This window comes from Phocoena phocoena, chromosome 9, assembly GCF_963924675.1.
Source record: "Phocoena phocoena chromosome 9, mPhoPho1.1, whole genome shotgun sequence".
In the NCBI taxonomy this organism is placed as follows: domain Eukaryota; kingdom Metazoa; phylum Chordata; class Mammalia; order Artiodactyla; family Phocoenidae; genus Phocoena; species Phocoena phocoena.
Genome location: NC_089227.1, coordinates 79,789,613 through 79,861,701, shown reverse-complemented (window position 1 = coordinate 79,861,701; position 72,089 = coordinate 79,789,613). Strand labels below are relative to the sequence as shown.

The following is a 72,089-nucleotide window of genomic DNA, read 5'->3' as shown; positions in this document are numbered from 1 at the left end:
ACAACTCTCCCTGTACTAAAATAAGATGGGAAGAGTCTATGAGTGAACCACTCTAAGCCAATGATGAATGGGACCTGGTCACACAAAAGCAGAGTACCATCCAGCATCATTTTGTACCAGCCTCCTACATCTTCCCTGTTGTCTTCAAAGAGAGTTCCTAACTCTTCACTGAGGTTTTGTGGAGCCCAACTTTTGTATCATCTGCCTAGTGCCTCTCTCGCTGACTCATCCTAGACTACCACACGAGTCCTGCAAAGAACTACATTTTCTGGTTCTCGCCCTCCAAATGTGAGCTCATTTCCCTGGATTTAGTCTCCAGCTTACCCGATTTACAGTAGCCAGCTAATCCCTCCATCAATACCCTGTACACCTGATCAGAATTACATGTCAGGTCATTCTTCCCTTTCCTAGCTTACCTCCCCAACACTATCCTATTGTCACCTAAAAATGACTGGAGTGAGATAAACATTTTTCCATTAGACATATAGTCCTCTCCAAGACATCTAATAATCTGAGAGACAATTCTAGAAAGATGAGATAACCAATAATAAGACTACTTAAGGCCATGTTAAAATGAAGAAATCGGGGATATTTATCTTGAAATGTTAACTGGAATCACTGTGCATAAAAGACACTGAAAGACATAAGAACTAAAGACAAGAAAACCTGTTAGAAGGTTGTTTCTCATTCTAAAAGAAAGATAATGAGTCAGGACCAAAACAGTGGCAGGGACCATGGAGAAGAGGGAAAAGGAAAGGGATTTCACATGTAGATTAACAAACATACTGAGAAATTGGCACAGAGGGAGGAGGTAGAGGTAGGAGTGATGGAACCAAAGGAAGAGAGAAACCAAGGATGATTCTGAGGTTTCTAAGGGACCTAGGTTAACATTCATCCTGTCAATTTATATACTTCATATGCATCCAAGCCAATTATTTTTACTCTGTGTAAAGGTTATTTCATGTACTAGAAAACCTTTCAAAAAATGTCTCAGTGACTCAGGTGATATTAGACATCAGAACATCTAATAAAACTTGGAAAATACTGAGAACATGTTACAATTTTGAGGACACCAATCATTTCAATCTTCTAATTAGAAACATGGCCTAGAGTGTCTTGTTTTAAATGGATCCCATTTATTACTATATCCTTTAAATGAATCCTGTTTTAGTCCTGACATTTTAGCAAGAAGCTGAATGGAAAGTTAGTTAATTGGTTCATTCTGCTATGGGAGCATAGATACCAATTAGAATATAGGCTCTGAAAGTTTAAGGCTGGCTACACTGCAGGTGGAAAAGGGACCTCCAAGGTATTTTCTAGCTTACCTCTTATAAAAATCACATATAAAATAGCTATGTCTCAAAACCATAGTTTCTGGCATGAATTAATTTATTTGTATTTCTTCTGTATTAAATTGTCAACTTGTATTAAGTAAATCTTAACTGTATTAAGTAAAAGTCACCTAATTGGTCAGTATTCCTTCCTTTGTTTCCCTCCTTCCCTCCCTCCCTCTTTCTTTCTTTCCTTTCTTCCTTCCTTCCTTCCTTTTGGCTGACACATACAAGAGTCAATAAATAATATTGGTGGAAGAGCGTAGAAAGGCAATACTGCATAGCAGATTCTGTACTCCAACCATCCTGGATTCAAACCCGAGCTGTGCTGCTTATCAGCATCCTGACCGTGAATAAATTACTCATTTCTCTCAGATTCATTATTTTCTAAAATAGAGATGATGATAATATTATAATAACATCTGCTTTGAAGGGTAATTGTAAAATTTAAATAAGAAAACGAACATAAAATGCCAATATGCCTAGCATATAGTATAGTCCATATGATTAGCTATTATAATTATAAATCGTAATTTGCACTGACATTAACTATGAAGGTAAAACTCACGAGAACTTGAAAATAAAAAATGCAAAATTGTCAAAAAGATATTAGCATCGTTTTGAAGAAGTCTCTTTTTTCTTAGTCACCTCATCTTTACGGTTGATTAATTGTAAAAAGGCCCCAATTTGCCACCTTTTCCTACATCCACAGCCTTTATCCCATGACTTTGCAGCTCCTTCCTTCTGAAGGTATAGAGTTTGGCCACGAGAGTAAAGCAGAAGTGACAGAGTGCCAGTTCCAAGCCTGGGCCTCAACAACTTTGCATACTTCCTCATGCTGTTTCTTGGAAAGGAACCAGTCCCGGCTGGTGCACTGTAGGATGAGAAATCATGTGGATCAGAGAGCAGATGGCCAGCTGAGTTAATTAGACGAGCCAGTCCCCAGCTGATCTGCAGCTGACCACTGATGGGGTACAGGGTAGGCTGCCCCAAGATGTGCCATTCTGGCATTCAGATTATATGGAGCTGAAAACAAGCAAGGCCCAAAAGACTCAGGAAGAACCCCTGAACTTCCCCTAACTGACTAAAAGAATGGAAGATGGAAGGCCTGTTCCAAGGAGTTATTACCACAGATAACTGTGGTAAAGTATGAAATCGGTGTGGTAGACAGGGAGGAACCTAGCAAGGCCCCTTTGATCAAAGTCTTCTCTGGGTCCCATTGTCTGTAGATGACTCAGCAAACATTTGTTTACCAAACATTAACTTTTTTCAACTTCCTGTGAATTTCCTTACTTCCCTTTGAAGTCTCAGGCCCCTAACTCCTTTTCCTTAATCCAAAATGACATATATACCTCATCTTTCCTTACTGTCTTGGGAATCCTTCATGTTTATGTGAATTCCCCATAGGTACCTAATAAATTTTTATTTTCTCGTTAATCTGCCTTATGTCATTTTAATTATTTGACCAGCCAAAAGAACTACAAGGTGAAGGGGTGGGAATGGGGGAAATATTCCCTTCTCCCACACCACAGACACAGTAGAGAGTGGCCCAGCCAGGCCCAGATGAGCAGAAACACCAAACCATGAACTTATAAGCGAAAATAAATGTTTGTGTTGTGTATCACTGAGGATTTTATTTGTTTGTTATAAGGCATTTTTGTGGCAATAGATTATTGGTCATTCTCTGTGTATATAAGAAACTGAACACACCTTTGATGAAACAAGTGGGGAAAAATGTCTGCTTTGTGAATAAAGACTTAAAAATCATCATAGGAAAAGGAAAAGGCAAAACATCGTAATTTAGTTACCATTTGAGGACTTACTGCCAGATAATGTGCTAAATAATATATGTACATATAAATATATAATATATATCCATATAACATACATAATTTCACTTAATTCTTATGAGAACCTTTTGAAGAAACCGATCAGAAGAAACCAAAGCTGAAGGAGTTTAAGTAACTTAGCCAAGCTCTCACTGTGGTTTCTGCTCAGGTTTGTCTGACTCCAAAAATGTACTTCAGTTCTTCTGTGATACTCTCTTCCAGTAGTATAGATTTGTTCGTAACTCACAAGGCCTCTGCATTTGTTGACTGGTACCGGTCCGTGGCCTGTTAGGAACCAGGCCGCATAGCAGAAGGTGAGTGGCGGGCGAGCGAGCCATCACTCACATTACCGCCTGAGCCCCACCTCCTGTCAGCATTATGGTGAGTTGTATAATTATTTCATTATATATTACAATGTAATAATAACAGAAATAAAGCTCACAATAAATGTAATGCACTTGAATCATCCCCAAACCACCCCCCCGCCCCCTGGTCCATGGAAAAACTGTCTTCCACGAAAACTGGTCCCTGGTGCCAAAAGGGCTGGGGACCGCTGGACTAGGGCTTGATTAATACAGTTTTATCAATGACTTATAGATGCAATTTCCAAGGTGATCGTGAATTATTACCCTAAACTTTTTGGCTCTATTTACTAGAACTGAAGGACCAAAATCAATAATCCAGACAAGTGCAAATAAGGAAAAACACTTTCTAGTAAATACATCCTTTTTTTATAGTTAGCAAAGTAATAAATTCTAAAGAATTTCAAAGCACAGATACAATCTGAGGAAAACTGAGAACTAATCTAATCAGTAGATTTATAGGGACTGGGACAAACCAAGTGAAGGAATACTTAATTGTTGGGCCTTCAGAGAGCAGCTTCTCTTTTCTAAAGGCCTGAATATAAATACATAAGATAATTTTCTGGAAATCATTAGAAGAGAAGCAGACAATGTAAACAGTTGAAAAAAGAGAATACACTCCCCTTTGGAAGAGACGATCTTGCAATTTTATAACATGGGAATATTACTGTATGGTGATTCTGAAAGAATTTGGGTATCCAACTTAAAGAAAAATTGTCATCAGCTTTACTGAATGAAATGTCCTCGCACTGTTTACTCATCAAAGGAAAGGAAAACTCTGTTTTATGTTCTAGAAGCTGCCAGTCATGCAGCACTGAACATGAGCCATCATATGAGTCACTTTACTTTCAGCTATAATCTCTTTTCACAGTGACAGATGAATCACAGAAATCAATCTCAACTCTGATTCCGAAAAACCTTCTGTGGGGATTTTTATTTGAAAAGAGTAAAGACGGGCAACCTAAAATTTCACATTAGGAGGCAGACCAAATAAGTGTGAGCCTAAGCTGGTGCAGGTGGGCATGGAAAAGGTTTCAGAGCTCTGTTTGGCATGTTGGAGAGAGTTCAGGCTCTGGGATAGAACAGATGAGTCCACATCCTGTCCCATGGCCTACTGGCTGATTGAGTAGCTAAATTAGTCAACCTCTGCCAGACTTAGTTTCCTCATTCAACAAAAAGCGAAGACAATAACGTCTACATAGCAAGACTGTGATGAGTGTTGAAGAGCATATTTAGGCTTTTTTCCCCACATTCTACTAAAAGCACTGATCAGGAATCAAATAAGCACTAATCAATCCCACCATCATTTTACACTATATTACTTAGTGCTATAAATTTTTTTTGCCATTTTCTGCATGAATGTTTATTCCTTCTCCCTAATTAAATGGCTATTTCCAAAAAGCATTGCTTTCTGTTTCTTTAATGTACCGTTCAGTTCTGAATACTTTGAAGACCCTATCTCTGCCCACAGAAGGAACTCAATAAGTGTGGTGTCTAATTATCAAACTACATGTTACAAAGAAAACAGTGAGATGTTGCTGATCATGTTTTTATACGGATTCAGAAGGCACTACAGGAATCATACCAAAAACAAAACAAAACAAAACATGTACCAATGCTATTTCTGCTCATTAGTAAAGTTTTATATTATTTCCGTGGTTCTTTCTCCTGAACCAGTGCTTTATGGATGGTCCCAAGGCATACAATTTGTTTCCCAGTCATTAGTAAGCATTAGTGAGGTAATACTGAGTACCTCAATGGAACTTTTGCTGAATACTCTTGTCTGTCTACTTATTAGACAAAATTACTGTCAGGTTAAGAAACCTCTTACTGGTTGCTGAGATCCCGTTGCTACTCATCAGAAAAATCTGGAGCCAGGAGCAATACAAAAGGAAGGTGTTTATTAAAGTTCACTTTTTATGCTGAACAAAAGTTCCGTTATTAGCACACATTGAGGCATTTCAGTTTATACTAAATTAGATGCCTTTTAAAAAAACACCCATATTTAATGGCATTAAATGAAAGCAGTGGTTGAAGGGATCCTTGCTCTGTTATGAAACCTCTGATGAATGATTTTGTCTTGCTATAAATAAAATGCAATGTAAACATGCCCCCAACTTTGGCTTTGGTTTCTTTTATTCCATTTTTTCAGTCTCAGCACAGTAGTGTGTGTGTGTGTGTGTGTGTGTGTGTGTGTGTGTGTGTTGTGAGCACACAACTTTCAAATGATTCCAGATACGTTACATATTTTTAGTTTAAAAATCCACTAATTAGCAGCCTTTTTATACCTAAGATGTTCTTATAACGTGAAAAGAAGAGTGAAAACATGAGGAAAACAGTTATACTGAGTAAAACATTTTTAAGCCCTCCCCCTCCAGATGCACAGCAAACTTTTCATTTTAATATACAGGCATTAAAGATAAGACAAGCATATCATTAGAGAGTTATTTGCCAAGCCCTAGGAATTGTTTTTATTTTAATACTTTGACAATATTTATCTGCATTTCTTAAAATACAGAGATCTCAGTTTATTAATATAGTGCCATCTTCTGGTAAGTATTATGAAAGGCAGTTGGTTTCACACCAAAATAGTAATATTGAAATCATTTAAAGAATTTAATGAAAAATTGATCCATTGTAACAAATGTCTAGAATTGCATTCTATAGGGCTTTCTTAACATTTTAGTGTTACATTAATTTGCTACTAGTTAACCTTGACTTTTAACCTTTTCCAAGATGTTTAAAGTTATTGCCAAATTGCTACAACATGGCATAAATTCAATTAATCCAAACTGTAAGATGAAGTTACATATGTATATTTTTATATATAACTTTATAAATTTATTTTATATGTAATATAAGATAATGCCTATATAAAAAACAAAATTTTCTTGGATAATCATAAAAAAGAGTATATTCTACTATACAATGGAATATAATAATATATATACACACATACATACATTCACACACACATGCATGCATGCACACGTGCACACACACACATATATATAAGTCTACATATATAAGACCCAAAACATAGGAACTGGCCAGCATTAATAGAAAAGCAACACATGAAAAATGGACTGCTTTTCTAAATATCTCACCAAAAATTAAAATGCAAACATAAAACTGAACAAAATTTCTTAGCATGTATGAAAGAAAAAGGGCCAATAACTCTAAAATATAATCATAATTATCATCAATGACAAATGCTAACCTCCTTAATATGTTAATAATTCTAATGAACCAATTAAAAGAAGGCAGTGACCACACAGAAAAATGAGATTAATAAAATTTTATAAGTGAGGAAATAAAAACTTAACAAAGAATAAGTTTAATAAATAAACCAAAGAATAGTTTTATCCTCATATACAATGAACTGTAAGCTAAAAAATAAAACACCAGTTTTTAACTACAATTTGAGGAAAAAACTGTAAATTCATTATTTTAGGAGTATAAATGTGTACCATATTTCTGAAGTTATTTGGCAATATCCACCAAAAGTTCATTTTAATGTATATATCCTCAGATAATAACCAAATGTGTGAGAAATATGTAAAAAGGAAAATTTTTAAATTTTAGTTTTGGGAATTCCCTGGCGGTCTAGTCCTTAGGACTCTGCCCTTCCACCGCAGGGGGCATGGGCTTGATCCCTGGTCAGGGAACTAAGGTCCCACATGCTGCGTGGAATGGCCAAAACAAAGACAAACAAAAAAAATTTTAGTTTTGTTTGGTTTGTGTTATACATAGGGAATATTTGGAAACAATCTAGATATCTTAAGATAGAGGATTATTTATATTCTCTGCAGTGGCTTTACATGATAGAAAGATACTATTGACAGAATGATGTTCACAATATATTATTTGAAAAAAGAAAATAAAATGAACACATAATATGTACATTATGATCCATGAAAAATGATCAGTGGAGTATATCAGTTACTCACAGGTCATCTCTGGGCATTGAAATTACAGATAAATTTATCTTTATACTAATCTCTATTTTCTATAGTCTAAATAGTAACTTATTTAGAACAAAAGAACTTTTTAAAATGACAACTGTCGTAATTCTTTAATTTTCAAGCACATAGAAAATGACATAAATCGGTAAATAATTATTAAGAGCCTGTATTCTGTGGAGTTATGCAAAGTATAACGTACACACAGTACAACAGGAATTAAGATTACAAATCAATAACATAGCAGGGTAGAAAAGTGCTATCTGAGTGAATATATCAGTCAGGACATTTTGGCTTTCAGACTTTAAGAAACTGAAACCTTGTTTTATGTGCTTAAGTAAAAACAAACAACAACAAACCGTGGGGTAGGGTGGGAGGCAAATTATTTGCTTACACAACTGGGATGAGCAAAAGTCAGGCTGACCTTAAAGATGACTGAAAAGAAGGACTTCAAAGCAGATAGATCTGGCCTCTGCTTCTGTTCATGTGCCATCCTCATTATTTCAGGTCAGCTTCTCCATACGGTGGTAGCAGGGAATGGTCCTAAGCAGCTTAGGGCTCATACCCATGTAATTCCATTTAGAGGACTGTAGTTAAAAAAACTTTTGACTGGTTGAGCTTGTGTTATATCCATACCCTATAGCCCAGGGTGTAGGTGAACATGATTGACACTCCCCATTGCTAAAAAATAATACTTGACACTTGTTAAAATGGTAAGGAAGACTTCATTCAGGACTATTGTGACAGATATCGAGAATAGCATAATAGAGAAGAGAGATCAGCCTCAACTCTGAATACAGAAAAGACAACTGGAGATTTATAGTCAATAATCAGAGTGAGGGGTCACTGGATGAAAATTACAAAGAGGAGACATCAAGGGTAGGGGAATTCTTGCTAAACCCACTTAACAGGATTCTTGCTGAAGGCAGACCATGGTGATCAGATATCAAGGGTGCAAGGATTCTTAATAAGGAGACTTAACAGGGTATTCTTGCTACAACTGAACTAGGCAGGTTGCAGACAGGGCTCAAGGACAAGGCCAAAGAGTGGGCTCTGAAGACCTTGACTAAAGTTTGGTCAAGGAGACAGTCTCTGTTACCACCAAAATCTAATTTTTGAAGGAGGAAGCAGGGTATGGGAACAGAGTTCTATTCAAAACAAAGAATAAGAATTTAAATATCATGGTGCAACTCACTGGATGCTTGTAAGAAATTACTTGTGGGAAAGAATGCTTCCAGCTTAAAGACAGTTAAAGAAAAGATGAGTGTAAATTTGATACTGACAATTAATTAGCATTTTATAGGCAGAGATGAGAACAGGAAGGAAGCTACTGCTAAGTTGTGAACAAAGACAAGAAAGTAGGAAAGGAGAGATGAACCTGTATAAGTTCAACAGTTTGGCTGGAGTGTAGGATTCATGTAGAGAATTAATGGAAGATCGCCTATAAAAGTCTATTAAACGTAGATTGTGGAGTATCTTGAAATTCCAGGAAAAGAGTCTGAAGTCAATCTGACTTCTCATATCAGAGTACTTCTACCTCCAAGAAAATGTGGTAGAGCCAGGCATGCTTGGAGCCATAGGACTAACATGGCAAATCTTCCTGGACAACAAAATTACCTCAAGATTTGAAATGAAACATTACACAATTTAATCAGGAAGTATTTTTAATTACATTAAAACAAATACTGATAGTAATGTGGTTAAGAATGAAAAATTAACTTGCATTTTAAAGCTACAAGATAAGATTTGAGGAGGACTGATAAATTCTTTGCGCCCAGGATCTTCCAGTCCCCTCCCATCTTCCATTTGGGTGGAAATTCTTGAGAACTCTGCTGCAATTCAAGGGTGTGTGAGCATGAAAGTGGAATAAAGAAAAAATGGTATTATATAAAGATTAATATAGTAGCAATATATAGAATGAGTAAAGGGGGGTAAGAATAAAGAAATGGAAGCTAGTGAGAAAAATATTTTTATAAATCAGGCATAAGGTACAAGAATATATATCTGAGTGTTGGCAGTGGGAATGGAAAAAAAGGGATGATTCAAGAAACACTGTAAAGGAATAATAGATATGTACCATGTTTTTAAATAAAATTCTAATCACTTTAATAAAAATAATTTTAATACTATGTTGTTAAATCAAACTGACACTAGGTCATGCCATCATGAACAATGCCTGTTTAAGTCCACTGGGTTATTTGGCCCAATGCACCTTTTTCTCACCTCTTTTTGCTTATTTGCCACAATACAGGAGAGAACAGGGCAGACGCTTAAGAAGATAACACCCATGAACTGTCACAGACATTGGTCTCATCCCACTGCAAGTCTTACATGGCAAGAGAAGCCACATTTAACTAATGAGCAATTTTTCATTCCCTCCAGTTTCAACAAGATTACACTTTCCCTTTGGGATGCTAAAAAAAAAAAAAAGAAGCAGCAGCTGATTATAAGAGGTGATCAAAAATCTGAACTCTTGGGTAGAGTTCTGGTGCCGTGCCTGAAGAAAGACAATATAAAGTTTAAAGAAGGGACAAGAAAAGGTAGCTAAAATCAAAGATATGTGGAAATTTTCATATGAGGAAGTGGAATTCATGAATCAAAAAAGTAAATTTGAAAGAGAACACAACTGAATTCTATAAAAGAATGAGAACGATAGAGATAATAGATTCTGGAACAAAATAGCACCTCCCATGTACTAAGAAATTGTATTTGCTATAATCCATTCTATTTTGAGAATAAAACTGGTTATTATTATTCTGACATTTCAAATCAAGAAACTCAGGCTCAAAGAATTTGAGGATTATCCCATAATGAGTGAATGAAATAGTGCCAGGTGATATAAAAGAAAGTTATCACTCTATACCCTAGTGGATGAAGACAAGAAGTATTAGAGGCTAAAAATAAAATTAAATGTAAGTAAATAAAAATTCAAGGAGAACTCAGATTCATGAATGACAGCTGTGCCATGAATAGTACGTATACGTTATGTAGGTTTTTGGAGTAGAAGGCTAACCTTCTGAGATTGTGGCACAGAAAATAATTGTGAAGGCTTTATAACACCACTGTCTTGGCTCTCTCAGAAACAGAATTCTGAATGTGCTATAGCCTCAATGTTGTTAATGTGTGACAGATATTTATCAAGTATCAAGCTTAGGATATCTTAATTCTATCAACATTCCTAATAAGTCATTACTATGAATAATCAAACACCTGTGTTCTCAAAGATTGTTTTTCTTTTATACCTACTTGCTTTTCTTTGTCCTAGAGACCTAGAACTATACTGTAATGCTATCCCACAGGATCCATGCCGTGAGACTCTATTATAAATGAAGCCTTGGCACAATGAGATCCTTTTGGTATTTCCAGTAATAAATCTCCTTGGATAGGGTCAAAAACACATCCACTTTATACTGAATTCTGCATTCTCCACAGTAGTGCTGTGAGGCTCTGGCCTTACATCATAAGTGTGAAGGTAAACCCTCAAAAAAATGTTGATTTGGATGGAAAACCTAAGAATTATCCTTAATGTGACCATGTAATGCTATGCAGAATTCTGAGTAGCTATTGTACAACAGCATTCTACTGTCTCATGAGATCTATGTACCAAATAATAGCTGCCAACCAAGTTGAATCCAAAGCCAATTTCTAATTCATGACTTCATAGGGAGCTGTGACATATGCTCATTTAAAAATCTGCTACATAACAGCAAGTTCTGTACCACTCTTCTGTAATGTCAGTACAATACTGCCAAGCACGAGAGTGAAGCATGAGTGTCGACACTTAATTATGAATATTAAATTCAGTCTCCCATTTCAGATCTATATCAGATGTCACCACCTTCAAGAATTCATAAATGAGCAACTCTCTTCCTCTAGTCAATGTAATATGAACTATAGGATGAGAAATATGTTAAACCACTCTTCTCTGGTTACACACCTGTAAAAAATTCTTTTGCAGCCCAGAAGCTCTGGATCACAGAAATGTCTCAAATACTTCATCCATCACCATAATGTAGGTACCTCTAGGGTGTGATTTCAATAGTCAAAGGTGAAATGGAGCATAAGAGATCATCACTTCCTACTAACTGACGATTTAAATTGTTATGCCTGGTAAGCTTGAGCATTTTTCAAAATGAGAATTGCGGTGGCCAATTTTTAGGAGCAGCACAGTCTAAATTACAGCTATATATCTATATATGCGTGACTCTGCAAAATGGAAAAATATGAAAGGGTATGCTGGTGTTAACAGGGATATTTAAGGTCATCTTTTTGTTATTACCCTTGTTTATTTGCAGAAACAAAAAAAATAAGGCTTTATATTCAGCCTTCTTTGACCACTTAAATTGTGTGCTGAAAGGTTAAAAGTTATATCAAAAGTTAAAGTTTTGCAATCAATTGTGTCTTAAACTCTAACCTTATAGCTCAGCTGCTGCAAACATTTTACTTCTTCTCTAGAGACTTAGTGTTCATGGCATTCATGCTGTGAAATCATCTTATAGCTAAGGCATTTGTACAACTTTCTGTAATAAATAACTTCAGACAATGGCCCCTGATCTAGAGCAGATTTCCTAACAGAGAATTCTATAGCGGTTTATGGTATAGTGAGGGCCAAGATAATCAAACAAACGTGCTCCTCTTTCAAGAGAAAGTTAAACATTTTAGTCCCTAAATCAAATGTCATCTGCTTTTACCAGTCACGATTACAGTTAATAACCAGTAGGCTATGAAACATTTTAAGAAATGTATGTATCATACAGTGATGACATATATTGCCAATTCATTACTCCTCTTTTATTGCCATTTTATCATTCCTGACTAATTGCATGTTCTGACAGTTTCTATGAAATTTGTGATACTGAATAATAATTACTGACTATTCATCCAGCAGTAGTGGGAAACACAGCCAGGGGAAAATGTGTCCCAGATGATATATCAGCAAATGCTATTTAGACTTTAAAATTTCATGTTAATTTGGGTTTCAGCAGTAATTAGGGAATTTATACCTTAAAAATTTTTACTTTCATTGACATCCTTAATACTTTTCAGTGATTAATTTTTTTTTAAGTTCCTTATTGATCATTTAAACAGAGTTAGCTTACAGTATAATAAATTTATAAGCTTTGTTTTTTTAAGGGAAATTTTCTACCAATAAAGAATGGCTTGGGATTTGTTTTATCATAAAAGTTTTATTAGCAGTTAGTTCCTTCTTCAAAACAATTCAATCTTATTTCCTAGATTAATTTTCCATTTGAGTGTGATATATATATATATATATATATAAAGGGAGAGTCTTCATGTAGACAAACATCAAAACCAAACTGTAACCTGCAAACGCCATACCAGCAACTTGTCCATCGTTAGTGACGTATCTCAACAGAGTTGCAATTCAATCACAAGCGACCACTTCAGTGGTTACACTTGAAATCCCAACGAAGTCTGGTTTTACCTATGGCTGCTCAGTGAAACTGCAAATACAATCCACTAAGCTTTTACATGCATTCTAGCGCTTTAACGCAGTCATGCAAAGAACCCAAAGGCATCTGACCTGCAAAGCTGCCTGAAAATATGGAACTGTCTTTCTGAATAGTTTTTCTCTGAAATAACTCAAGTATGGCTTGGTTTTATTATAGATTTCACTTGGAGGCAGTGAAGAAAATAACATGCTTCACAGGCTGTCCTTGCTAATCTAGCACACCTAGTCTGAGACTAAGGATAGAGTGGACACTTAGGAAATACTTGTTAAATGAAAGAGCATTTGCATAGTAAAATCGAGTTTCAGTGATAGAGAAGTATCTGTATAACTCAAAACTCTGCAATGTCTACATAAATAGATATTTTCTTACCTTAGACCATCACAAAATTAAACAAGATGGAAAACTGATGGCATAAAATAACTGATGTGCTCATAACTGGTTGATCTATTTAGCAAATAAATAATAAGAATCTGTGATGTGTTAGGTACTAGGGATACTAAAGAAGCAAAACTAGCCCCTGATATCAATGGTTGCCCAGGTTTATAAGAATACTAACATTCTAAATGTTACCTGGAAGACAATTTCACTTAATATGTCGTAATAACATTTCAATTTCTGCTGTTAGACAGTTGGAGAATATGAATCTAGAGAGTGGCCTGTGTTACCTTTAGTATACCAGAAAGACATAAATAATAAGCAATAAGATTTAAATGGGGCAAGAAAAGAGAAATGCAGGCAAACCACTCTATTTTGTTATAAATATAGCTATTCATGCTCAGGCATATTAAATGCAGAGTGAAAATGATAGACAATGTCAGACTCTAGTATAAACAGCTAGGAATGGGAATTAGAGCATGAAAGGTCTCTGAGCCTCAGTTTCCTCATCTGTAAAGTGAAAAGTGGTGTTTCTATATGATTTCTCAATACATTCTCAGATATGCATGTATTGAAAACTGTTAAGGACAGGGTAAAGTGATTTCATACCCCGAAATATCCAGAGCTACAAAGATACCATGAAGAGAAGGAAAAGAAAAAAAAACCAAATTCTGAAAACCGGACAATAAAATCTCTCATTGACTTACTGCCACACATGTCCCATCATAAGTAAGATTATATTTGTTTTACAAACTATATGTTTGACACTTTTACTATGTAGGATGAAATTATTTCATATGTCATTTCCTTTCCAAGAATCATAAACTTGGTTTTGATTTTTCTGTTTATCTGAATATGAGCTAGAAAATCACCCCACTAATCACAGCCAGAGTCTTTCTCAACATTTAGATGGTGGAGAAATATCACCAAATCAGCACATACTATGCACAAAACCGCCTACAGAGAAATTTCCTGCAGTCTTGTAAATGTGGAACAATCATTTGAGCAGTAGTCCCCAAATGGAGAGGGAAATGAACACTGTTATTTCTGAACCAACAGGAAGTTTTTTCTTTTTAAAGCGTCCTTTCACTCAGAATACCTCTATAATCAGAAAGGGGTTGTGGGTGGAGCATTTGTAATTTGCAAGAACACATCATCATCTGCAAATCTTCCCTCTTCTGCTCACCCACAGAAGGATCAACACAAGCACCCAGGAATTTTTGAAAAAATTCTCACTGGCAGAAGAACGGAAAGCCATAGGTTAAATCAATGTGGGGTGGTGTTGGAGGAGTTTTCTGAAGCATGAGTCCTTTTCCCAGATTCCATTTAGCCCCACCTTGATAGGATTCATAGTCTCAAAACAGAAGTGGAAATAAGGTGTGTGTAAGTTCAAAGACTGCAATCACCTAGTACATTCCAATCTCCCTATCTGTATCCCTCCCCCTCCCCAGGTAAAACTCAGTAAGAATTTTCAGGAAAGGACTGGAGTCCATATTTTGAGAAAACTACAGATTCACTTTTATTTACCAATGTTTTAATCTCATTTTTCATCTTCATCTACATGAAAAATTGGCATCTCTTAGGCAGAATGATATTTTAAAATACACAGATGCTGCAAATAAAACATCTTGTGGCTGTTCAACAGAAGCATAAGGCCACTGAAATATATTAATTTTTCAGTACACGTGTAAATGTGGCTAAGCAAATATCTGACAGAAGGACAAATACTCTCACAAAGAAAATACAACACAGTAAAACATAAACACAATTAAATGAACCAAATTATACCCCATCAATAGATGAGAGAGGCGTGCCATTGACTATGTCTGCATGGTAACTATACAGTCAATTTTCTGGATTGTTAGACAAAATATGCACAAAAGCTTTTGGATGATTAACTGTGTATATTCGAATCCTATTAATTTAGCCAACATTTATTGAACACCTATCATATTTCATGCCCTATGATAACCACTGGAATTACAAAGATGAAAAGAGGCATGGTCCACATACTTAAAAACCTGACATCTTGAGTCTTTTCTTTACTGCATAGGATTAGGTGTATTATAGAGCAGCTTATATTTCTTGAACATCAACAAAAGTCTGATACAACATGATGTGTCAATGTTCTGCAATGTTCTTGCCTTACATGAGCATGTAAAGGTGAAATTCACTTTATGCTCTATTATATTTTAGCAATATATAGACAGTAAAAAATACTTCATTTAAAAATGTCTTGTTCTTTCATTCAACAAATATTTATCAAGGGCTTATTCTGTGCCACATTCTATGTTAGTAACTGGAGACAGAGCAATGAAATATCAGCATACTCCTTGTTTTTCAGAACCATAATTGTATATTTATTCTTTTCCCAATAACAAAGCTCCTAGAGCCTTCCATCTGGACAGATTCTTTGTTTTCCTGCTGTTAGAGTTTGCCCTCCTCCTGAGAATATCTAAACTTCTTCATCTCCACTCAACTTATTTGGCTTGATTTCTATTTCCTTGCATATCTAATCTGACACACTAATATATGCTAATGAACCAATAAAATATCTGCCCCCTTCTGTGTGACATTTGTGCATTTGTGCAATGTCCTTCTAGAGACCATGTATTTAAAACCAAAGTGACTCTAATTGTAGGCATTTCAAACTCTGAGATACACAGTTTGAAGAAATGATTGGACTGAATTCAAAAGTAGTTACCTATATACCTATGCAGGGATTATACCACAGCCACTTGGTGTTAAATGCTGTGAAAAGTATTTTGGTATTTACCTGCATTGCCCATCTCACAGTGAGGTGCTCCCAATACGACGCTCACACCTTCTGTGTTGGAGACTCAGGCACAGATCTTTGATTGATGAATGTAATCACTTCATTACATGAGTTTTTTTTTTCCATCCTTCATGCTGTTGTGTCCTGCTAATCATGTACTAAAATGAGCACAGGACATCCATCCTCAAGAGTCTGTTTTAACAGTCTCTAGTTCAAACACACTTTATCAATCAAGTCTGCAGTCAGTGTAAACCAGTAATCGAAAATTCTTTCTACTACCTGTGATGAATTTCAGTATTCTAAATGCAGTTCATTTCAAGGCCACTCCTTAAGGAAAAATTAACATTTATGTACAAGGAACTGTGCTACTTCTCTACATTTGCCATTTCATGTAGTCCTCTTTACAGTTCTATGAGGTAGATTATGTATCTCCATTTCACAGATGAGGAAATTGGGATTAAAAGAGGCTAAATCTACTAGTGAGTGTAACAGCTAAGACTGGAGGAAGCAGAATAGATTTCAATGGTGCCAGAAATAGACCCTGACCAAAAATACATCTGCCACTACCTACTACCATGATTGAAAGTCTACCTTTAGTAAATGGTTCTTTGGAGTTCTGAAGTTATTTTTTTTGACTTGATTTTTTTGCTTCATTTTAGAAGCTTATTAAATATGTGTGTATCCCTAAGAGGAATAATGTCTAAAGATTTTCACCTAAGTATTATTGGGCTTTCAGATGTATCTACAGGAAGACTCTGTCTTATGAATCCTATGCCTTATATCTTAATTACACTAAAACTAAGATGTCATTAACTGGACAATGCATCAATTTTCTGTGTACTACTAAAAAAATGCCAATTAGTCATGACAGTGATGATTTTTTTATCATGTCGACTTAAAGTCACATCTCAACTTCCGAGATGTTAAAATGTGAAAAATACACTTATGTTTGACAAAATAATGTAGACCCTTTGAACATGAAGAAAGTAAAATAAGATTGAATTTAACTTTACCTGCTTCAACATTTTAATGAAGATTCCTGAAATTGCTGGTTAATTCCTTCAACTGGTTTGGGAGACCATAATTTAAATAGTTTTGTGTTCTTGCAGAGTTAGACTATGCACAATCATTATATTCAGGGGAATGTAGTTGTTATAGTTACAAGTTTAATTAAGAAAATACTAATTTAATATCTATTACTTTGCTCTCTACGATGTAAAGGCAAAACAGAAGAGACGCAATGTTCTGTGCTTCTTGGAATTTTCACTGAGGCCAAGATGAGGAACTGTTTGAGTTTAAGTAGGTAAATATACCATGACTGCATCCTAATCTCATTTATAAAGTGCTTCTGAGAACATTTCTGTATTCAGCTCAGACACAACCATCATTGCCAACCTTGTTCCAAGAATAACCCATCACTGCTTGTATAACTTTAAGTATCCTCTATATGTCCTCTCTTATAATTGTAGCTTTTACTATATCAACTATCTGAGAAGATTTTCAAATTACTTAGTTGAGAAATTTATTTCCTGTTTTAAAATATTATCCATTTATCATTAACAATTAAGTAAACAGCAGAGTAGATAGTAATAGAAATATCATAAACCTCAGAGTTGTAGTTGAATTTGAACCACCTTTTTCAGACTTGATTTCTTTAGTTGTAAAACATAAGAATTAAAAGAGGTAACATAAGTGTCTGGTACTAGGTACCAATAATATTAGTTTCCCACATATACATGCTTTGTAAAGAGTAAGTTGTGTTGATTTCTTTAAGGAGTCCCTATGACGTGACATTTTGGTGCACCAGCAGTGAGTATGAGAGGACACAATAATGGTGGCTGAGACTGAAAAGAAAATAAATACACCTAAATTCTGTGGGATGCCTAAGCTATATTTTATATTTCTCAAATTGGTGTAAAAGCTACTTATTAATATATACAATCTACTTCAAAAGACTCCTACTTAATGCTCACATTTTTAAAAAATTTGTTCATTTTTCCCTCCCATTTTTCTTCCCCCACTGTTCTTACTTTTACTTTTACTTCCTAACTCTGCTCCAAAGTCCCTATTACTGAATAGTTGTGGATTTATTGACTAGTGCCTAGAAGAAGCCTTTCCAATTACTTTGTCCCCTCACCTAAATCTTTGGATGAAAATCAAATATGCAGAAAACAGACTCCAATGGCCATTTAGTTCTTATCTCCATAATGAGAAAAACTAGAAGGTGTTTTTCTTAAAACTGTCACTCACCTAAGCTTTTCTATTCATATTTAACATAGCTACCTTGGATTCAATGGGTTGCAAAATCCTAGACAAGTTTCAGTGCCTGTTTAAAATTAATTTAAATGAACGAAAATTCTTATTTGTTATTTTCTGGTCCCTGAATTAATTTTTCAAAGAGTTATCACTTGAAGTCTTCTATAGTAATCAGGATCTTAGGTACAAGTTAGTAGCTGTTTAGCGACAATCCTCAAGCAGCAATTTGATGAGGATCCCTCCCCCCTCATCATACTGGAAATGTATCTGCAAATATTCAATCTCAATTTCACACTGAATTTTTATTATGATTTCTTATTTTGATTTTAGACTACTTCTTATAATTTGGTAAATAAATATCCACACTTTATTTTTCCATATTTTAACTGCTATTTCATGCATCTCCCTACTTTGTACTTAGAATATAGAAAAAAAATCAGTACTGATTAGTGAAAATTCATAGTTATGAAAAAATTTAAAAGAAGCAACATCTGTACTTTTTGTTTTGCTTTCAGTATTTCAAAACAGGCAGAACTTTAATAATTAGTTTTAGGAAACAAGTTTTAACAAGTAGACAAAAAATTGAAACACCTCAAATTCATTTTTCTGATATGTAATGATTAGCAAAATCCCTACACTGTTTTTGCATGATTCATTTCTCAGCACAGCACATCTACTTTTATAAAGAACAGTGAAAGTCTTCTTTATATTAGTTCTTTTCAGAATTCTCGCATAACAAGGTTTTACTATACAGTCACCTAGCTCCATGGTTCCTGCTCTACTTTCTTCGTATTATATTTATATTCTCAGCAAGGAGTGCTACTATTTCCTAAAATATATAATAAAGTGTTATCAGCTGGCAGACAAGTTAGTTATATACTTGAAGCTATTATATTTGAAGCAACTTGGCAATTAATACCAAATTACATCGACAGGTTGTATTAAATGTATTACTCAACATAAACCCTTCTGGCTCAATTAATTGTGTATAACAGAACTTTTAACTTTAAGGATTCCCATACTGAGAAGCCAACAATATTTTGTTTCAAATGAATAATTTTTTTCCTTTTAAGCAAGTAACAACATTTCCTATGGTTAGATCTACAATAGCACTCTTAGATAAGCTCTTACCTTTCCAATGTTCTAATCTCAGCAGAGATCTCACACACTAATGGGCAGGGTCGGCAGGTTGGTGAGGACCCCATCTCTACACCCCTAGTTCCTGAGCACTACCTAAAACACTACAGTGGGGAAAACTGATCTCACAGAAGTATTTTCAAGGCAAAACAAAGTACTTCAAAAGCACTGACTCTTGTCCAACCACCTATTTTACAAATGAGGAAACTGAAGACCCTCCCTCTTGTCCACAGAGACTTCTGTCCTGTTGGCTTCTCTTAACCTAAGGAAAAACATTTTTTGAAATCAGATCTTTTTATGTACAATAAATATTTCTTTTCAAAAAACGTTTTCAAAAAAATGTGCAACTTTCATACATGGGAACTTATAATAACTTGAAAAATTTTAAGGATTTTTGATCCAGTTTAAAATTAAAATTATTTTACTACTTATGAAAATGACCATTTCCAGCCAATAATAAAAGGAATTCCTAATGTACGCCAGGTATTTCATTAGACATTGAGGACCTAGAGATGAATAAATATGATTCTCTCATATGAAAGATCTTGCAGTCTAGTGGAGGAGGCAAAACGACAACGTAATCCACTATACTAATGTCATAATAAACGTGTAATGTGCCAAAAAGCACAGAAGGCAGAAAGAATAGCTGTCAAATAATTTAGAGTAACTTTTATAGCTGAACATTCTTCCTTCTAACCCTGCTTGCTTTTTAAATAAATACCATGTAAATCCCAGCATTTTTAAATTGATGGCTTTGGAACTATGCTATATGGAATTTCATCAAACCATGTATTATATCCATAATATATAACACATTGATCCCCAGTATTCCCTTATGTAATAAATCCATCATTACATTAACGAAGATAAGAGCAGGTTTTTTAAATAACTTTTCTTTAATAAATTTGTGATGTTGATTACTTTTCAAACATTTTGTTCTCAAGTATTCACATATCACTAGTATTTACTGGGTCATAAATTTAAATCAGTCAGTAAATCATATGACTTAACTTTGTGAAAACTTTCTAGACTTCTGAATGATACTCATCCCAGGGTGGAAAAGCTTCACTCCAAACTACATAGGGCTTTGAAACTAAAAAAGAAGTTGAATAGGCTTTCATAACTTCGTTTCTATTAAAAGTGTGATTAGGCAACTCTCAGGTAAGCTCCTTCTCCAAGGAGGAGGGCTATGATAAATACCTAAGACTTTCAGTTGAGATTCCCAAAGGGCTACACTGTAGTGTAAAGGCAAACTGGAATTAGAAAAGAACTCAAAAATTCTGAAATGGTTTAAATCCATGTATGGATAAAGGTGGTTTCTTTGCTAACAAAAGGAAATTAAATTATCTCTGGAAAAAGAAAACATCATCTATGCCTCCATAACTTTTCCTACAAATTTGTGGTATTCATCAAATGACAAAAAAAGCAACATCAAAAGCCAGATTATAGAAAAAGATCCATAGGTAGTCCATTTATATACTATAGTAATCAAATAGGAACTTTACAATAACTTTGATTAATGTGTCCAAGAAAACAAATAAGAGGAAAAATTTTACTAGGAAAATGAAATCCATTAAAAATAATCAAGTGGAAACTCTAGAAAATGAAACATACAACAAATTCAATTATGAATTTAATAGATATGCTTAATGAATGATTAGATGCTGCAGAAAAGAAAATTATTAACTAGGAATCAGAAGAGCAGAAAAATAAAGTCGGAAAAAGAATTAAAAATACAGAGAAGAGAATGAGAGTCATATGGGAACACTGAAAATATCTAACATGTATGAAATTGGAGTCCAAGAAGCAATGGAAAGAAAGAATACTTGGAAAGATACTGGACAGGGATTCCAAGATGGATAAAAACTAGCCGCAAACTTCAAACATAAAAGATATCAAAAAGCTTTGAGATCAAAGAGCATAGGCACCTGAGCTATACAACTGCTAAAAAAGAAAAACTTAAAAGAAGATAGAGGGGCAAAAAGGACACATAACCTTCAAATGAGTGACCGACAATAAGACTGACAGCTCACTGAGCAGACATTATGCAAGTCAGAAGACAATGAAACGACAGCTTTAAAGTACTGAAAAAAATAAATGCCAACCTAGACTCCTTTGGCCAGTGAAAACATCCTTAAAAGGATGGTGAGATGAAGAAATTTTCAGATAAACAACATATGAGAAAAGTCATTTCAAGGACAATTATACTAAAAGATATAATAAAGTTGTTCTTCAGGAAGTAGAACTTCACGAAATAGCGCTTTACAAAATAGAAGCACAGTAATGCAAAAGGATGGGTAAGTTTTGAAAGTATAGACCTGAGAGTAAATCTAAATGAATATTGACTGCTCTAAATAAGAATGTCTTGTGGAGTTTGAAGTGTGTGTGTGTACACATATGTGTATTTGTATATATACATATATGCATACATACATACATACATAAATGTATGTGTATTTGTACATGTTTATATATATATCATTAAAATATATGTAAATAGCACAAAGTTTAGGAGGTAGACAAATGAACTTAAAAAGTGTAAAGTCTTTGTAAAGTCCAGGAATTGATAAAAATATTAATAAAAAGCAGACTGCTGAAACCTCTAGGGATATCACTTAAAGAATAATAAATATATGTATATAATTAAAAATCTAATAGAATAAAGAAAATACTTTAAAAATCTAATAGAATAAAGAAAACACAATTATTCTAAAAGAAAAAAGAGTGGAGGGGGAAAAAATAAACAAAACCAAATAGAAAAACAGAAAAAATAAAGTAAGATAACAGATTTAAATTCCACATGTAACATTACTTGTATGTATTATATGAAATTTAAATTGAATAAATACTCCAAAGTTTTAAAAAATTGTCAGACTGAATAGAAAAGCAAAATCAAACTATAAAAACTATGCTTACAATGGATATGCATTAAATATGAAAAGACATAGAAGTTTGAAAGAAAAAGGATGAAAAAACATGCCATGGAAAACTAGACATAAAGAGAAATATCTCGTAATAATTGTATTAGGGTTCTCCAGAGAAACAGAACCAACAGGAGACATAGATATAGACATAGACATAAACATAGATATATAGATATAGACATAGACATAGATATAGATATAGACATAGATACAGAAAGAGACTTAAGGAACTGGTTCATGCAATTATGGAGGAGGATAAATCCCAAGTCCTCAAGGCAATTAGGCAGAAGGAGTTCTCTATTACTCTGGGAAAAGTCAGCCTTTCTGTTCTGTTGAGACCTTCAACTAACTGAGTGAGGTCCACCCACACTGAAGACAGCAATCTGCTTTACTCAGTTTACCAATTCAAATATTAACCTCATCCAAAAACATTCTCACAGACACACCCAGAATAATATTTGACCAAATAACTGGGCATCCATGGCTCAGTCAGGTTGATATGTAAAATTAATCATCAAAACAATGAACAAACAAATTCAATTGAAAGATATAATGATTCTAAATTTGTATGGACTTAGTAGTATAGCACCAAAAGAGATGAAGCAAAGTCTTAAAGAACTGAAAGGAAAAATAGACAAATTCCAAAAACACTGCAAAACTTTAACATAAATTCTTTTGTAACCAGTAGAAAAGAAAGCCAAATGACCAACAGAAAACTACAATTGACAAAAGACATAATTAACAGATATGGAATGCTGTCCCTAACAATAAAACAATACATTCTATTTCCACCTACTCAGAAATATTTATATAGAAGGCCATATATGGGCCATAAAACAAGGCTCTACAAATTTCTAATGATGAAATTGATATCTCTGATTATAGTGGAATTAGTCAGAAATCATTAATATATATAATAAAAATTACCTAATTTTGGATAGTGAGGTAGCACATATCCAAACACCCATACAACCAGAGAAGTAGTCAGAATGGAAATTAGAAAGTATTTTAAACATGGGAAATACATAAAGCAGTGCTTAGAAGGAATTCTGCAGCCTTATTTCTAAGTATCAGAAAAGAAGAAAGGCTGAATAGTAATACTTTATTAGCTTACATCAAGAATCAAGGAAAGGAGGACCTTCAAGATGGTGGAAGAGTAAGACATGGAGATCACCTTCCTCTCCACAAATACATCAGAAATACATCTACACGTGGAACAACTCCTACAGAACACCTACTGAACGCTGGCAGAAGACCTCAGACTTCTCAAAAGGCAAGAAGCTCCCCACGTACCTGGGTAGGGCAAAAGAAAAAAGAAAAAACAGAGACAAAAAAAGTAGGGATGGGACCTGCACGTCTGGGAGGGAGCTGTGAAGGAGGAAAAGTTTCCACACACTAGGAAGCCCCTTCACTGGTGGAGACAGGGGGTGACAGGGGGGAAGCTTTGGAGCCACGGAAGACAGCGCAGCAACAGGGGTGCAGAGGGCAAAATGGAGAGACTCCCGCACAGAGGATCAGTGCCGACCAGCACTCACCAGCCTGAGAGGCTTGTCTGCTCACCTGCCGGGCCGGCGGGGTCTGGGAGCTGAGGCTCAGGCTTCCGAGGTCAGATCCCAGGGAGAGGGACAGCCTCTTCAATAAGTGGTGCTGGGAAAACTGAACAGCCACATGTAAAAGAATGAAATTAGAATACTCCGTAACACCATACACAAAAATAAACTCAAAATGGATTAAAGACCTAAATGTAAGGCCAGACACTATAAAACTCTTAGAGGAAAACATAGGCAGAACATTCTATGGCATAAATCACAGCAAGATCCTTTTTTGACCCACCTCCTGGAGAAATGGAAACAAAAATAAACAAATGGGTCCTAAAGAAACTTAAAAGCTTTTGCATAGCAAAAGAAACCATAAACAAGACAAAAAGGCAACCCTCAGAATGGGAGAAAATATTTGCAAATGAAGCAACTGACAAAGGATTAATCTCCAAAATATACAAGCAGCTCATGCAGCTCAATATCAAAAAAACAAACAACCCAATCCAAAAATGGGCAGAAGACCTAAATAGGCATTTCTCCAAGCAGATGTACAGACTGCCAACAAACACATGAAATGATGCTCAGCATCACTAATCATTAGAGAAATGCAAATCAAAACCACAATGAGGTATCATCTCACGCCAGTCAGAATGGGCATCATCAGAAAATCTACAAACAATAAATGCTGGAGAGGGTGTGGAAAAAAGGGAACCCTCCTGCACTGTTGGTGGGAATATAAATTGATACAGCCACCATGGAGAACAGTGTGGAGGTTCCTTAAGAAACTAAAAATAGAACTACCATATGACCTAGCTATCCCACTACTGGGCATATACCCTGAGAAAACCATAATTCAAAAGGAGTCATGTTCCACAGTATTCATTGCAGCACTATTTACAATAGCCAGGACATGAAAGCAACCTAACTGTCCATCTACAGATGAATGGATAAAGAAGATGTGACACATATATACAATGGAATATTACTTAGCCATATAAAGAAACGAAACTGAATTATTTGTAGTGAGGTGGATGGACCTAGAGTCTGTCATACAGAGTGAAGTAAGTCAGAAAGAGAAAAACAAACACTGTATGCTAACACATATATATGGAATCTTAAAAAAAAAACAATGGTTCTGAAAACCTAGGGGCAGGACAGGAATACAGATGCAGATATAGAGAATGGACTTGAGGACATGGGGAGGGGGAAGGGTAAGCTGGGACAAAGTGAGAGTGGCATTGACATATATACAGTACCAAATGTAAAATAGACAGCTAGTAGGAAGCAGCCTCATAGCACAGGGAGATCAGCTCAGTGCTTTGAGACCACCCAGAGGGGTGGGATAGGGAGGGTGGGAGGGAGACACAAAAGGGAGGGGATATGGGGATATATGTATACATATAGCTGGTTCACTTTGTTATACAGCAGAAACTAACACAACAATGTAAAGCAATTATACTCTAATAAAGAATTTAAAAAAAAAAGAATCACGGAAAGGAACGACATAGTAAAACTCACCAATAAAAAATAAATACAACTAAAAACAGAAATCAGTGATATGGAAAATAAACATACAATAGAGAAAATCAAAAATATTAAAACCGTGTTCTTTAAAAAGATTAATAAAATGATGAGCCTCAGGCAACACTACTCAAGGGGAAAAAAACAAGGAAGATATAGAATAACAACATCACAAAGGAAAAAGGGCAGCATTACCCCACAAACATTAAAAAAATAGTAAAAACTACTTTATGTCAATAAATTTAAAAATTAAGAGGAACTGACTGGACAATTTGTTTAAAAACTCAACTTCCAAAATATCAATAGGCCTTTCACTGTTAAAGTAGATTAATCTATAATTTTATAGTTTAAAAAAAAAAAAGGTCTAGGTGGAATATAACATCGAACAAGGGTGTTCACGATCACCACATCTACTCAACATGGCACTGGATGGTCCAGCCAGTGGAATAAAACAACAAACAGTAAATATACTTCTCAATTCAATATTTTGTTTGTTTGTATTTTTATATACAAAATCATGCCATTTGGTAATAACGACAGATTTCTCTTTTTCCTTTCTAATATTTGTAACTTATGGCATCTTCCACTAGCTTCCAGTACCATGTAGGACCCGCTTTTAACCTTAAGCCTAGTTAAAGAGTCTTCTACAGGACTACCCAGAAAACAGTATGTGTCTCCTGAGGTTAGAGGTAGAACAGTTGACTGGAAAGTCTAAAAGGCAGAGACAGCAGATAGCTGGGCCAAAGGAGCAAAATGAGCAAAGCAGAGGTTGCTGCCATGTTAGGCATCACTTACGCCTCTAGAGTTTACACCTGGTAAAGAAGGCAGGAGCTCTTCCTGTGGATCAACAGAGGAACATGTGAGAGAAAGGTAGACTGAAGCCATTGGAAATTTTCTTACAGTGAAAATAATAATAATGATAATGAATACTACAATATGTTTACCATGGGATTAGTGGACGAATATATGGAGGGATAGCTAGGCAGGTAGGCAGGCAGGCAGGCAAATACATAGGTATATAGATATGATTCCCTCTCAGCAGCTCTATGACGTTACTTCTATTTATTATCATCCCACTTTCAGATGAGAAAACTGAAGCAAGAGATGTTAAGTAACCTGTCCAAGGTCACAGAGCTAGCAAGTAGTAGAACCAGGATTTGAACTCAGGCAGCCAAGTTCAATGTTTCTTTAGCACCACACTGCACAACATAAACAGAAAAAGTCCAGGTAAAGTATATCCCCAGAAAACCAGGAGATGGTAGGAGGAAAGGTAGGAGCCAGAGAAAACTATGCCCCTACATCACAGAAACCTATGAAAGTGCACAGGAGAGAGAGAGCGTAAACACCTACCAGCTCAGAAACAGAAAGTTAACTTGGCAGTATCAAATGAGTACATTTATTTGACCCCCCTTTTACCCCTCTGTCTTTCCCCAGTTTGACCCTGGAGGAGTTTGGAACTTACAGTTCCGGGAATAAAATACTACCCTCTTTAACTTTCTCTTATTCACTCAAAACACTTTAAAACAGAATCACAGTTTTTAAAACAGCTTAATTCATATTTTTCAGATGATTCTCTTATTCTGACTTCTCTCTAAGAAGAATTCACACCATTTCTTTTAGTTCATTATAATTTGCAAGTTTCTAGTCTCTGGGGGTGTGTGTCCTTAGCTATAAAAAGAATCAAATGTTTCTATTTGGAAATATAGGATAAATAAGAAGAGACCTTGGATTAGTTGTTCTGTTTTTCTCCTAACAGTTCTTTTCTTGCCAAACCAATTAAGTAAACAAGCTGTAGTTTCTACTCTAAAAATAAAAAACTCATTTACAGTTGCCCAAATATGTTTTCCATTTCTTACATAAAAGGAAATACTCGAAGGATTTAATTATAAAAAGACTTTGACATTTGTGGCATAAATATGATAGGTTGCTTAATGTTTATGTACTTTCTTTAAACACAGAAACAAATTAAAGGATCTAGCAAGCCAGCTTGAATGCTGTACTGCAGCTGACAAGCTGGAAATTTGCGACAATATAATTGTTGCAACTGGCTGACAACTCCTGGACAAAAATGTTGTCTTTCCTTATACGATTTTTTAGTGCAGTGGAGAAATACTGGAAAAATTAATATAGTCTTATGGAAGTGATAACTCTTAAAGGGAAAGAAAGATTAATAGCAGCCTATGTTGTGAAACGGCAAGAATCTACAAATGAGAGCCTAAAATACTGCTTTCAAAGGAATGATACTGAAGGCCCTCAACAGCTGCTTTCACATTAGCCTAGAGATTTTAAAGTCCAATTGGGGCAGATGCTAGGCAGACAAAGACTGGAAGGATCCTGTTGAGAAATGATCACAATGGGATAGTTACTAAGAATAAGAGCAAGAACATTAACCAACAAGGATTTTCCACAGAAAGAATTTCCCAAATCCTAATGGAATATCAGCCAAAGTATTATATTTACCTGCTAACTCTAAATTTAATCTAGGGTTTCTCATAGAATATTTTTAAAAAGCATTTCCCACTTTTTCCTGCTCCTGAAGACAGTTCTACAAGGGGCTAACCAATCCTATTTAAAATCCAAATAGTGCCTCTAAAATAAAAAGCTTCATAGATTTACTCTATTTATGGATTCACAAAATGGTAACAGAGCAACAAAACTCATTCATCCACCAATATTATGCTCTTTTGCACTCTCTCTTGCCTTTATATACTATCATGAACAGTTACTTCAGCTTAGAATTAGAACACTCTTAGTTCGAGCTGAGTCTCAGTTTAGAAGTTCCTTCCTCTAGGAATCTTTTCATGACTCTTCCAAATACTAGAAACTTATGGGAGAATCCTTAACTCTCCCCAAAATATAGGAATTGTGCAACTTGTGCAAAGCCTATCAGAAGAATCTAAATGTTTAATGTTCGTAATATGTTTCCATAGTATCCCATATTTCTCCTCTCATAGTACATACTTAGCATGCACTGTATTGAATTCACTTATTTTATTCCTTTGCTAATCTTATAAACACTATGAAAGAAGACCTGCGTTTACTGTTCACTGTTACATTCCCAAAGCTCAGTGCAAAGCCTGACACACAATGAGAACACTGTAAAGATATGGATGGAAATGATAGATAAGCTCAAATACATCATAAACAAAAACTCTCATAGTGAAGTTCTGACTCAGGACAAATACTTGAATTTTGGAGAGCACTATAAAAACAAGAGTAAGCCAACAAAAGTACCAGAAATCAGGGAGGTGTAGCATATCTAAACTGAGTATTTAGAGGATTCCATTAAAAAATGTGAGAAATAACAGCAAAACATACAAAGACCATTCACTAGCAAGTAAATATATAAGCAAGATGAAAGTTGTACCAGTTGTTGGGCTTCCCAGGTGGCGCAGTGGTTGAGAGTCCGCCTGCCGATGCAGGGGACACGGGTTCGTGCCCCGGTCCGGGAAGATCCCACATGCCATGGAGCGGCTAGGCCCGTGAGCCATGGCCACTGAGCCTGCGCATCCGGAGCCTGTACTCCGCAATGGGAGAGGCCACAACAGTGAGAGGCCCGCGTACCGCAAAAAAAAAAAAAAAAAAAAAAAAGTTGTACCAGTTGTCCCAATTAAAAAAAAATTAATAAATCCATCTCTTTTGTGAAGAAAGTCATAAAGCAGAAATACAAGAACTCAGAACAAAGATGGTGAGATAGCAGAGGAAATAATGTGTGAGCTGTTAGAACTTGGGAAAGAAGTTAGAAGGAATATAAACAATCCCAGAAATGAAGACCGATTTTGAAGGAACACAAAGAACAGAAACTGATGAAAACATAGTAAGTGACAGAGTAAGTACAAATTTGTGTCAAACGTGAAGAAATGGAGTTAAAGAAAGTTGAGAAGAGTCAGAGAGACTATATTTTAAAAGACAAGCAAAACAAGCTAATACATGCATAACTGGAGTCTCCAAAGGAGAAAAAAGACAAAAATCTATAATATTTAAATATTCTATTCCAGAAAATTTTCATTTTCTGAAACTGGAAGAGCACGTTATAGCTAGCTAAAAGTGAGTCAGAATGACCAACACTAAGCTATATCCCAGTCAAGTTATTAAACCTTAACAATACAGAAACATGTAGGAGAAAGGGGGGAAAAAAAAGAACACGGCAGGCTTCAAATTTCTCTGCAGCAGCAGATAATAACAGAATAGAGTGGAGCAACATCCAAAAGATCATCAGAGAAAGAAAGAAAAGTGCAGTGTTTATTATCCAGACAAATGTAACATACAATAATTCTAGAAGTATTGTTTCCATGAACTTTCTTTAGGATCTACTTAGAAAACTGTTAGAGAAATCATTAAAAAAAAAACAAAGTCGGTTAGACTGAAATCATCTAATTATAGAATTTAGACTAAAATAAAAATGGAGATTAAAGTGGTTTGACCACACAATTTCTATTTTCACTGCTCTTTATTTCCTCCTGCATCTTTGAGTTTCCATCTGGAAAAGTTTTTCTGCTGCCTGAATAAAACCTTTTAGCATTTTATTTGGTGTCATGTTACTGATGACAAATGTTCACAGTTTTTGTTAATCCAAAAATTTATTAACTTCACTTTCATTCTCAGTGAATTTTTTCACTCAGTAAAGGATTTCCGGTTGGCATTTTGAAGTCGCTATTCCATTACCTTTAAGATCACATTTTTTTTCCTAGTAAGAAATCACCTGCCAGTGATTATAGCTGCTTTCAAGATAATCTTTTTTTTTTTTAATTCATCTGCACTTGACATTTTCTTACATCTTTTTTTTTTTTTTTTTTGCGGTACGCAGGCCTCTCACTGTTGTGGCCTCTCCCGTTGCGGAGCACAGGCTCTGGACGTGCAGGCTCAGCGGCCATGGCTCACGGGCCCAGCCGCTCCGCGGCATGTGGGATCTTCCCAGACCAGGGCACGAACCCGTGTCCCCTGCATCGGCAGGCGGACTCTCAACCACTGCGCCACCAGGGAAGCCCACATCTTTTTTAATATTATGTTCTTTCTCTCAACAATCCTACTTAAATTAGAATGCCTCACTTGTGTACCTCACACTCGTCTACTTATTTTCAGTCTTGACCTGTCCATGCTCATTCTGGGTATTTTCTTCTGACCCATATCTTAGTTTACAAATGCTGTCATCATCTACATGTAATATACTAAGAAATCTTTACCAATTATTTCTAAATTTGGTTATTATATTTGTTGGTCCTAAAATTTCGATTTTTTATGGTGTCTAGTTCCCTATCAAATTTTTAAGTTCATATTTTATCTCCTTTAACACAGTAAACTTGTTATTTGGGGGTCTCTGATGGCTCCATTATCTGGAGCCCCACAAGTCTTTTCCATTGCTTATTTCTGCTGCGTTTCTTTCACTCAATCTCTTCTCATTATGCACCATGATAACTTGAATATTTTTTATTATGTTACCATTGTATTTGCAAAATTGATTACATAAATAATTTTATTTGAGGCTTAAACTGATGTCAGCTTTTACCAGAGGTGATTTATCTTTAGTTTCCGCTAGGGGCAGTATAAACATGGGATTATCTTTACCCACTCCTAGAAACTGAAATGTTCCAGAGTTGACATCAATCTCTATGACGGCCTTTCGATATCCATTTCACCCTTCCTCCTAGGCTGTGGCCCTCTGAGAACCCTCTTCAAGGATATTGGCATTCACCAGAGCCTAATCTCCCTCACAGGCTTTGGACTCCAATTTCTGCTCCCACAGAAATCTGGAATAAATTTAGAGTGGATTCTTTTCTGACACACTGCACGAGTAATAATTATAAGGAAAAATTTAACTGTAAAAAAATAAAGAAACTATAGAAGTACTGGAGGAAACTATGGTGAATTCACATATAAACTTGGGTAGGGAAAGGACGTTCAAACCATGATTCAAAATCCAGCGTTCTCCAAAAAATTTCACAGCTTGTATGGAAACACAAAAGACCGTGAATAGCCAAAGCAATCTTGGGAAAGAAAAACGGAGTTGGAGGAATTAGGCTCCCTGACTTCAGACTATACCACAAAGCTACAGTAATCAAGACAATATGGTACTGGCTATAGATCAATGGAACAGGATAGAAAGCCCAGAGATAAACCCACACACATATGGTCACCTTATCTTTGATAAAGGAAGCAAGAATATACAGTGGAGAAAAGAGAGCCTCTTCAATAAGTGGTGCTGGGAAAACTGGACAGCTACATGTAAAAGTATGAAATTAGAACACTCCCTAACACCATACACAAAAATAAACTCAAAATGGATTAAAGACCTAATGTAAAGCCAGACACTATCAAACTCTTACAGGAAAACATAGGCAGAACACCCTACGACATAAATCACAGCAAGATCCTTTTTGACCCACATCCTAGAGAAATAGAAATAAAAACAAAAATAAACAAATGGGACCTAATGAAACTTAAAAGCTTTTGCACAGCAAAGGAAACCATAAACAAGACGAAAAGACAACCCTCAGAATGGGAGAAAATATTTACAAAGGAAGCAACTGACAAAGGATTAATCTCCAAAATTTACAAGCAGCTCATGCAGCTCAATATCAAAAAAACAAACAACCCAATCCAAAAATGGGCAGAAGATCTAAATAGACATTTCCCCAAAGAAGATATACAGATTGCCAACAACCACGTGAAACAATGCTCAAAATCATTAGAGAAATGCAAATCAGAACTACAATGAGATATCATCTCACACCGGTCAGAATGGCCATCATCAAAAAATCTACAAACAATAAATGCTGGACAGGGTGTGGAGAAAAGGGAACCCTCTTGCACTGTTGGTGGGAATGTAAATTGATACAGCCACTATGGAGAACAGTATGGAGGTTCCTTAAAAAACTAAAAACAGAACTACCATATGAACCAGCAATCCCACTACTAGGCATATACCCTAAGAAAACCGTAATTCAAAAAGAGTCCTATACCAAAATGTTCATTGCACCTCTATTTACAATAGCCAGGACATGGAAGCAACCTAAGTGTCCATCAACAGATGAATGGATAAAGAAGATGTGGTACATATATACAATGGAATATTACTCAGCCATAAAAAGAAACGAAATTGAGTTATTTGTAGTGAGGTGGATGGACCTGGAGTCTGTCATACAGAGTGAAGTAAGTCAGAAAGAGAAAGACAAATACCGTATGCTAACACATATATATGGAATCTAAAAAAAGAAAAGAAAATTGTCATGAAGAACCTAGGGGCAAGACGGGAATAAAGATGCAGACCTACTAGAGAATGGACCTGAGGATACGGGGAGGGGAAAGGGTAAGCTGGGACAAAGTGAGAGAGTGGCATGGACATATATACACTACCAAATGTAAAAACAGATAGCTAGTGAGAAGCAGCCTCATAGCACAGGGAGATCAGCTCAGTGCTTTGTGTCCACCTAGAGGAGTGGGAGGGAGGGAGACGCAAGAGGGAAGAGATATGGGGACATATGTATATGTATAACTGATTCACTTTGTTATAAAGCAGAAACTAACACACCATTGTAAAGCAATTATATTCCAATAAAGATGTTAAGAAAAAAAAAATTCCAGAGTTCTCAAAGAAAAGATTGATAACTTTCACTACCAAAAGAAAAAATATGTGCATGTCAAGAAATGTCATAAGTGAACTCAAAAGGCAACCCAGGAAAAATATTTGTGATTCTAATACAGACGAAGAACAACTCTTGCCAGAATATGTAAGTTGCTAAAACTAAATTACAAAAATAAAGATGGGCAAAGATTATGAAAGGAAAAGGAAACGCAAGTAGCTGTTAAACACATAAACAGATGCTCAAACTTATCTATAATGAAAAAAAACTTACTTTGAGATGCCACTTGATCTTATCATATTTGCAAAAGCTGAAAATTTGAGAAAACAGACTATGAGGAAACAGGCATCCTTATATATTGCTGAATGTAATATGTATTGGTGCAATTCTTATGAACAAAAATTTGGCAATAACTATCAAAATTACAGAAACTTTGACACCACAATATAACATACTTTTCAGATATGCTTCCAGAAGTAAAAAAATGATATAGATGTACATACTTATTCATTGCAGCTATTGTCTTATAGCAAAAGCTTACCTTTGTAATATCAAAATATGCATCAACATGAGACATATCAAATAAATGATGGTATGAGGACTTAAATAATTGTTTTTATTTTCATAGATATACAACAAGCCTAACATCTGTAATGTATATTATTATTATATATAAAATTTAAATGATTATTAATAATACACACTAAAATGAAAAGCACAGTAGCATAAATTAACACAAACCCTATAAAGTAAGAAATGAAATAAAGTAAACAAAGATTTGTGTTCCAAAATGCAACTGGATAAGCATTCCAATTGACTTTGTAGATTTCTGTAAGGACAGGAATTACAAGGGCTTTGTCAAGAAAAGAGGAGAATGAGAAAGTTACTCCACTGGAATACATCATCTGACAATGTGTTTTAGAATATATGAGTGGTATATTTTATAAGCCTTTCAATAACAGAAAATAACTCTTGGTTGCCTTCAGAACTGAATGACAAATTGACTGGAAATAAAATTCTTAGATCAAAATCTTTTTCCTTCAAACTTCCACTGAAAGGGCCTTTGTCACACCTTACTATAGACTAGGTTATACACACGCACAAATACATCTTGCATTTTACCTTTTGTTTCAATATCACATATGTAATTATTTCACTAGTAAATTTTTCCCCACCATCCTATAAACTCCATGATAATAGCAACTGTGATTATTTTATTTGCCTCTTATTCACCTAGGTTTGTGTCTAATATAGAATAAGTGTAAAATAAATATATTTTAAATGAATAAATGAGCAAATGAGTAATGCAAAGAAATACAGAAAGCCCCTATCTGTATTGCTTCATTTTCTTCCAGCTCAAATTTACCATTTGAGCAAAGGCATCTAAGGAAAGGCAAATTGTGCTCTGTAGTAAATAAGCTGTGTATTCTAAGTTCATGTTTAAAGGATTTTTTTAATCTTCTTTTGAATTTGGTAAAAATATGTCTATGCGTGAGACTTTATTTATAGTCTGTACCATAGAACCTTTTTCAGTTGAAATCATTTGGATTCAAAATTTAAATACCCCTATTAAAATGTAATTATGTCAGTCAATGATGCAAGATCTTGGGCAAAAATGTGAACACAATAATAGCTAACACAGAGTATTTCCCTTGTACCAGATACTCTTCCAGGGGATTCATGCATAATAACCAATTTATCCCAAATTTACTCTATGAAGGTGGATTAATTATACAGATGAAGCATCTGAGATAACAAAAGTTAAGAAAGTTGTCCAAAGGAAAGAACCATTTGGGAGTGAAGAGATTCTTCTTGATGCTTAAGATAAACATCATCTACATGTATGTAGAATATGTATGCATATGCACAGAACAGACATGTAGAAAAAAGTTAGCAGAGGTTACTTCCAGGGGGCACTGGAGGAATAAGGATCTACAGTGGGAGGGGGATTGATGTTTTACCATAAACACCTTTGTACTGTCTGAAAGGTTACTATGTGCATATGTTACACTTTCAGTTTAAAAATAAAAACAGGGAAAATACTAGCTATCCTGAATTTGAGTTATTTATGCTCCACTTGGCAAGGGATGTCAAATGAAGGGAGGAAAGCTAAGGCCCAAACTGTCAATATCACAGTCTTGCTCACAGTCTGTCCTGTTTAACAGAGAGTATTTAGGGTACTTTATAAACATAAAAAATATGCAGTTTATATATGTTATAAATATACCTTTGGGAAAAAATATATTACAAATATAGTTTGTTCCCCTTTATTTGAATTGTTTTATGTATTAATCCATTTCAAAAGGCCACTGTTAAATATATGTAATATATCAGTATATCTATGCATTAGTCGCTATTTTTTTTTTTTTTTTTTTTTTTTTTTGCGGTACGCGGGCCTCTCACTGTTGTGGCCTCTCCCGTTGCGGAGCACAGGCTCCAGACGCGCAGGCTCAGCGGCCATGGCTCACAGGCCCAGCCGCTCCGTGGCATGTGGGATCTTCCCGGACCGGGGCACAAACCGGTGCCCCCTGCATCGGCAGGTGGACTCTCAACCACTGCGCCACCAGGGAAGCCCAGTCGCTTTATTTATTAATAGAATAATTTAACTAGCTACATGTACTGAGATGCAGAAGCATTTCTTCGAAAACAGCACTGGCTTTTTGATCCCCATAATTCCAGTCTTGTAATCATTCAACATCAAATGAGTAGCAAATCTCATCCATTTCAAAGCTATGCTGAGGTGGTATGATGAGATATCAGTCTAAGATATTGTTTCAGTTGTCAGGAAAAATACTTGTAAGGAGAACTAGTCTATTTGTCTGTTTCAAAATGAGCTTTTTTCAAAAAGGCTGTCATCTAAAAGACGCGAAACGAATGACAGAGGACAAGACTGATAGTAGGATGAGCCACAACTGTTATTTTGCCTTCAGCTCAATCAGACTCACCAAAGAAATAATAATTCAGACACAGGATAGGATGGGGTGGGATTGGCAGTGTTTTCTTCACTTTTGAGATAAATACATGCAAGCAAAGACCTTGAACCTTAAGGAAAGCACTTAATCTCTATTTAGAAATATATTTTAAGTAAATATCTGTTCGATGTAAAAAGGATCACATCACTTGGAGAGAAATGTCAGCAATAATGGCTGACACGTAATAACACATTCCAACCAACCTTGCACCCTACATTCATTATCCCACTTAATATCCCATTTTCTATAGGTTCAAAATGATGAAACAAGTGCCACAAGGGTAAGTGACATTCAAAATAAAACACCCTAGAAACAGAGGAGGAGAAACTCAAATACAGGAATGTCAATTCTAAGTCCAAAGTTGAGCACACACAGCACTTATTCACCAAATATTTATTTCACTCCTTTCTGCCAGGTGCTCTACTAAGACCTTGGGATTCAATTCTCTGAAGGAGTTTACCTGTTAGTGGGAGAGATTAATGGTATCACGTTAACATTTTTTAAAGTTACATTTTGTGATAAACTATATGATGGAAATGAAGAGTGAGCTGTGGTTAAGACTGAGGTGAGGTCTTTCAGTGGAGGGTCAGGGAAGGGTCTCAGAGGTTGTGGCACTGAGCGGAGCACCAAAGACCAGAAGAAGCTGCTTGTGTAGGGCAGGAGAAAGGACATTAGAAACAGAAGAAAAACCAAAGTCCAAGGTTCTTAGAAAAAACTTCACCTGTCTGTGGAACAGAAAGGAGGCCAGTGTTCTGGACTGTGCAACCAGAGGGAGAAGTCTACAGAGAAGGGAACAGGGCCAGATTATTTAAGACTTTGTAGATCATGAAAGGAGTTTGAATTTTATTCTTAATAAAACAGGAATTCACTTAAGGAGTTTAAACCAAAAAATAACTCTTATCGAATTTTAATTTAAATTTTTAAATGTAAAATTTGCTTGGCAAATGACTAGATAGTGGTACTATTTACTTAAAGTGATTGTATAACTTATACTTGAACAAGGATAGTTTTGAGAATGAAAGGAGGCCTTACTAATAATTACACCATGACAACAGATCTAAACTAGGACTGTTCCAGGTGTATTAGTTGGCTTTTGCTACACAGCATTCTACCCATTGGACTTAAGCAATGTTTTTTTAGCTCATGATTCTATAGTCAGTTAGGAGCATTCTGTGGTCTGGGTCTGCTTAGCTTAATCCCTCTGGACTCAGGGAGAATGAAGAAGGGCAGTTGGTGGCCAAATGATCTAACATGGCCTCTGGATCACTCCAGACTCACATATCTGGCTGTTTTCCATCAGGGGTATGGGTGCAAATGTGCCACTGGTCTCTACTTATCCACCAGGCTGGCACACCCACATGGTGGCAACAGGGTTCTACAAGCCACAAAGTTGAAGCTACAAGGCCCCTTGAGGTCGAGGCTCATAACTCATATGACTTGTAACCTCATCATTTGTACTACATTCAGTGTATCAAAAGTCACAAGGCAAGCCCCAGATTTAAGGGATGGGGAACCAGATTCCACGTTTTGGTGAGAGTTACTGTAAAGTGCTGTGGCCATTTTGAACATTTGTCAGCTCTTAAGTTGATAGTTTCAGAGGTTGTGTAAGCTGGATATTCTGTGTTAGAATAATCCTTTAAACCCTCCATAAACCATCCATATACTCAGAATGAAGTAGGCATCTTTAAAGCAGATGCTTAAATCAGATATATTCACTGAGAATACTGGTCAAACATAGAAGATAATTGCCCATTCATGGTTCTATGCCTCCTGGGTCACTCAAGCTGCCTCTGAGGCAAAACATTCTCACAGCCCAAGGATTCTTACCCTTGAGGGGACATGTTGATGGCACCTGAAAAATTAATGACCACAACTGGACAATTAACTGTCTATAGCTTTGCCAAATTAAGGAAATTCAAAGGACTCACGGTAAAACTCAGAGCAATAGGAAGGATGTGCAGGTCTCATAACTTCACGTGTTCTTAGCTTTAGTCCTCTTCTGGTGTACTCATTCCCTCCTGCCTAGGTGCAAGATCTCCACTAGTCCACACTGCAACCAGACCCCCACCCCCTCCTACATCAAGTGAACTCCCAGTGGACCAAGATTTTACATAAGTCTTTATTTTAAAAAGCTTCCCAGAGTATTTTGATGAGCTGCCAGGTTTGGGAACCACTGATGTTATCAACAAGTTTATAGTTGAACCTAGATTCTCACTTAATCTTGCTCCAAATGATATGTGTTTTCTTGGAACTAAAGAAATCATAACTTAGAAAACTTAGAAAATCATTATTTTCTAAGAAGAGACAAAATATTATTTCAATTTCTTTGAAATAATTTACTAGAAAATTTTGCATCACTAAATAAAGAAATCCTTCTTAAGGGCACTATATCTCAAATTTCAGACACCTGGTTCCTGTAAATTAGAACACTTTCTTAGGGATATGGCTGGCAGATGCCACTTTTATGAGTGAATTTTCAAGACTGGTACATTATTCTCCTGAAAAAATTTCTGAAATGCATAAAAATGAACAACAGCAACTACAGAGCACATAGAAAATTCTGCTCAATCACACCTAAACTAATGGAGAGCAAAGAGCAAGGTTTGTTATTTCTTCCCTTTGTGTACACCAAACATTGTTAAAGTAATAATAGTAATAATGGCTATAGTCATTGAGTCCTACACTACAGCCTCCACAATGCTTTTCACTAAGCACTGTACTTGCATTAGTCTATTTAATCTTCACAAAATCATGAGGTAGGAGTATTATCACTCTTTTAAAGATAAAGAATCCAGAACGTAAGAATGTTAAGTAACTTGTCCAAGTCACACAGCTGGTGATAGAGCTGGGATGGGACCAAGGTCATCATATTCCAAAGCCCCAAAATTCAGCCATTACTACAACCTGCCATAGAGTAAGACAAAGGGGTAGAGCAAAGGCAGAGACGGTAATAAGAAAGCTGAAAACATGGTCATGATTTCTCAACATATGCTGAGTAATAACTACAAATTTGACTTCCAAACTTGAGATTCTCCCACTCCACAATTTAGGTAAATATATAACTACTCCCAGGGGAAAATGAACAGAGCATTATGTTCTATTACTATGTTCATCTTCTAGTCCTTTGCTCTTAAGAGAACATTACTAAACTAAAATGTGGGGTTTTTTTCTTTTTTAGGGGGAGTATTGTTTGTTTTTGTTTCTATATCACATTCATAATTGTCAGTGAGATGAAAGTTTATTTTGTGCTTAATCAATAAAAAATAATAGCATTCAAGGGCTGCCCACCAAGAGAACAAAAGTCACTGGTGGAAATTAAGTGGTAAGTCCAACTGAATGGGTCCCATACAAAGGGGCAAATAGGAAGCAATGCAAGTCCTCTCCCATATACCATTATATGTATCTTCCTACAAGAAAAAGGACATTTCGGGCTTCCCTGGTGGCGCAGTGGTTGCGAGTCTGCCTGCTAATGCAGGGGACACGGGTTCGAGCCCTGGTCTGGGAGGATCCCACATGTCGTGGAGCAACTGGGCCCGTGAGCCACAACTGCTGAGCCTGCGCGTCTGGAGCCTGTGCTCTGCAACAAGAAAGGCCACGAGAGTGGGAGGCCGCGCACTGCGATGAAGAGTGGCCCCTGTTTGCCGCAACTAGAGAAAGCCCTCACACAGAAATGAAGAGCCAACACAGCAAAAAAAATAATTAATTAATTAAAAAAAAGAAAAGAAAAAGGACATTTCACCAATTTGCCAAGTAGGTCAGGAATTTTCACAACTACTAAAGTAAAAGTTAGCCATATATGGATTATTCCTAGGAATAATTTTGCTTGAAAGGGATTTATGTCTCACCTAGTAGCAAATAGTCAGTGCAGATCATTTGAACATAGTTTGCACTGTAAATTTTTGCTGAAAAGGCTTTCCAAATGATTAGTGAAGACTTTTAAATATATCATACATTCATATACATCTTTACTTTTTTCTTGTTATTATCTTGTAAGTGAGAATTTGTCTTTCTAAATTTGCACAGCAAATACTTTGTTTTATTAGATATATTCCAAAAAGACATTGTTTCCAGTAAATGGAATATTTAGTATTATATTTATCTATCATGTATCTTTGTTTTCTCCTGAATGTTATACACAGTTTCTCTGCTATTATTATTGTGTAATATTTTGATTGAATTACATTATTAAGAACTACCTAAATTCATTTTAGGTACAGTTTAACAAATCAAATTGAAATGTTTTGTTGATACCATAAAATTCCCCTATGAGTCAGTGCTGCATGTTGGGTTCAATTATTGAACTGTAGCTAGATGTGTCAAGAGAAGAGAACCATATATTTTCCGAGACTATGCTCTCAATTTTATAACCCCTCCAATCTCCTTCTATTTTCAAGACCAAAGGAGAGGTGTGAAGGGAGGTGCAAGAGCATTTGACCCAAATATTAGGTGAGAGAGAGAGAGACCTGTGCCTATGTCTTAGCAAAGTAAGGAAGGGTGACATTTTACCATAAACAAAGAACTCCTGAATTCATCAATGCTGCGAAATCTGAGAGTGAGATGGCAGGGCCAGAGGTGATAGGAAAACTACACGGGTCTTAACAAAACTTATAAGAGGACATTATCTTTCTTTCCAAATGCTCAGTTTAAATTAGTTCCCCATAATTGGTGTAGAAAATAAAGAGAAATATATCTTTACCCTTCAAACAGCTTGATAAAATCTTACATCTGTAGCTAACCAGAGTGGGCAGGTATGTCAGGAACCCCACTCAAAAGAAGTAAATAAGAAGCGTATCTACACAGCCCATCTAAACAAAATCCTAAAAATTTGCTTTGTGGAGCTGAATGGCTAAGATGAGGTGTTATATTAATCAAATTACATAAGAAATGGCCAAATGTCTATTTTGCGCTGTGTGGAGACAGACACTAGCAATCAAAGCTAGGGAGTTTTAATGAGGAGACTTAATTAAGACACACATCTTCAGAAACATGAGTTTCTGCGAAAAATCACTGCCAAACTCAGTGCTAATTAGCAAAGATTGGGAATTCAGAAAATCTGGCTGTTAGAAAAAAGTATGCTAAAGAGTAACTATAGAGTACTGCCCACAGAGTATATTGTTGGGGTTTTGATCCTGTGACAGAAACTTGTAGATCTGGACAGCAACAGGTCTTTGAATGATGCCCAGCCAGTCTTCCCCACTAAGAGCAGAGTTCTTCCAAAAACATCCTGACACCTGGGAACCTCAAAACCAGAGACCAAGGACTCATTACATTCTTTGGCTATCCTTTCAATTTTTGAATAGCTCAATTTAATTGTAAGTATTGTCTTCAACTGAGCCAAATCTGTCTCTTTCAGGTTTTCATTTATTAATTCTGGCTCTGTGAAATTATCCAGATGAAGTCTAACCCCACTTCTCCATACCTCTATCTGTTATGTTTCCTCTTCTGTAGCACAACAGGATTCCCTGTTGTTTCTACCATCCCTCATGTAACCCTGCTTCAGACCTTACCACCATCTGGGTTAGTCTCTTCTGAAAAAGATCCAGTTGCTGTTTTTCTTAAAGCTGTGGTGCCTCAAAATGTAATCTATTCAGTGTGTCTCCAGTCCTCTGGACTCTAGAATTTTGTAATTGCTACCTAAGTTTGTATTAACATTTTGGCAGTTACAACACACTGTTGGCTGATTTTCAACTTGTAATCAACTAAAACACCTGTCTTTTACTTATGAACAGCTATTGAGCCAGGTTCCTCTATATTTTGTACTCCACCAGTTGATTTTTAAGTCCAAATTTGTTTCATTCTTATTGAACAAATGATCAATGTCCACTTGTAGAAAAATTAGAAAACGCAGCAAGATAACCAAGATAAGCAAGAATATAAATTAAGTATAAATCATCCCTTTATTCCAAACATTTGAAGACAACTGCTATCTACATTTTGGTAAATACTTTCCCAACTGCCTTTTCTATGCATACATATGCTGATTGTTGGATATTTATGTGAATTTTTTTCTACACACACAAAATATAATTACATATACTCTTATGATCTACCCTTTTTCTAAGTTGCACTTTGTAAATACCTTTAAAATTTTAAGATACATATTTATTCATCTATATTTTCCTTTGAAATAGCTTCTCAATACTCCAGTTTTAGATGTAACATTGTTCCAGGTACTATGGCTGTGTAACAAACCACTTCAAACTGTAGTGACTTAAAACAACATTTATTTTGCTCACAAATCTGCAATTTGGAAGCGCTCAACAACTTGTCTGCTCTAGTTAGAATCAGCTGTAGTGGCTGAAAGGCTGGAGGCTGGAATCATCTGAAATCTCATTCACTTATATGACTAGTAGACGCTGGCTGTCAGCAGCAATGTTAACTGGGGCTTTCTGCTAGGACACCTAAAGATGACCTTGCCATGCAGTCTGGGCTTCCTTACAAGCTGGGTTTCAAGGAAGAAAAGCCCCAAAGGAGAGAGAATCAGGTGGAAAGTCATATTGCCTTTAAAAGTCATCCAATTTCACTTTCATCATATGTTATTCAGTGAGGGAGCCACAAAGTCCTGCCTAGGTTCAGGGGAGGGGAAAATGTAAATGGGGGAGTGACAAAGTTAAGGAAGAGCATGTGGGACTGGAAATACTGTTATGGCTATCTTTGGAAATCACTTTGGAATTATCGCCACAGCCATAATTCATTTCACCTACTTAATACTGTTTAAAATGTCCACCATTATAAAAAATGCTTCAACACAATTCTCAAATAGACATTTGTATTTACACAATTATTTCTGTAGGATATTCTGAGAACAGTGATTACAAAGTTTAAGCACATTTTTAAGGCTTTTGATAGATATTGGCAAATTGCCATTCAGGAACATGAATGGCAATTTAGACCCCAATCATCAGTGTACAAATGGAAAAGCCCATTTCTTTTTTTTTTTTTTTTTTTTTTTTTGTGGTACGCAGGCCTCTCACTGCTGTGGCCTCTCCTGTTGTGGAGCACAGGCTCCAGACGCGCAGGCTCAGCGGCCATGGCTCACGGGACCAGCCGCTCTGCAGCATGTGGGATCTTCCCAGACCAGGGCACGAACCCGTGTCCCCTGCATCGGCAGGCGGACTCTCAACCACTGCGCCACCAGGGAAGCCCGGAAAAGCCCATTTCTTAACTCTAGCTTAAACACTGCATATTATCAGACTTCTTAGTATTAGCCAGTGCTATAGTATTGTTATTTAAATTTGAGTTTGTTTGATTACTACTACATTTGAACATTTTATACGTCTACTGATTATTTGTATTTCTTCTTAGAAATTGCTTTTTTCTTGGCCTTTGATCACTTTCCTTTTGATCTCTCTTTGAAGTATTTTTTAGAGAATTTTATGTATTAACATTAAACCTTGTCAAATACATTGCAATGCTTTTCCTGATTTCTTATTTGCTTATTATACTCTATGTAAAGTTCTGATGTTTTCCTGTTTTCAAAAGAATATTCATTTCTTAATAATGGTTTATTTGAGGTCTTCTTCAAGACCCACACTTACACAAAAATTCACCTATATTTTCTTCTAATACCTTTTTTAAGACTTAATTTTTATATAAAATCCTTAATAAATCTGAAATTTGGGTGTATGGGAAGAAGTAGAAAACTACATTTTTTTCTAAATAACTCTTTTCTTGAAAACCATTTAAAAATTAATCATTTCTCCTATTCTTTACTTTTATTATTTACCATACACCAAATACATAAACATACTACTTCCTAGTTGTTTTATTTTCTTTATGATTCCATTTATCTGTCTATTCCAACTTGTCTATCAAGCTATTCTACCTATTTATCAATGTACTCTTATGACGCTATTCTAGATACTGCTGCTTTATGGGCAATGATATGTAAACTTTTTTGTTTCTTAAAGCCATTTGAGAATCTGATGGATTGTTTGGATTCTATACCTAGAAAAATGCACGTATGGGCATACACAAAACTGCTTTCATTCAGTTTCCTACAATTATCCATCTCTGAGACCCATATAAGGGGACTTCATCTTTGCATATATCTCATGAATTTAACTCTGAGTATTTTATTCTTTAGACTGTTATTGTGAATGAGTTCTTTTTTCCATTTCATTTTGTTATATTTGTTTGTTGATAGCATATAAGAAAGCTGTGGATTTTGTTAAACAATTCTTTTTGTCCAGCCACCTTTTTGAATTCTTTCAAATCTAACTGTTTTCATTTTAAATCCTTTGTGTGTTCTATATAGACAATCAAACCATCTGCACTGAATATAATTGGGTCTTCTCTTTCCCAGCATTTAAAAATGTTAGAATATTTAAAACATATATCTTAGCTAGAATATCTAAAACAAGGTTTAATAATAATGGAGATAAAATACTTCTATTTTTATTCATTTTTTGATGCATGAGTTAATGAGAATGCAACTAAAGTTTCACCTGGTTACATGTGCAAGATAAAAATTTTTCATTGTGTTCAATTTCCTTCTGTTTTTCAAAAGTTTTTCTTCTATTCCCAGTTTGTTAAACATAAATGCCTTTTAAAGTTTTTATTTAGATATAATTCACTTACCAAAAAATTCATCCTTTTAAAGTGTACAATTTAGTGGGTTTTAGCACAGCCACAAAATTATGCAACCATTATCATTATCTAATTCCAAAACATTTTGTCACTCCAAAAGGAAATCATTCCTTAGTAGTCACTCCCCATTCTCACTTACCCCAGGCCCTGGTAACCACTAACCTATCTTCCATCTCTATGAATTTGCCTATTCTGGACATCTCATATAAATACTTTCTTAGTGAATTCAGCCCATTATTTCCAGTCTAATGATATTTCTGAATTCTGATTCTACTCCAGATCATATTAGCTATTAATTCTTTAATGCTAGATGAATGTTGATCAATTTCATAAGTATGCCTCTGCATCTTAAGTCACTAAAAAATGTCACAGAAATGTGCCAATTATTTGTGCAATTTCTATGTGGGAATCTCCTGTTACATTGGTATAACAAGCTAAAAATTTACTCATCTTTAGAATCATCTTGTCTGCATGCCTGTATTTTGCCTAAAAAACTGTTAAGTGATTAGCTAAAAATACAACATATTGTTTCTGCTGTAGCAGCCAAACCCTGCCAAATGCTGAAATTAGAGTTTTGGGGGCAAAGTTTACTCTAAGTCACTACGTATTAGTTCTAATCAATGCACCTTGTTCTGTACGTGAATAAGCTATCTCTTTCATAACAAAGGCCAAACTCTTTTCTAGTATTAACTACAAACCTAATGACCCACAGTTTTTAAAACAAAACTTAAAAAAAATATATCAAATTGTTACAGTTTTTCCATACTCTAAATTCTGTAAGTTTTCCCTTTTCCGTAATACCTAAAAATCATAGACAATGGGCCAATTGCTAAATATCCACTTTAGTGTCTGCTTTGTAAACACCACAGCCTAGATGGATAAATGGTGAAAGGGAAAACAGTATAATTCACATCAATCTGCCAAGTTGCTAGTGGTTCTTGACCCACAGTTTATGAAACCTTCCATATTGAATTTTATTATATTCAGAATATCATTCCTCCCTCAAACATTTGATCACTATAAATTATTATGAAAGATGAAGAGTCATGGACTCTGACATGCATGGCATGAGCATAGGGAAGGGCCAAGGAATGGTCCCATGTAGCACTTCGGCTCTTCAGGCCCCCTACCCTCAGATGGGGCCCAATGTCTGTTTCTGGGGCAGGGCTGGACCTGCCACCAGTCCCGGAGCGGGTATGGAGGCTCCTCTGTCCACTCAAGCTCCTCTCACAGCCCAGTCCTTCAGGCCCCCAGTGCTGTCAGCTGCAACCTGGCATTTGGACAGAACTGGCTTCCCACCAGGGTGGGGCCTCAGACTCAGAAGCTATCCATCCTCTGGAATCAGTCTCTTTCTAATTCCTTCTTGTAAAAGAGCTTGACCTCCCAGCTCACCAGGCCTTTGGTCTTGTGTGGATGTGTGTATACATACATGTGTACCGTAGAACCAAAACAAAAATGGAATCACTTTTGTTGGGGACAAAATGGAGTTGGCTAATGCAGGCACATTAACGAAAAAAATGAAGCTTAACCTTACCTAACATTAGCTACAGGAATTTATAGCTCTTCTCAGAAATTAGCAGAGGACACCAGCCAATCCGCAGATGCCAAATCTGTTCACACCATCGTTGGCATTCCTTGTTCCTGACTCAGCTACTCTGAGCCAAATAAGGAAGAAGGCCACCAGGCTTCAGCTGAAAAAGACAAATTCCGCATTTACCCCTTTAGTCCTTACTAGTCCCTTGTGTTATTTCACTTTCTTCTTTTTTTTTTTTCTTTGTAATATCAATGCCTTTGTCACTGGTTTCTAGGAACTCATTTATGACTAAGGATGTTAACTATTTGTCACGCAATGCAAATGAAATGCTATGTTTTATTGCCATCAATTTACTACGGTGGGGCTTCCCTGGTGGCGCAGTGGTTGAGAGTCCGCCTGCCGATGCAGGGAACACAGGTTTGTGCCCCAGTCTGGGAAGATCCCACATGCCGCGGAGCGGCTGGGCCCCTGAGCCATGGCCGCTGAGCCTGCGCGTCCGGAGAGGCCGCAACAGTGAGAGGCCCGCGTACCACAAAAAAAAAAAAAAAAAAAAAAAGTACTACGGTGTTCTGTATTTTGGTTATGTATTAAAATATAATCATGTAGTGTTTAAAAACAAACAAACAAAACACCTTTAGTCAATAACTAGCAGGGAACTTATTGCTCCCGCAGCCTTGAGTTTCCCGGTTTTGCAGGTCGTAAGCCTTGCAAACAAACTCATCTTTCTGCTTTGTTTTACTGTGTGTTTTTGACAATACATACCTGTGTGCATATAGGGGCCAGAACAGAGGTCCAAACTCACTGACGCAGTCCAGGACCCAGAAAAGAAATGACAGAAAACCTTCCTCCAAAAACGGCGGAATTGGAAGGGTGTCGGCGAGACTTTTCCGCGCGCGCTGTATCATCGCGGTGAATAGAAGACACACGCCCTGAACTTTCGCGAGAAGTAGGAAGTATCGCGCCGGCGCAATGCAGTAGCTCCTGCTGGCTTTGGCAGGTTCGCTGGCGGGTATGTGACAGAGGCAATCAGTGTGGAGGCCACTGTACCCCCGGGGACTCGCCATTAGGAGCAGCACCTTAGCCAACACCTCGGAGATCGAAGCCGAGATGGCTCGGACTAAAAGAACAAGACCACAGCACACCACTTAGGGCTGCTTAAGGCTCGCTCTGGTAAGCTTCGCGGAGAACTCATTACTCGAACAGGTGGTGGTGCTGGTGAGCCGGAAGGTTTTGTTGTAGCCAAGACAGGTGGTGCTCGAATTGGGTTTGTGGGCTTTCTAACTATGAGGAAGTCAGCCCAGCTCAGTAACTTGGCAGGGGTATATTCTGAGGTGGCAGCCTGAATTCACTACTCTAACCACTGTGCCCCGTGTCATCAGATACAGAGGGGCCAAGATCCAGCTCCTGGATCTCCCAGGTATCATTGAGGGTGCCAAGGATGGGAGAGGCAGAGGCCGTCAAGTCGTTGCAGTGGCCTGAACATGTAACTTGATCCTGGTTGTTCTGGATGTCCTGAACTGTTGAGACATAAGAAGATAATTGAAAACGAGCTGGAAGGCTTTGGCATTCACTTGAGCAGCAAACCCTCTAATATCGGTTTTTAGAAGAAGATAAGGGACGCATTCATCTGAAAGCCTCTTGCCCTCAGGGTGAGCTGGATGCTGAAACTGTGAAAGAGCTTTCTGGCTGAGTACGAAATTCGAAATTCGTAACAGCTAGTGACTTCATTGAAGTGGTGGAAGGAAACAGAATTTATATCCCCTGATATCTATGTGTTAGTTAAATAAGATTGATCAGATCTACACTGAGAAATTGCATGTCGTCTATAAGATGCCTCATTGCACCCATCTCTGCCCATCACTGCTGGAATTTTGATGACTTGTTGGAAAATATCTGGGAGTATCTGAAACTAGTGAGGACTTAGACCAGACGCAAAGGCCAGTTCCCAGATTACACATACCCAGTGGTGTTCTGCCTTACCCCAGAACCACAGCGGAGGATTTCTGCTGAAAATTCACAAAAATCTTATCAAAGAATTTAAATACGTTCCAGCCTGTGGTTTCTCTGTGAAACACAAAAAAATGGTTAAAGCCATATGTTGGGGGATGAGGATGTCATTCAGACACGGAAAACTTCCCCTTTCTCCATCTGCTAGGCCAACCCCTGCAGCTTTCCAAATGACCAAGCATCCTACCCCAAACCCCTTCTGGCTTTGGATCAAGATTCAGGAGGGAGATGGAGGCACCCAAACTGGCACAGCACTTGTCTTCATGTCACCTTGTACTTTGAACTGCATAAAGAACCAGGTAGGAAAAAAAAATGACCACATTCATTAGGATTTGTTTATTTATTTATTCTTTATCTATTTGGGAATTAATAATTAAGGTGGTCATAGGATCATAAACATTTTTGAAATCTTGTTCAGGGCATGAGTATGCAAATCTGCAAATATGTAAATAAGGACACCTTTACCTGAGGTAAGGCTAATGAATGTTTAATGAATGCTTGAGTGACATAACCTTTCAGTGACAGTGCTCGCTCTGCTTTTCATGCTTGCATATAGGACACATCAGTAATTATTTAAACTTTTATCTTTCATCATTTAATTAATGGAAATAAAGACAGACCTGAATATATTCTATTATTGAAGAAAATGACAAAATATTATAACTACTGAAGAGAAAAAAAAATTTGTGAAAGCTCATTTTAGACCAATTTTGTTGTATTTTAAAATATCTGTATTTACAGAAATACATTAAGATAAATATAAGCTTTATAGTAACCCAAATATTTCCTCTTCATTTATGAGTATGATCAATAGGAGCTGCTACAAAACAGAAGAAAAGATAAATCCTTAAAATATTCAGTTCTAGAATGTGTCCATGACCTTTTGTGCCTTGTGCCACGTGATGAATTATTCATAGAACATTGATAACAGTGTGACATACAGTCTTATACACAGGGGATCAAATCATTGAGCTGGGAGAGGAAGATTGTAATTCTTCTTTTGGCTCTGCCATTACCTGTTTGACCCTGGCAAGTTTATTCATTCATTCATTCGTTCATTTATTCAACTCAACAAAATTTTAGGGAACTTCTCCCAAGTGCTTTGCACTCTACCAAGCAATGGGATATAGCAATTACCAAAATGTCCCCAGCTTCATAAAGCTTACAGTACAGTCATTTAACCTCCATTCAAGTCATTTACTTTCTAGTCAAGACACATAATTTTTTTGGTCTCAAGTGTTCTTATTTATGAAATGAAAGTATTGGGTATTTGTAATACCCTATCAAAGACTCCTGAGTCTTCATCAATAAAACATGCTTTCAGTCATGTTCTCCATAATGATTGTAGGTTGTCCTCAGTTATGCATACCATGTTGCAAAATTCTTATGTGACCACTAGCAACTGTTCCTTGAGCCAATTGACACTTGCTGTATGGTACATCAAATACTACCACGATATTCACTGAACAACCCACATGTCCATCCCATAATCATGACCTCTTTAAGTTCCACTCCTAACTCAGAGCATTCCAACCAGTGTGAAGGGGCTATGGGTGTGTGAGATGATAGCAATTCCCTCCAGCTATAGAGGAGTATGATAAGGATGTGGTAGGCTAGAGCACCTGGCTTGTGGGCTTCTAAAGCAAACAACCCGATCTACTGCCTTTTATGTATTGTATATGTATATCATTTTCTAGGTATACCATGATGTAAAAAGAAATTGGGAATTATTACTCTAACCAATCAAGTTATAAAGTAAAAAATGCAAATATTACAATGTAGGTAAAGAAAAAAAAAAGTAAAAAATGCAAATATTACAATGTAGGTAGGGAAAAAAAGTATAGACATTGTGGATTGTATCTTATTCAACCAGCATAAGGCCTACAATGTAGGCAGAAGAAAATTAGGAAATAGTCACTGTCAAGCTCTAAAAAGTCTTTTAGAGCACCGAAACTATTTAATATTATCTGTATAAAATTGGAACCAACAGATTTTAGGCTATTTCAGAGAATATAATACTGTACAGGAATATGACATCGAATCTAAAGTAAAGGAGTAAGCAGCGTCTTTGGTCAAAAGTCTCAAGCTATAAATTAATCATTTCAGTTTATGAGGCTGTGTCCCCTTCCCCTTTATTTAATATGTTTATAAATAATCATTCTCTAAAGGGACTATAAATAACCTCTATGTTTGTAAAGTTAAATAATATATACTACCAAATCTAAATTCCTGTGATTATGTCCCTGGAACCCTAAGGGATAATTATTTTTAAAGCTTTCTTATTCTGACTTAAATATAAGTAAATAAATTAGATCAAAGCCCTGATTTCTATAAGAACTCCTGTTGGTTCTTACAGAAATACCATCCCTCAAGGTTCTCAAATCTGTCAACCTCCCCATTCACACAGCCACTGCCTTAAGTCTAGCTTTCATGTCTATCATCCAGTTCCCTCCCCATTGTTTCCAGAATGCTTCTCTGTCCTCTGCAAGATGTTTTGAAGAAACCACTTCATCTATAGAATTGGTTTCCACAGAAGGAGGAATACACAACCTACTATAATCTCAAATTGTTTCAGGAGGGATTTGTATGTTTTTCAAGTGGATTTTCTTTAAAGGTAAATAACACTGGTCAGCTGAGTAAAGTCAGAGTCCCCTGATATGGCACCCAAGGTCCTTCTTGATATGCCTTCAGCATTTCTCTTTAGTCTTGTCTCCTACCGTCCGTATTGCAAATAATTCTAAACTGTCTACGGTTTCCCCCAAATATTGGTGCATCAAATACTGGTGTATTTAAACATGCCTTTCTTTTACCTGTAGTACCCTCCATCTCCACTTCTCCCATCCTTCAATTACACTTCTCTGATCTTCACAGATAAAGTTTATCACTCCTCACTCCATCCATGTTTTAACATCTGCTGCTCTTACAACACAGAGATAAAAGTATGCTTATGTCCATCTTATCTGCTAGATAGGATCTTTTTTGAGTATAGACATTGTGGATTGTATCTTATTCAACCAGCATAAGGCCAAGCATATTAAGTACACAATAAATATTTATTAACTTCAAGGAAAACCTTTCCCATAAAGTTTGTCATGATATTCTCTGAAGCTTTAGAAGTCAAATTATAATTGAGGGTCCTTTAAAGATAATGTGATATCAACTGTGAAAAAATATTTTCAACTCCTTACAAAATGTATAACATATAAATTCAGTGTAGTGAAGAAGAGATTTGAGGTTATAATGCCTATATTCAAAATTCCTTATTCATGTCAGCAATGACTATGAAGCAGGCAGTGTGCTAGGTACTGAGATTGAAAGATGAATAAGAAAGGGTCACTAGAACCTTCAGTTCAAAAATATATCTGATTATCTATATTCATGAAGCCTACTCAGACTTTTCTCAAATACTCATGAAAATAAAGGGAAAAAATAATGGCTTGACATCATCAATTACTAAGATTAATAACAATCAATACCAGTTTCTGGAAGGAAATGAATGTGAACTGGTAATTTTCAAGGTTTTAGTTAATATTATACCGTTCCTTTGTTTCATAGTATACACTCAACCTGCAGTAACATAGCATATGACTCAAGATTCTGAGAAATATTATTTTAGATCCAAATTCTATACCTAGCCATAACAGGGAAGCCATGTCCAAAGGGAATTCCTGGCAGTGCTAGCTTATATCATCTTTTTAAAAAGAAAACAGTGTAAAGAGAGATTCTTGTTCCCAATATTTTCCAGGAAAAACAAGCGTCAGTATTTCTTCGGAATGCGCTAACATGGGTCGTATGCCAATTTCAGAGTCAATCACTGTGGCCAAGAGAATAAATGAGGTAATTGGCCAGACTTAGGTTATATCTGTGTGCCTGGAGGGAGAGCAGTAAGGGCCAGAGGTCATCCACACCTAAACCACAGATTGAGAGTGGGCTCAAGTCAATGGTATAAAAAAAAAGAGAAAAAGTTGCTGAAAATCGAAACAACGCAAGCCCCTTCTAGAATAAGAAGAGAGAAAACCTCCAAGTCAGTATTAATCTATGTTCTCCTTTCAGCACTATTCCTCCCTAAGAATGTGCAAACTAGTGTAGTACCAGGTACAGTAGATAGTTATAATAGTTATAAAAACAGGTTTCACTTCACAGATGCCATGGAAAAGCCTAGGAAACTCCCAGGGATCCATGAACCACATTTTGAGAGCCACTGCTATGGATAATGCTTCTCAAATTTTGATGTCTATATTAATCTCTTGCGAATTCTGATGAACTGTAGATTGTGATTTAGTTGCTCTGGGATGAGGCCTAAGACTCTTCATTTCTAACAAGCTTCCAGGCAATATTAATATGCTGCTGGTCCACGAATCACTCTGAGTAGCAAAACTTAAACAGTAAGGACATAATTCACATGAAATCCAGACAGAGAATTCATGATTGGTTTACCCTGTTGTTGTTTTCTCTATATATATCTTTCTCTTTCTCTACACTACCATCCACAATGTCAGTTTTGTTCTAAGACTGATTTCACCCTTAATCATGGGATGTCTTGTAAGAAGCATTTGAGCTTTATCCTTCCTCATTTATGTCCACCTGGTGAGAGCACTTCCCACCCTCAATGAACCAAAGACTTGAGCTCATGTTCCTGACCTCTTAAAGCAGTTCCTGCAGCCAGAGGAAATGCCATGTGTGATTGGTTCAGAGCTGGGATACATGAGTCCTTCACTGTTTTGGGAGGAGATGATTTATCCTATGAGTCCTTCACTGTTTTGGGAGGAGATGATTTATCCTAATTAAGTGAAAAGTGAAATGGTGAGGTATAACATTGAGCCAACAAATTCTACTTCAATTTAGCATAAAAAAACAAAGGAATGAATTGTATGACTTAAACATTAGGGAAAATGAAAAATAAATATGGAAATTACAACACCAAAAAAGAAGGAATAGGAAGGATGAAGAAATGAGTGTTGAAGAAATAGATAATAATTAATTCCTATTAATAAAGTGCTGGAAAATGAAGAAGCAATGATTAATATAATAGAATTGGAACCTTTTTAATATTTAAGAAAAATGGGGTATAAAAATGCTCCAGTCAAAAAATCAGGAAAAGAGGGGAAATCACAGAAAATAAAAAGAGATGAGTGAGATTTATCTATTTTAAACACAGACTTTCACATTACATTAAGATATTTTGCATAACAGAAACTTTGTAAATAAAGCAACACAAAGAGGGAACATGAAAAGAATAAAATGAAAATGTATGGCCAGTATCACTGTCATAAACATATGTATGCAAACATATACCTATAGTCATGAACATGTATATATGTAAGTATATATAGTCATAAAAATGTATATGTGTACAGTGTTTCAGAAATGAAACATAAACACAAAGTAATGAGTGGGTTGAAGCTGCAGTGATGCTGGGTATACAAGCTAAAGCAGAAGGTGAGAGTGGGAAACATAATTCCTGTGGGATATGGGAAAATTAAAATTTTCCACAATATATCTGGTAGCTAGAGTTAACAGAAAGGAAGATGAGAGGAAAGACTGCTGGAACTTGAGTCTGGACCTTTAAAAAAGGTCCAGAAAAGTTTGTGATTTTTTTACAAAGAGCCAAATAGTAAATATCTTAGGCTTTGTGGGTCTCTGTCACAAATTCTTTCTTCTGTTTTTGAACAACCCTTTAAAAACATAAAAATCATCCTTAGTTCAAAGGCCATGCAAAACAGCCTGAAATTGGCCTGCCATCAGTAGTTTCTGACCCTGCTTTATAAGAAGCTGTCAGCCTAGAAGAGGTGAGAGGATGGAGAAGCAGCCATGTGACCAGATACTAAGCCAAGTTGCCCCCATCCTGGAGGATGAATCTGCAACTAACTCCAGTATCTCTTGTCACATCACTTCTAGTTTCCCATACAGCATCCCCACTCCCCTTCTTTCTTACTAAAATGTCCCCAATTTTCCTCAGCTAAAAAATATCCAATTAAAATAACTTGCCTTCTAAAATATAATATTAAACAAAAAATAAAATAAAATTACTTGCCTTCTCAGACTCCCTTGGAGGTAAAATAGTCACATACATATCACCGGCCAAGAAGATATATACAAAGGGCTTAGTGGAATTTCCAGCAATTTTTAGACAGGTATAAGTATAGCAGACATGCTCCACTGACCTTCGCTCTTCTCACTTCCCTTTCATCCTCAATATCAAAAATGCATGTAGGTACAAGAGCTCTCTGGAGTCTATGAGGATGAAAATCACATGGTACAATGGGGAAACTGAGGACTGGAGGAAGCTTGGACATATATCAGGGATAGCCTACATCCAGAATTTCTCTTTGTGAGAAAAAAAAATCATCTTTATTTGACGAAACCATTGCAGTTGGCATGATCCATTGACCTTTTCTCTTTCCACTGATTCTGTTACAAAAGCCAAAAGCAGTAATAACTGATGCATCATTGCAATGCAGGTAGGGTGGGTTCAAACATTGTTATGAGACATTAGTAGGCTCTGGTCTGAAGCAAAGATCCAGGCAAAAGTAATAACAGTTTTCTGAATCCTCCAAAAGGAAAAGTGCAATTAAAAGAGGGGGAAGGGGATGAGAGGGACATATAGGTAGGGAAAGGGAGGAAAGGAGAGAAAAGGCTCAAAATGCAATAAAACTAGTCAGCATACAAAACTTAGAATGCTCATGAAGAAAGCCAGCCATCAGAATAAAAATCAGAACATGGATTTACTATATATTTTATTAGAAAAATCAGATAATATCTTTAAAACTAACAGTGTTTAGCTATTCACAGACATAAATGAAGACATAATATCCATGGAGAAATGTCTATTTAGGTCTTCTGCCCATTTTTGGATTGGGTTGTTTGTTTTTTTGATATTGAGCTGCATGAGCCGCTTGAAAATTTTGGAGATTAATCCTTTGTCAGTTGCTTCCTTTGCAAATATTTTCTCCCATTCTGAGCGTTGTCTTTTCCTCTTGTTTATGGTTTCCTTTGCTGTGCAAAAGCTTTTAAATTTCATTAGGTCCCATTTGTTTATTTTTGGTTTTATTTCCATTTCTCTACGAGGTGGGTCAAAAAGGATCTTGCTGTGATTTATGCCATAGAGTGTTCTGCCTATGTTTTCCCCTAAGAGATTTATAGTGTCTGGCCTTACATTTAGGTCTTTAATCCATTTTGAGTTTATTTTTGTGTATGGTGTTAGGGAGTGTTCTAATTTCATACTTTTACATGTAGCTGTTCAGTTTTCCCAGCACAACTTATTGAAGAGGCAGTCTTTTCTCCGTTGTATATTTTTGCCTCCTTTATCAAAAATAGGTGACCATATGATCATGGGTTTATCTCTGCGCTTTCTATCCTGTTCCACTGATCTATATTACATGAATTATCTTTTTTTTTACATGAATTATCTTTTATGAGTAAGTTTCATGCTCTGACCCAGCAATTTCCACTTTGAGAAGCTTTTCCTAAAGAAATAATTAGATGTATATGCCAAGATTTATATGTAATGATTTTCATAGAAATTAATTGGAACAAAGATATTGTTAGTAACCTAAATATCAAACAAATGGGAAATGGTTAAATCAATCATGATTTATGTAAAAAATGAAACACCATGCATTTATTTTAAATGATGTTGAAGAATAATATTGGAAAACAGGGTACTTTATTTTATAATGTATTATTAAATGGTAAAATTTGCACAATGGGATTATTTAGCTATGTTTTAAATATATATATATGAATATTTACCTCATCTCACTTATATTTTAAAATTATATACAACTTAAATACATGCATATATAATGAAAAATATATACCTAAAATTAACAACTGTATCTGGGTGGTGATTATTTGTGTCTTTTATTCTTTTATTTTTATCTGTATGTTTCCAATTTTCCTTGTGACTGCTTTATTTTTATAATGTTAATATCCATTGAATAATCAGTCCTAGACACTGATAGAACTAAAAAAGGTATTTAGTGAGTACATTGATTCGATTTGATTTGAAAATTAAGGTTCTAGGATCCCAAGAATCATAAATTAAAGTTATAGCCAATGCTGGAATGAATGCTAGAATGAATGATTCTGGGAATCCACAGGGTCAACTTTAAGTGTTCGTGAAAGCTGCAATCTAAGATAACCTGGAGTCCTCAAGTAGCTTAAGATACTAGTACACTAGATCAAGCAGGCACTTCTTTGACAAGTTCATTATGAGGTGATCACAGTGACTGCTAATGCCTGAAAATCCATAATTAGAGAACGTGGCCCTTCCTTCACATCCTGAATGACTGAGGGAAAAGCTAAGAGGTGAGCGGGTGGATATGAGAATCCAACCAGCAGATGGCCCTGGTGGTGTTCAGCAGGTGCTCATTTACATATTTTGGCCATAACCTCCCTCGTCTTTCCTCCAGCATGGCAAGATGCTCTGGCTTGAATGCACATTTAGACCAAAAGCTGTGTGATCTAGTGAAATGTACTAAACATAGCGTCTTAGGTTTGACTTGTGATCCTGGCACTTATGCTAAGTATATGCACAGTCTTAAACATGTCCCTTCAACTTTGGGAGTGACTTTTATCTCAACCAAATTTCCTGCTTTTAATATTCGTACAGAGATTGAAAGGAACTAATGGAAAATTCTACTTGTGAGGGCTTGAGTTTCACCATAAGTCACTGATATTTTAAAAGCCCAAATTTGGGGAAGAAACAGAATGGTGCAGTGGGCAAAGCCACAAAAATTGGAGGTCAGGAGATTTTGGTCCTCTCCCAGTCAATAGTCATAGTATGACCTTCAACACATATAATTTCATCCCTCCTCAGTTTATCAATGTGCAAAATGTGGATAAGAAAAATACAAAAAAGAAGATAGGAGTTAAGCTACACTGTCTTTAAGATCTTATTAAAGTATAAAAGATTTTGATCATGTTCTATGCAGTGATCTGATAGCTTTTTTTTGAGAAAAGTAAAGTTATTCTGAAATTTTAAATGACTACCATATGTTATTTGGAATATATTACATCATTGAAATAAAGGGTATGGGTAAAAGAACATCACTGAAACAAAATGATATATAATGAGACATAGTATTGAAGAAATACTTTGCCAACACATTTTATCTGTGAATAGAAAATAATTGGTATATCCCTTAGGTATATGTTATTTTTCTTTTCTAATGCTAGTTAAATATTAGAGTTCCTTCTTACATATAATATTTTTCTAAATTATTAGTATCATATATACATAAATATCATAATATTATATTAGTATTATACATAATCTATTATTAGTACCATAAACTTTTGTCATTAGGATCCTTTCAGATAGCAGAAATATTGCCTAATTCAATTCAGTCTTTAGAGTACCAATAAAACTTTTGAAATAGTAGATTTAAATAAATATTAAAACTTAAAGAAACTGTTTAGACTAGTTTAAAACATGTTTTGTGGAAAATGACTAGCTTTTTTTCTATTCATTGCTACTTATTTAATACCTTCCAAGTGTAGTCATGTCATAAGCTGTGTATTATAAAATCAAATTAATTATGAAAAAATTCTCCTTGGCAAAGTACTAAAATCTTCTAGACATTTGATAATGTAGTAAAATGTGTTAATATCACATTAAATAAACTAAAGTTTAAAAAAATTAAATGCAAAGTTCATTCATTTATTGAACAAGGTTTAATCAAGTGATATGTGTGCAGCCCTGCAGTAAGCATTAAAGTCTTTAGATAACATTAAGTAAATATTTGAAAGGAAAATCATTATAATCTCAGTTTCTTTGTATTGTTCTTTAGTCTTTGTGGTATGCTGATCTTTGTACTTATAATAGCATCCTCTCATCCCTTGAGAATTTTCAGTTATTTGGAACTTTAGAAAAATGTAGAAAAATTTCATGTGTAAAGACCAGCTTAAATGAACAGTATTAGAGATCACAAAGAATCCCACCAACCTAATTATTTTTATTCTAGGATGGAGAAAAATAAACAGGTTTCAAATACAATACAGGTGAATCATTTTGAGCATGAATTATGACATGTAAAAAGATAATACCTTTCATGTTGAATTTTCTTATATTTTAGAGAGGTGACAATGAATCATATTCAAAGGTGACAAACCTTTTGCTATAGATTTTTTATTTGCTGATAGAAATGTATTTCAATCCCAGAAAGAAAATGTGATGAGATTCTGAAATCTGAGCAAGTTATCATGTTTTCAAGTAAGCATAATACAATACAATAAAAATAATTTCAAGAAAAGACATGCTCAAAAATCTTGTGAACAATTCACCTCTTTTGCAGTAGTTGCTTCAAATACAAAGAAAATCAAGAGCTTCCCTGTTACTGAGCCTGAGATATTTTTTGAAGAACTGAAAATTGTCTAAACTTTCCTGAAACCCACTCTCCAGACAGAAATTGAATTAGTTTTTGACATTGAGAAAGGCCAAAGCTGTCAGAAGTGGACGCATTTTTAAATAGTGATGTAAAAGTCTTAACTTTTAAGATAAATAGACTTAACATGTTTATGCATAAGTGCATGAAAGAAATCATTTGACTATTACAGAAATGGAAAATGTTTGCCATTAGCTCTCTTAAAAGACTAGGATGGAACTAATGCATAAATAATTACATCAGAGGTTACAAATTACATTCCAGTGGTCACCCACTATTCAGTTAAGAGGACTAAATGGCCACTTCTGAGCACCTTTTACTCTTGTTGGCATTTCATATTTTCTCACTTATTTTTTTCCTCCTGGTTTTTAAATTAATCCTAACAAGTAGCAAGTTTTAAAACTTACTTCTTTCTCTAATGGAAAAACTTGCAACAGAATTATTTAAAATAATTATAGTAATAATAAAAATTTGCATGGCATCATGTAATTGAAAAACAATTTTACACTGATCATTTAAAGTTCAAATATCCCTTTAAAGACCTTATTGATATACTACAAGCCATTTTGTTTCTTAAAGATAGGTTGCTATGCATGTAGAACTTGAAATTGTTTCTGTGGCAGTAAGGATTAAGTTGTTCAAATTTGTCACTGAATCTTCCACCTTTCATTCCTATTCAGAGAGTAAAATTGAACAGCTAAATAAGTCTATCAACAAGAAAATTAAGATTTAAAATAAATACATATATACATCTCAAAATTAGGTAGGGGTACTTCATGAAAGTAAACATTTTTATAATCATTCTCAAGAACAAAAGAGACAGAGTACCAGACAGAGAGACTGAGAGAGAGAGACAGAGGAATCCATTTTTTTTTCCCTTTAGAAATAAATTTCATTTTTGTCCCATGGAAACAGAAGAGTGATATGGAACATTTCACTTTAACAGACCTAACATCTTAAAAAGAAAGGCAAAATATGACAAGTGTTTTAACAAGAGTGAACAAGAACTCTGTTTAATTTGGAGCTACACAGTGAATCACAATGCAAGAACTTACAACTGGAGAAAAGGACAGATAGGGTCAATGTTTTCTCAATAAATATCTTCTCAAGAGCTTTTAGAAATAATGCTCTCCTCTATAGATTGCATGTTGTACATCAGCATTATCTTCTTAATGTCACATGGCAAATACCACAAGGAGAGTTTAGGAACTAGACAAGAGAAAATAGAATGAAGAAAAATCTTCTAAACTCATATGACAAATATATGGGGGAAATAAACCCAAGATATAGATGCCAAAACTTTAAACTTTCTCTTTGTTGCTTGATAGATTAGACCATGTTACCTCTCAGGATATGCTGAGTTGAGCAATTCTTATTCACAGCACTAGAAACCAATGGGGAAACACTGATTCTGTTTCAAGCCTGAATGGGTGTGAACCGACAGGTAGTCTGATGAAGGTAGTCATATGATTTCTTTATAAGAAAATGTTTGACAGGCTGTCAAAACTCTTTTGAAGAAAGAAATAGTGGATAGAGTTGCTCTAAGGAATACTTGTCAATTCAGTTATCTTATTCCTACATCATATTTTGATGCTAGGTGAGTAATCTCTGTGAGTCTCATGCTAAAAATCAAGTTAAAGTAACGTGAGTCAGATTGATTTTGAAGCATTTAGTTAATGTCATCAGAGCAGTGGTGACATTCATGCCAAAATTTTATCACAGAGTAAGCTTGTTTTTAACCAAGGTTTAAAACAAACATTGATAATATACAGATATAATTCTATGGCTTAATCAAATAATCCAATACCAACACTATAGTTCAGTGGCTTGTAGATCTTCAAAAGTTAGAATCTGAAGGGAAAAGCGGTCCAGGAATAGGGAAAAAAAAGTAATTCTCTGAAAGCAGACTAAAACCTGCAATCTGTCATCTGGGTAATGAAATCAAGAAACAGATGTATAGTAGACATGTTGAGTGGAACATGATTTTTCTTTAAACTCAACTGTGTCATCCACTAAAATATTTTTATGACTTGGCATTTCCTTTTTTTTCCCTCCATATAAAGTTTCTGCTTTACTAGTCCACTTTTTTGATGTCTACGTTTACTGCCTACCAGCCTTCACTGCTAGTCTCTTTGCCTGAACTCCTCTCTCTCTTCTGACTGCAGAAATCTTACCTACTTTTTAACTCTCAGTTCAAATACTCAAATCCCATATCTTCCAAGAAAACACCCTGATTTCCTAGCAAGAATTATACTTGTGTTGCACATATAGATCTTGGGTTGACTCTCTAGTTGACTCATCACATTTTGCCATAAATTATAGTTAATTTTATACATCCATCTCTTCCCTACTTATAGTCCTAAAAGTACAGGAGCTATATTTGTCACTTTGTATCCCATTTCTATTTGAAAGGTTTGTGGAATTTAAATGAATTAATAAGCAGATTAGGAAATCAATGTTACACTTAAATATCTTTTATAAAAAAATGAACAAAAACCTCAGAAGGTCTTTGCAGACTTGATTTCCCATTTTATGTAAATGGAGAAAAATATCCTCTGGGGTCTTCTGCCACATTTCTACTTTGCCATTTGAGCACCCAACTATTATTCTAGGGCAGTAACATATCTCTGAAAAATTCTGCTTAGACTTACCTGTATATTTGTCTCCTGGTGCTTGACCACAACTTCCTGTGTTCATTCCCAAAAGCACCACACATTTTCTTCTCATCTGGTATTTTAACAGCAGTCTCTTGACAAAACATCACACTGACTGCACTCTGAATGCTGAACATTAAAGTTGGAGGCATGAGATGTTGACAATAACTATTCTATACTTTTATATATGTGTGCAGTTTCAGATGCTAGACTAAAATGAGAAATGTTTCTTTGCTGTGCAATAACTGCAGGGTATTCCACGATAACATTCTGAATTTTCCTATGTGGTGAAAAGGAAAAGGATCTTTATGTTTACTGATTTAAAAGTATTATGTTGGAGTTATAGTCTGACATGAACTCAGATCTCACCAGAGGCTCTCAGCAGTTAACGTCTCCTAACTAAGCCTTGTAATGTTAATATTTTATGAAGACACAGGCTTAACTGATCAATATAAGAACTGCCTCTGCCAGAAAATTGTGTCTTTCTGCTCTGGCAATCCCACAGAAGTCAGCTATTTGTTTTTAGATTCTAATACCTATAGGCATTCAGGGAAGAGTTACTCGGGACTGAAACTCATCTGTGTGAGACAAGAATAAAGGAAGTTGGGGTGTGGGGAGCAAACAGCCTCAGCTTCAGAATCATTCCTCTCCTTTCTCATTACTCTGGCTCTGTATCTCTGTTTTCAAGTCACGTTGCCCTTGCTCCTTCAATTGGTGAAGATTTCTGATTCATCAATGTTTTGACCAACCTATCTCCTACTGCTGCTTCAATTTCTCCAGATCTCTTTGTTGCCAATTACTTACACGAATCTTAGAAGTCCTGCTCTACTTTGTCTCTTTTATCTGCTTACCTGGCATTGGTTACTTCTCTTACCTGGACATACTATATTTGTCTGTGTTTGGCTTCATTCACTGCAGTTCTTTTGGGGCTTCTCTACCCACTGCCTGAAGGAGGCAATCACGAATAATAGTTTTCACCTTCTCAACTTTTCCCAAACACCAGTTGTCACTCAGCTTGTTAAAAGCATTTAATTTAAAATTTTTATTGTGAGAAATGGATGAGGGAGAAGAATGGTATACCAGTTTTCCAGGGCTACATAACAAATTACCACAAACTGAGAGACCTCATAAAACAAATTTATTATCTCACAGTTCTGGAGGCTAGGTGTTTCCCTGGTGGTCTCATGGTTAGGATTTGGTGCTTTCACTGCTGTGGTCCAGGTTCAATCCCTGGCCTGAGAATTGAGATCCTGCAAGCCACAAGGTGAGGCCAAAATTTGAAAAAATTTTTTAAAAATAGACTTTCAAAACCAAGGTGTCGACAGGAGGTGTTGGTTCCTACTGGAGACTCTGAGGGAGATACTCTGTTCCACGCTTCTCTCCTAGCTTCTGGTGGTTCCTGGAAATCCTTACTTTTCCTTGTCCTGTAGATGCATCACTCCATCATCACATAGTGTTCTCCCTGCGCTTCTCTGTCTCTATGTCTCCTCTCTTCTTCTGATAAGGACACTATTTATATTGGATTAGGAGGCCACCCTACTCTAGTATGACTGCATCTTAATTAATTAATTATATCTGCAATAACCCTCTATCCAAATAAAGTCACATTATGAGGTATGGGGATTAGGACTTCAACATATCTTTTTGGAGAACAACATTAAATCCGTAACAAATTTGTTAGCAGAAATTTATGACTATTCAAAACTATTAGAATTTATGGGTTGAGATAAATACACCCATGCTCCTGCAGTTATGGTTTCTCTGCTTTTGTTTTTCATCAAAGAAAACTTCTCGGTCTTAATGTCCTGTGAATATTAATGGCATTTAGTTATTTTGTTTATTTTGTTGGCTATAACTACAAATAGTTTCACATTTGTATCATAAACGGGCTTACATCTTATTCAATAAATGTTTACATTTCTATTCATAATAAGATACTGTTTTAGGAGCAACAGGGGTTTATAGAAAACATGTAAGGACAACTCATTCCTTCAGGGAACTTTTAATTTAGAATAAGACTGCCTAAATTGTAAGGTACTTATTGTACTAAACTGCTAAAAAAGGTAAAAATGAAACATTATAGATTCCAATAGAGGCAAAAATGATGTCAGCTGAAGGAATGAGGAAAGGCTTCCCCAAAAATATAATTTTAAATTTAGTTCTTAAAGGATAAGTAAGGAGAAGAGTAGTGAACACTGGATTAGGTAGAAGGTTGTACATTTTGTCTCCCGAAATTCTGAAATGCTATGATTCCATCATCTCACAGATGTGAAAATAGATCGATGACAAACAACATTCCAGGCAGAAGAAAATCAAATTGTGACTAATTAAAGGAGGGCAAGGAGAGTACACCTTGGTGGTGTTGGATAAAGGCTAAGGGAACAAACTGGGGATGAGCTTGGTCATACACACCATGTACCACCCGGTATGGTTTCCAAGAGCAACAGCCCAACCTTCTGCTCTTAGGACCAATCTTTGTCAGAAATAGGAGATATATGGACTTTTCCCACCTGCCCAAACAACTAATCACACTTTTTTTTAATCCCCCATAACAATCAGAACATATTGGAATAAGACATAGTGCATCATTCAAAGCTAAAACTCTGAAATTTATCTTTAAAGGTTATATTTTAGGATGGAATGTTATACTTTTTCTGGCAATAAGATCTAGAGTTTTCCCTATGAATATACTTTTACCGTAATGAATACTGAGATATAGGAAATCTTGTCAACATTTGCGAAAGTTAAACAATAATTCTAAAAATAAAAACCTGCAGCAAATCTAATGTTCTCCATTCATGGTCAATGTGCCTCCCCATCTTAGGTGCCCTGGGTACTCCTCACCTCCCACCCCCTCCATCCTGTCAATCCCATTATCATGGGCTTTGCCTTTATTCCCAAGGAGACACAACGGACTATAAGTGTAGACCAGAGATAATATCTTGAAACCGTGCAGACTAGGGCAACTTCTACACTTCCCTTACATTAAGCCAGTCCTGGGTGAACATTTATATCAACCAACAACAGCCAAGAATTCTCCAAACACAGAGAAAACTTCTCAGTCTTAATATCTTGTGAATATTAATGGGATTTAGTTGTTTTATTTTGTTCTCTATAACTAAAATAGTTTCACATTTGTAACATAAACAGGCTTACATCTTATTCAATAAATGTTTACATTTCTATTCATTAACAAACCTCATTCCTCTCTGGACCAAAAAAATTAGCCATTTTAGGAGCCATGCCTGCTTATCTCCTTGGCAAATGTCTTTATCCAGATGCACTGAGAGAATTAGGACACATTTGGAAACAAATTCATACCAAATAGTGAAAAATTTGATAATATTTTAAAATATGAATCTCTTTTTACATAGACAGATACCTTAATAATTCTGCCAGCATTTGGAACTAAAATTGCATTCACAAAAATAACTTTATTCATCCTTAAAAACATCTTACACATAATTGCTCTGTACAGAATGTTTCTTCCATGCCTGCTTTTTTCACTTTTAAAAGAATACCGACTTTCAGAATTTAATTGGCTACTAAGCTGCTATGTCACAGATAATACATCCACATGTCATTTTTAAATATCATACAAAGAAATATTCAGGGCAAATATTTATAATGTTAAATGCTCAGTGAAAATGTAATAAAAAATAATTGGGGGTTTATATTGAAAAAAATATCATGTGCCCTATACTGTCCACCTTCATTTAGAAAGTCAAAACAAAATATCCCTAAAGATACTTAAAAAGCTATGTAATAAAAACTCATTGTTTATGAAATGGTTCATTAGTAAGGTGAGTGCATTTTTTTTGCTAGAATTTATCAGCAAGCCGGTATTTACATGTCTGTGTATGTGTACAGAATCTTTTGTCTGCCAAGGTAAGGATCACTACCCCTGAATGTAGAGCATTCACCATGACAAATTATCAATGAAAACAAACAAGCCATTGTTCACTTTTATGGACAGGTGTTGGGTGGAAATGAAATTAATTGAATTAAATATGATCTGATCGTTGGATGATCATGCTGAACTAATTAGTGTAACACTAAATGGAAGGAAGGGAGAACTGGGCATGAAACCAAGATATCTCATTTTAGACAGACTCTTCTGCTCCCTTTTAAAGCATGAGAAGGAAATGACAATCTCCAAATAAATGTGTCACCCACCCCATAAATGAAACACTAACAGTGAAGAGGGTATAAAAGTATCACAAGCGTCAGTGAGGTTGTAGATCATTTAGCACTTCTATTTAAGTAACCATTTTTTCCCTCATTTTAGGGACATTTTTTGTAACGGTTAAGAGGGTAATACCTTGACACGTAATAATTTTGTAATTATTGTTTTAACCTGCTACAGTCTTTCATCAAAGCTACTGTTATCAATGGAATTTGCTCAGTGTAGCAAGATAGAGCCCAAGCAGGGGATAGGAGGAAGACAGTCATTTTCTTCAGGTCTTGGTTTTAAAGCAGACAATTAAGGCAGCAGGAATATAAGCCCTCATGTACTGTGCACTCTAACTCCTCATTTTTAGCTGTTGGAACAGATCATAAATGTGTTGGGCAGACTTCACAGAGGGCTGGGCTTAGCAGGAGGAAACACAGATCTACATTGATAGAGCATTCTAGGAGTAAATGTTGCTTAGGCTCATCTTTTCTACAACCCATATAGAGCCAGGAACTGGTACCCAAGTTTGTAACAGTATTGGTTGGTGCCAAAGGGTTGGTGGGTTTCTAAGAACCCTGGACTTATGTCTGAGGCTGACCCTCTCCTATATTTGTATCCAATGAGGTAGAACTTTAGTTGTTTCATCCGTTAATGGTGAAATATTTGGACCTTCATTTCTTGCTCTGATCTTTTTTTCTTTTTTCCTCTTCTACATCACTTCATCTCTGTCCAGCTCTATTCTTGATTTATTTATCCTGCTCCTATATGTATTATCCTGGAAGTCATATAGAAGATTTGGCTTTCTGGTTTGATATTAATCCCATTACTCTCCAGCTCCCTTTACCTTTGGCCATACCAGGGAATGAATAGGAATCAGAATGAAGGAAAGGTTGCAGGCAGGAAAATGTTATTAAATAAAACATCTGGGGCTTCCCTGGTGGTGCAGTGGTCGAGAGTCCACCTGCCGATGGAGGGGACAAGGGTTCGTGTCCCGGTCCGGGAAGATCCCACATGCCGCGGAGCGGCTGGGCCCGTGAGCCATGGCCGCTGAGCCTGCGCGTCCAGAGCCTGTGCTCCGCAACGGGAGAGGCCACAACAGTGAGAGGCCCGCGTACCGCAAAAAAACAAAACCAAACAAACAAACAAACAAAAAAACATCTGGCAGGGCAATAAACAGGGGAAAAGGATGTGAAGTTAAAAGGGTGAACTACCAGAGACAAATTAAAATGTGGTGGATGTAATATTAGGATTTACTCTTGAAGACAGTTACAAAGAAAAAAGGGTGTTGGTGACCATTATGTAAAGTGCCAACTGTGTGTTGCAGAGGTCAGACAGCTTAAGAGGACCTGTACTTGGGCTTCCCTGGTGGCACAGTGGTTGAGAGTCAGCCTGCCGATGCAGGGGACGCGGGTTCGTGCCCCAGTCCGGGAAGATCCCACATGCCGCAGAGCGGCTGGGCCCGTGAGCCATGGCTGCTGAGCCTGTGCGTTCAGAGCCTGTGCTCCGTAACGGGAGAGGCCACAACAGTGAGAGGCCCGTGTACCAAAAAAAAAAAAAACAGAAAAAGAGGACCTGTTCTCTCGGAATGCCCTTGTTCACCCCACCCCCATCTGCCTGAACAACTCCTGCTTATTACTCAATTCCTTCCACTTGTTATGTTTGATAACATTTGACACCATCTGTAATGAATGTGTTTTATTTATTTGTGAACATATTATCTCTCTTTCCTAATAGAGTATATGCTGTGTGATGTTAGAAACTTCTCTTTCTCGTTTACAATTTATAACCAACACTAAGCACAGTACCTGACACAAATCTGATACTTAATAATTTTGATAAATACTTGCATGCTAGCATACATGAATGAATGAATGAAGTCAAGAACCAATTCAAGCGTCATATGCTTTGTAAAGTTTTTGCTATACACCTTAGTAACTTCTTATAATGATGGCACCTTCTATATACAGTTGTATTGTGTTCTACTTTAATAAATTCATTTGTTCAGTTTTTGGTTTTGTTTTTGTTTTGCGGTACGCGGGCCTCTCACTGCCGTGGCCTCTCCCGTTGCGGAGCACAGGCTCCGGACGCGCAGGCTCAGTGGCCATGGCTCACGGGCCCAGCCGCTCCGCGGCATGTGGGATCTTCCCGGACCGGGACACGAACCCGTGTCCCCTGCGTCGGCAGGTGGACTCTCAACCACTGCGCCACCAGAGAAGCCCCATGTGTTCACTTTTGATTCTAACAGAATGAGTCCCTTAAAAGTTGGGTCATGTATTATTTCTCTTTGGAACTCCCACTTAGCCTAGAATTTTGTGAATAGATGAACAGTTTTGAGAAAATATTATTGGGTACCCAGAACCATTTTGACCACATGAGAAAATCTAAATTTCCCAAGTCATCAAATATGGAAAATATACTTCTTTATAATTCACATAGCAGAGAGTTTTATATTATTTGCTTATGAAAATGTCATAATTTAATTACATATATTTTCTTTACCTATAAATTCCATACTCTAACCACTTCCTTAGCTAAAATATTAGCTGTCAGTATAGGAAAATACAAGGCTATGAAACATTTCTGAAGTATTCTTTTTAAAAATTGGTAACTGGCTTCATAACTTCTTCACTTTCTTGAGCTTATCAGATGCTATGATGCCTGGAAATAACTGTGAGTTTCTCTATAATGCTTAATAAAAACTCCAGGAGTACCAGAGACTTCTTGACAACACATATTAATTTAAAGGAAAAGTCATTTTCCACCATTTTGCAAATTTCCCAGTTAATAAAATGCTCAATACTTAGGCAAATTAGAAGGAGATACAAAAGTGTAGACATGTTCTTTTTTTTAACAATAGAAATAGAGGACTTTGATTAAGGAAAATTGTTAATACTTTTCTCCATTATGGATATTAATTTTGGTCTTTGCCTAAACATGTACTTAGATAAAAATTTAAATAAAAAGTATGAGATGTTTGTGCTTTAGATTATTTAAAAGAAGGCAACCAACTATCCCAGTTTTCCTGAGACTGAATTGCTTCCTGGGAAACAGGACTTTCACTGCTAAAATCAGACAAACCAAATGGTTGTTCACCCTAGACTGGTATAGCATTATTTTCTCTTTTCTAACTTAAACTCTTAAAAGAGTTTCTAGAATTTTACAAGAATGCATCTCTAAGGCATTGTTAAAGAAAGGAAGGTAACTCATTTTGGTGTGAAAGGTTGACACTTTATGTTTTATTTTTATCCCAAGGTGGTGATTATTATTTATTTATAATAGTTGTAAGGGTACATGGCACTTACAAACACATAAAAGACAAAGCTCCTGTGAGATTTCCCATCTAACTCAATATACAACATACTATATAAGAGCAAAGGGAGAGGTAGAAAAGCGTTAGAAAAAATCAATACTGGAAGGCTTAGTGGGAGAAATGTGTTCTAAACTTTCAAGGAGACATGTCAAGGAATAAAAGGAAGTTTGTTCAAGTAGGACTAATCTAGTTTCAAACCTTTTGAGGGTTATACATGCATAACTAACAGGAAAATGGATTTCTATATCTTTTTTCTCCTTACATCTTCCTAGTATTTTTAAAATCACTTTCCAGTGACCCTTTTTAACCTCATTTAACGTTTTCTGCCTTAAACTGTTTTCCCTGTGAGTTGTATAGCCACAGCAGCTTCTTGTAGTTAATAAATGTCAGATATATCATTTTTCTTCCCCTTACTTTCAAATTTCCACTGTCACTATGTTTTAGATGTGCCTTTTAAATTAACATATAGCCGGAAATGTGTGATCTAATCATAAAATTTCCATCTTTTAATTGTCAAGTTTTTTTACGTTTTCCTGTACTGTTTCTTAGTATTTTATTTCTGCCGCCTTACTCTGTGATTTTATGTTCTTTCTTCCTTCTTTACTGTTTTAAGTTAGAACGATCAAGTGTATTTATTCCATTTTTCTCCTCTAAATTATTGGAAGTTATACATTATTTTTCTGTTATTTTATGGGTTCCACTTAAATTTCTAATATGTTGAGCCTAACCTGACAAAGTCTAAAATTAGTCACTATCTTTGTACCACTCATTCATAATGTAAGTAACTTATAACCCTCTTTCACATAATTCATGTCTAATAGTTCAGTTATGTTTTATTTTTGAACCATACACAATTAGTCATTATCTTTATAGTAATTTTAATTTAGGTTTACCACAAATTTATCAATATCCATTCCTATCATCCACTTATGAGTCCTGCTCCTACCTTGTGGGTGTAATTTTCTTCTTCCCAAAATGAATCATTGAATGGTAATTTAAGTGATGGAGGGTCTCCAGCAATTAAAAAAAAAACTAACAAACAAAAAGTTCTCTCTAACTGAAAATCTCTTCCTCCTCCTGCCCGTGCCCCTGGCAACTCTTGAAAAATTGTTTAGCAGGGTATAGAACTCTAGTATGATAGTTATTTTCTCTAAGCAGTTTTGAAGATGTTATTCTTCTTTATTTTCTGGACTTTCTTGCTGCAGTCTAAATATTATTTCTGTGTGGTGAATCTGTCCCTCTCCAACTGCCCCCACCATTTCTTTCCTAGTAATATTATTTCACCTGGTTGTCTTTAAGATTTTTCTTGTTGCCTCTGGTGTCCAGTGGTTTCAACTAGATATGATTAGTATAACTTTAATTTATTTATCCTGGTTGGAAATTATTTTGCTTCTGGACTGTAAAGATTCTTATTTTTCCTCAATCTGGAAAAAACTTTAACCGGTATCATTTCAAATATTACTCCTCTCCTATTCTACTTCAATAACTCATATAAATATATATGTTGGATTTTCTCTTCAATCTTCTCTGTGTCTTAGTCTCTCTTTCATATGTTTAATCTTCATATCTCTCTGGGCTACATTCTGAGAAATTTCACCAGGTAACCAAGTCAACATTCTTATTTAATCTACTTTTCGACCTGCTCATTGATTGTTTTTATTTCAAGAATCATAAAAAAAAATTTAATTTCTAGAAGTTTTAAGTGATGATTTTTCAAATCAGCTTGCTCTCTTTTTCATAGTCTTTCATTCTTTTCTTATGGCTTCTATTGGTATACAGTTTTAACTATATTAAATATATTTTTTATTTTCTGTTTCAAATTATTTCATTATTCTCTTATATATTTTAAATGTTTCTTATATTTGCTGTATCTCAGGTGGATCGTTTCCTTGTGAATTTTTTGATACTTAATTGTTATCTTCCAAAGCAACTATTTATTTCAAAGGTCTCTTGCGCAGCATAGATTATGGAAATACCTCTTCAGAGTAATTTTACATTTACTTTTTCCAGTGTGCCATAAGTAGCCCCAGGAACAATTTTTAAAACATCTTTATTGATACTATAAAATTTACTAAAGTTTATAATTCAGCGGCCTTATTATATTCACAGAGTTCTGCAACTACCACCACAATCTAAGTTTAGAAAAGTTTATCATCCCAAAAAGAAAGGGTGTATCCATTAGAAATTGCTTCTCAACCCATCCCCTTCCCCAAGAAGCCACTAATATACTTTCTATCTCTGTGGATTTGTCTAGTCTAGATTTTAATACAGTATGTAGTTTTTTGGCTTTCTTCATTGAGCATAATGTTTTAAAAGTTCATCTATCTATGTTGTAACATGTATCAATTCTTTATTCCTTTTTATTTCCAAATAATATTACATAGTATAGATATATATTCTTTCATCATGTTGTTCATTCTTTCATCAGTTGATGGACATTTGGGTGGTTTTTACTTTTTGACTTTTATGAATAGTGCTGTTATGGATATTCATATACAACTTTTTGTATGGAGGTATGTTTACATTTCTCTTTGAGTATATACCCAGGAGTGGAATTACTACACCATATGGTAGCTCTGTGTTAGGCATTTTAAGGAACTGCCTATTTTCTACATTGTTTGCAGCATTTTACATTCCCACCAGCAGTGTGAGAGTCCTAATTTTTCCACATCCTTATCAACATTTGTTTTTATTGTTTTTATTGTAGCCATTCTACTGAGTGTGAAGTGGTATCTCATTATAGTTTTGATTTGCATTTCCTTTATAGCTAATGACGTTGAGCTTCTTTTTATGGGCTTATTGGAATTTTGCATATCTTTTCTGGAGATATGTCTATTCAAATCCTTTCCACACTTTTAAATTGTGTTATTTGTATTTTTATTATTGAGTTATATGTTTGTATTTCTGGTTACTGGTTTCTTATCCTATAAGATATTTACGAATGTTTTCTCTCATTCAGTGAGTTATCCTTTCACTTTCTTGATGGTCTCAGGATTAAATGAGGTAGTCTGAGCAACGATATTAGTAATTAGAATAAGTTAGTAGCCACTCATGAAATCACAATGTTAATTTTATTATTATTCAGTTATACATTGGATTACATGTGTGTATGATTTACCTTGGGAGTTACTTAAATACTTAATATTTCTTATTCCGTAGGAAAAAAATGCATTCTGAGTTCCAAATAACTAATTTACAAGTGGCTTTTGAAATAAAAAGGAATTGGTGTCTGTCATTCTATATTATACATAAGGCTCTATTTGCTTTAAGGCAAAAGCAGTTAGGCAAATATAAAGGCAGGTTATGTTGTAGTGAAGCATGCAATTTCTAAATGTTTTCCTGCTCTCATTGTGATGATACATTCACGGAAATGCATGATTTGAAAAAATGATTTTC

General features: G+C 35.7%; 1 pseudogene; it reads left to right on the top strand.

Annotated features, from left to right (window-relative positions):
* The first annotated feature begins 45,672 nt into the window (after positions 1 to 45,672).
* On the top strand, positions 45,673 to 48,315 carry LOC136127938 (developmentally-regulated GTP-binding protein 1 pseudogene; annotated as a pseudogene).
* Positions 48,316 to 72,089: the final 23,774 nt, after the last annotated feature.